This window comes from Myotis daubentonii, chromosome 6 (assembly GCF_963259705.1).
Source record: "Myotis daubentonii chromosome 6, mMyoDau2.1, whole genome shotgun sequence".
Taxonomy (NCBI): domain Eukaryota; kingdom Metazoa; phylum Chordata; class Mammalia; order Chiroptera; family Vespertilionidae; genus Myotis; species Myotis daubentonii.
In genome coordinates this window covers 65986624-66058712 of record NC_081845.1, presented here as the reverse complement: position 1 = coordinate 66058712, position 72089 = coordinate 65986624, and the positions used below count along the sequence as shown (strand labels likewise).

At 39.0% G+C, this 72089-nt stretch overlaps 1 protein-coding gene across 1 annotated transcript; it reads right to left on the bottom strand.

Moving 5' to 3' along the window:
- Positions 1–25855: 25855 nt before the first annotated feature.
- LOC132237593 (translation initiation factor IF-2) lies at positions 25856–40727 on the bottom strand. Its single transcript, XM_059702238.1, has 4 exons — positions 40629–40727; positions 39557–40339; positions 35556–35629; positions 25856–26572 (listed from the first exon to the last, which is right to left on the bottom strand). Exons 1-4 carry the CDS (start codon positions 40725–40727, stop codon positions 26512–26514), a joined length of 1017 nt encoding a protein of 338 aa, XP_059558221.1. The 3' UTR covers positions 25856–26511.
- Positions 40728–72089: the final 31362 nt, after the last annotated feature.

The window sequence follows — 72089 nt, the reverse complement described above, 5'->3', positions numbered from 1 at the left end:
AGTGGCCGAGTATCCTCAGAAGCCAATCGCTACTGCACTGTCGCTACTCCATGCTGATGTCTGCTGGTGTCGTGGGGGAACCTGACTTGTGGCCTTACCCAGCAAATGGAGTGAACTTGCGCTCTGATACAACTGGCTATCCCTGTCACGTTGGCATAGCGTAAACCCTTTCCAATGGACAGACTAGGAAGAGGAGAGTGTCCAGGGGGCTCCTTTGACTCCCATATACACACAGATCCCATTGGGGTTCCAGGAAGAGTGCCAAGGAGTTTAAGGCTAGAAATCAGATTGCCGCAGGATTTGAATCTGTCCCGTTCTAGTAGCCCACTGTAAACAAGAATGCAGTTGAGGGGAGGAAGTCATGGTGAGATCTCCAGCCTGGCTTGGGTTAATGAGGCCCTTCATGCAGGAGGAAATGAATATGGAGAGAGATGGTGAAGGAAAGAGCTCTGAGGAGCAATGTAGCTTTTCACGGATCTGGGCTGGAGTCTATGAACCTATGTTTAAGGGATATGTCATAACTGAAGGGATGAAGACATTTTGAAGGACTAAATTATACAAGATCGTTCTTTATTTCACTGTTTCTGCACTTCCACTCACCCTCTATCTGGCAAATGCTTACCCATTCTTCAAACCCCAAATCCAGTATTCTCTTTTCTGAAGCCTGCCCTGGTGTTCACATTCCCAAAACCCACACCTCTCCCCGAACCTGGCAAGGAACTGTTCACTCCCCTCATTAACCATCAAGGTACTCTGCGTATTTCTCTATCACAGCACTTATACATTATTACAATTATTTGCTTACCTCTCTATAAAAATATCATATTTCATTTCACTAAAAAATTTTCACACATATAACCAGGGTTTGTTTGGCACCACAGGTTCCCAGGAAATGCTGAATGAATGAATGTATCATGTCATCTACCACTTGGCAATTTGTTAATAATTTGAAGATGATTATTCAGGTTTTAAATAACAAGTAATTCAAAGTTAAACTGCTTTGCTTTTCTAAGGAACTCATGCCTAAAAAGAGAAATCACAAGTAATCTTTCCTTAAATGGAGCAAAACCTTTTGGAAAGTTAACTTTTCACAAAGGCAGTTTTATTGATTTTATTTATTTTTTTGGTGATGGATTTTAAATGAAGAAAAACCAGGGTACAAACTAAGTGCAGAGGAGAAATGCATGTAAATAGTTTATAAAGGAACATGAAAGAAAGGAAATGGCCTTAATAGTTGGGTCTGACTATTGAATAATCATTTAAGAATTTAAATGTCCTAACTGGAAAGAACTGCACCATGACTAAATAGAGACATTAAAATCATTTTAGTTACATAAAATGATCACTTTCACCACTCAAAGATAAGTCTGAGAAGTTCATGTTGTAACATGGCATCTACTATTTTTGTTTAAGTAGGGCTTCTGATTTATTAGTCACATAAAAGCAATCTCTGATAAACTAGTAATTTGCTCACTCTGGGTGCTAAATGAAAAGATACTTATTTCAAGTGTGTATTATATCTGATTACATTTGGTACATTCTATATTCAAAAACTTTTTATCTATTACCTTATTTTTAAAAAATTCTTTGGTAGTACACATCATCTTTTAAGATATGCAGTAGCTTTATTCAAATTTCAGTTTTTAAGCTAAAAATGCAGCAGCTTTATAGTAGCCATACATGATTAACTGGAGAAAAACCCCTGTTAAAAGCTTAATGTATTTTGTGTACTCAGGCTTTTCAGCCTTTCCCAATCATGGGTGTTACTAATTATTAGTCAGGCTCCAGGTCACCTCCCAGTGTTGCAGCTTCCTGGTAAGCATGCCTGCTTGCATCTTATTCTAGGGGCATATTTCCTCTAGCCACTTTGCCACCTGCCCTCTTCCCTCACCTAGGCCATACATTTGCCATTCCACTTTCATTTTGCCCATTGTGTGCCATGAACATTTAATAGGGAACCATTACCCTGCCCCTCCCTTAGATGAAAACAAAATTTAAACTCTCACAATTTGACAAATATATTGTTAATGAGCCATAAACTATATAGTAATTTTCAAGGAACAACTATGAGAAAATCATAATGAAAATGTGACAATACACACAGAGTGTAACTTTAAAGGTTCTCACTCTAGTTTGTATTTACCCCAGATTCTATGGAAAACTGCAAGTGTGGAATGCCTCACGACAATATTACAATATATAACCAACAATAATGCAACTTTTACATAGATGTAAGTACAGAATATGATCACAAAATTCATGGAGCTTTACCCAGCTCAAAAATTCCATGGTTCTGTTTGCAAGTAATTTGTTCTTAGAAAGTCCACTCCCTCTCTAATTAACCTTCTAATGGCTGTCCTCAAATCTATGCCTAAAACAATTCTGTTGCAAGTTCTCACTGTGGCACAAATCACCATGTTTAAGTCTAAAACCTGGTAAAATCTTTCGTGTGAGAAAATTTCCAGAAGTCTGGGTTACCTTTGTGTAGAATGCTGTGAGTAGACTCAAAGGGAGTTAGGAGACCAGTATGATGTAAACTATTCAACCATGCTTTCCTTTGAAGTTCTTTAGGCTCTTGATTCCTTTAATTTTTTTTTTTTTTTTTTTGCTTACACTTACTATTTCAATTAAATTAATGTGCCCAGAAGAAAAAAATATATAACATAAATATTTTTTACTGCCTATCAATATAGTTAGTTTTCTTTCTCAAAATTAGAGATAAGGTTCAACTGGAATTCTGGCTTTTCTGGAGATTTAATAAAGTTGGTTAACTCTGTGACCTTGGGTACTATCTAGAGCCCTCACTGAGTCTCAGCTTTTCCATCTATAAAATGCTAAAATAATACAGTATGTACCTCATGGAGAATGCCAGGCACAGTCAATAAATACACATCTGCAGAAACACTTCATAACATGTCTCTAGTCTTAATATTTCCAATTTTAGCATATAACAGTGTCTTTATTCTCTCTGCCTTAAATTAGTTTTCTCTTATTCAAGGACATGGATTTCTTTCTGAAACCCAAGGCAGAAGTGCAAGGGACATTGACTGCTTTTTCCAGCAGGGCTTTTGGACCAAGTATTCCTGCCACATAAAGGGATGTGGGGCCAGGAAGGGAGAGAGGGTTCCTAAGGCACATGCTAGCAGATAAAAGGATTACTTAAAAGTTTGAGACAAAACAGCTCTAATCAGAAAATATTCTTACAAAACAGTACCACCAGGTGTCACTATAACCTAAAGCATTGCTACTTGTTTCTCTTGAGTTGGAAATGTACAAGCAAACAAGTACTGTATTATTAGGCTTTCCACACCAGTAATTTACACTGTCTTAGTTACTATAGTTATTGAATTCTAAATAAATGAATCACCACAAGCCTTTACATAGTGACAATGAATGCTAAGTGACTTAAAGTGCAGTAAAGTAAATCTTTGGAGATTGAGGATTTCAGATTTTAAATTTTGCTTTCTGGGGGCAAAACTGAAATCCCTGATTCTGGTGCTCTGTCATTTGACTGAGGCAGATTTATTAATAATATGAAGATAACCAGTGTAAGTTAATTAGGTCAAATTCATAAAAATGTGTAAGGTCAGTTTTGGGTACAATCAAACATTTTAATTTTGCTTTTGGATATTTTAAAATATATTCTTATTCATTTTTATTTCTATTGATTTTAGAAAGAAGAAGGGAAAGGGAATGAAAGATAGAAACATCCATGAGAGAGAATCATTGACCAGCTGCCTCCTGCATGCCCCTTACTGGGGATCAAGCCCACAACCTGGGCATGTGCCCTTGACCAGAATCAAACCCGGGACCTTTCAGTCTGCAGGCCGACGCTCTATCCACTGAGCCAAACCAGCTAGGGCATAAACAGTGTTCTTTAATGAAACATCTTTTTTTTCCCTTTTTCTTCTGAGATTCAATGAGGTTATTGTGAGTCACAGAGTAAGTGATGAACTTCAGACTTGTGGGTCTGCCTGACCCTACAGCTCACACTCCTATTATATAGCAGGATGTCTGAATTATTGATTGCTGTTCAACCTCTGTGGTCCTCTATGGCTCCTATATTTCCTTTCATTTAATCTGTTCAGCTTATTTTCCAACATGATAGTTTGTCTCTTACTAAGTGGAGTCTTCTACAGTTTATTCATTTCAAATTATCATAGATAGAGCAACTCTTTGTCACTATATTGCTTTCTAAGTTATAAAGTTAAAATGGCCAACATTCATGTTTACTACATTACACTACCTACTGCACAGTCCTTTAGTGGATGGGCATTATGTGCATTTCATGGTGATAACAGCATGCTTTATCACTTAGATTTGCTTTAGGAAATACATCTGGTACAACATATTTGCTGCTGTAATGCCATCAATTACTGTTAACAGTAATATTATACTGAATATTATAAATTTCCCAAATAGAAAAAGAAATTGCATTTTTAAAATTAATTACATAGACTTACCTGAATAGACCATATGTTTTAACAGTTCTGGCTTAACACAATTGATCAGGCTTAATAATAATAGCTAACATTTTGAATTCTTTTCATATTCCAAACCCTGTGCTAAATGCTTATTGCCCTAATGCCATAAAAAAACCATACAGATGAGGAAATTGAGGCTTAAAGTTGCTCAAAATTATACAAGAATTACGATCTGAACTCCTGTTGACTTTTCTCAGCATCGATGTAAACGCACTCTAAACAGAGAAAGTATTAATGAGTGGAAGTATTCTCTGTTTCTGACAACTTTATATTAATATCTATTAATACTAGAAAAGCAAAAGAGGCTCAGCTGTATCTGGATACTTATAGTCTTACAACATCATGGGGGACTATATAAAATTTCAAGTTAATTCTCTGGGGATCATGCAATGTCTTTATCATTTCTTGCCTATCAATGTTTCAATATGCAATAATGGAGTAAAGAAATGCCTGCTTCCACAGCTATGAACATATAACTCACATAAAATATGGAGATCACTGCTATTTTACAATTAAAAGATTTAAGTAAATAAATTTGAGTTAGCACTTTACAACTACTAAATTAGCAACATTTAAACATTCAGGTGTGGCAAAAGTAGGTTTGCAGTTGTGAGTACACGAAACAAGAGTTTATTCCTGTATTATTTATTAACTAGAAGCCCAGTGTGTGAAATAGCACGGCCACGTGCACAGCCCTGCCCACCTGCGACGGTTATGGCCTTAGGGCCACAGGCCTTTTATAATATAGTGATTGTATTACTTTCCACATGAACAACTGTAAACCTACTTTTACCCAACCCAGTATACACAGTATAGGCATCGCTTCAGCAAATGTTATAATCATGTGTAGCTAAAAAGCCTGCATTGATTTGGTGATATTGCTTAAGGTAATTTATCATAAGAAAATAAAGTGATAGAACCAAAAATTATATGGAAATATCAGTCATTAGAATGAAGACAATTTAAACAGTAATGTGGTACAATGTATGCATTTGAGTGATTAATATAAAGTATATATTTTTTAAAAAGCTTAATATGACTTTCAATGTATAAAATAATTCTCTCTGCACAAAAATAGGCAGGCACTCAAAGTAAAAGGCAAAAACTAAAATATCTGGGTGTAAATAGTAGGGTCATGAATCTTTTTTCTTTAGGGACTTTTTGGTTACTACTTTCTCAGTGTTTTAACAATTTTTAAGATAAAGAAGGAAATGAGCATCTAGCTTCATAATGATGAAATTGAGATAATTGATGTAATGCTTCTTTTAGGCAGTTCAAATAAAAGATGTTTGCTCATCACACAAAAATATAAAAAGTCCTCAGATGACTGATTATAATCATTGGAACCTGAATAGGTTACTTCTTATATTTTAAGAAAATGTTTGAAAATGCTTTTCAGCAGCACTGAGGATGGTATCCTTATGCAGTTTTTGCTGCTATTGTATATTAACATGACAGAATGTTTTATTTTGATGAAAAACAGAAGCCAGTAGAATGAAACTGAGAAGAAAATGTGCTGAAAATTTTAAAGCAAGTTAGTATTAAAATATTTGGGGACTCTGTCACAGTACTTAATTTTTATCTCTTTCTAATTATGTTTATACACATAAATTTATCACAGATCTTTATTTTTCCATTATATTGAAATTGAAAATATGTTTCACATTGGAAAAAACTGATAAAAAAAAAATCTTATGATAAAAGAATATGTTGTCTTGTTACCTTTGCCAAATAAAAGCTTCTAGCCAAGTCTACTTTATCTCCTCGCCATCAAGAAAATCTTTTTTTTAAATTTTTTTAAAAAATATATATTTTATTGATTTTTTACAGAGAGGAAAGGAGAGGGACAGAGAGCTAGAAACAACGATGAGAGAGAAACATCGATCAGCTGCCTCCCGCACACCTCCCACTGGGGATGTGCCCGCAACCAAGGTACATGCCCCTGATCGGAATCGAACCTGGGACCCCTCAGTCCACAGGCCGACGCTCTACCCACTGAGCCAAACCGGTCAGGGCCCCATCAAGAAAATCTTTGAAAAAAGATGAAATGCTATTATGTGAAAATTAATCTGAGAACTATACATTTTCTTTCCAACTCATCTGAAGGCTGAGGAGTTTGCAAAGGAAGCAAGAAAAAGTTCGAATGCCTAAACAAAAATCTGGCTTCAAATCTAGTTGCTTAACCATCAGTGCTCATGTGTCTCTAGGGAAGCAACAGTCATCTGTGGGGTTGCAAGGAGCATAATTTATAAACTTGAAAGATGTGTTTCTCTACCATCTTTCTCATCTTTCCAAAGAGAGGAAAATAAAGCAACAAGAGTTTTAAATCTTGAGGAATGAGCAGCCACTTTAGAATTAGGCAAAATAAATGAAAAATACAATAAAATTGGCCATTTCTTTTTCTTAAAATTCCATATTAAAAGTTTGCAGAGAAAAACTGGCGCAACTTGATTGATATGCAACTTTCATATTAATTACAATTGATATTCTGGCCTTATACATTCTGCTAGGTAGTTAACATGTTCTAATAAGCAGTTGCTTATAATAAAGTTTAATGCATTACCCATTATGTTCATTATGCTTTAACTATAAAGGTATACCAATAAATATATTTATAAAATTAATTTATCTCTATTTTTCAGTATTTTATAGGGTCATATGAATAAATTGTCAGCAGATCTGAGTTTGGATATTGGTTCCACTTACCACTTGTTTGACCTTGAGGAAGCTCTGAATTTCAATATACTGTACTAAGCTTTAAAAGTTTATCTTTAAGATGAACTTCAAGGTTCTTAATTGGCATAATTTAATACATATTTCTCTTATTTAAAATATTTTAGGATTTACTCTGTACCAGACATTGTTCTTGACTATAGAGATGTAGCAGTGAGCCCCTGGTCTCATGGTGTTTGTGAAGAATCAAAATCAATTAAGAAATTAACACATAGTTGACAAGTATGATGAATGTTTCAAGGGAAAGTATAGTATGTTAAATTATCATTTTGGAAGAGAAAGCTCTTTGAGATGGAGGTGGGGTCAGGTAAGGCCTTGCTTAGTAAAGTGACATTTAACCAGGAAACTAAATGAAGCAAGAGAGTGAGTCATGTGTATATATGGCATGACATATCTGCCTAATTTCATTTAGGCAAGTTTTCACATCTAAGTGGAATACACATTTGTACAGGAAGCTACCATATAAACAGGATTTGAAAGAAGCTGGGAAGTAAAGAGGCTAGCAGGAAAATATATAAAGGAAGGGGGAAGAAAACAACAATAGTGAGGAAACATTTCTTTCTCTTTGTTCAACTGGAGACGTCTTATACGGAGTTTCTGGGTTTGTGCACCAGCACCCTGGCCTACTAGATCCTTACAGGGTGGAAGGTACTTAGAAGTAGGCTCCTGCAGGGAGTGAGCTCCAAAGGAAGAAGGAATACTGCTTTTCCGCAGTCTTTTCACATGAGCCCACTAAACTTTTCTCAGGATTAACCTTCAGGGGAAAAAGAAAAAAGGAACTGAGCTAGGGTTAAATAGGGTCCCTGGGCCAATTATATACAGTTCTTTTGATATCTGTGCATGAAGTATAGTTAATCTGGAAGTCTGTATAAGAGTCAGCCCAGGTGTACACATACCTAAACAAAGAAGTACTTTCAGAAAATGATTAATACGAGCCCTCTGAATAAACAGTGGGAGACATGGATATTGCACATGCAATTCTCCAGAAATTCTCCAAAGAACATTAGACTTGAGCAATGTAGTAAAAATTGATTCATTGTTCTGCTAGGTCTTTTTTCTCCCTGTGGTAAAAGAATCAAAATTCTCATATGGCAGTTCTAAGTTCAAAGACAGTTACTTCAGATGAGAGTGCCAATTTCATAGCATGCTAACTAGCGTGTGTGAAAGCTATCGCTATTATGCACTTGAATTACTGGAGTGAAAGTCTATTAATACCAAATGTTTTAGAAAACAAGCTGTGCCAAATTTAAGCTTCTTAGGGTTTATTTGTTACATAGTTCAACCAGTTTCCCAATCTATCTAGACCTTGACACCATATTTTTATGTTACAATCTTAGTAACTTGAAAAGCTTCCACTTCTGCACATACTAGTTCCCGGCTCTGATCTATCACTTACAACAGCTGCTTTATGCTCTAGCCCGCCCTTCAGCCTCTGACAGCAGCCAGGCAACAATGGACATTTCTGGGGAGGGCAGGGATGATGGCTGGCTTGTTCACAGCTATAGTCTAAACTCTTAGCACAGGGTCCAGTTCAGAGTAACTACTTAAGAAATATTTATAAATGAATAAATGGATATCTGAGATCCTCTGTCTTAGATCTCCAATGCTCTTTTCTGATGAGGATCTGGAAGAGAAGACAGGCAAGAGATCATATTTATACAATGTGGCTATTGATGTTTATTTCCTCCTTTTTGATAGGATTATGGACAAGCAGACAGAAAATGTGTTAGGCAAAGTATACTTGACCAAATCTCTCAAGGTGTTCTTGTGCAGAAAATTAGACTAAATCCCAATAGAATTAGGAAGATTCACAACTGCTGAACAATTGTACCAAAAAAACAAAAAAACAAACACACATACACACACACACACACACACACAAAAAACAAAACAAAAACAAAAACAAAAAAAAACCACCCACAAACCCTGATGATCAGACAGATATCAACTTGGAGGAGAGTGTTGAGAGCCAGGTCTTATGGCTCGGTCCTTGCTTGGACCTTCCCATGCAATGATTTTATTTTAATCTTTATCAATATCCTCAATTAAATTAGTGAGTAAAAGCTTTCTCAATTTGACAACAAGTCAAAAAGTTAGTAATTATGTTGGATAACTGAATCAGCACCCAAAAGGACTTTGACAAATTACTGCAATGGGAACAATCTAACTTAAGAATTAGGTAGCATTTCTAAGAAATTTCTTATGGAGGAAAAGGTGACATAACTGCAGCTCTTGTGAAGTCTTCAGGATAAATGTAAATATCTACTTAAATTCAGGTAATGGGCTGAACAAGTACCAATTGGGGCAAAAAGAGTAATTCATGTGAAAAAGGAATGAGTTTTAATTGACATCAAGTCCAACCTAAATAACACTGACGACTGCCTCCCAAAAAAGATAATGTGATTTTAGCCAACTTTAAGATACCTGTGCTATCTTTAGAAATCAATCAAGTACGTATGGATCTTCTATTTGCAATGTTCTAGGTATTGTGTGGGACAGAGAAGTATCAGGCATAAAATCTCATTTACTTATCTGAAAAATTAAGATATGAGGGTCATCAGCTTACTCCTAAATGGGGTCTAATTAATCAGGTACTACTGTACAGAGTTAAGCAATGGAGTATATCTGTGCATGAAGGTTGATCCATAATGCTTGATCCATAATGCTTGAGAAAAGACAGTCATAAGCATGAGAAGTCAGATAAATGATGCATTCCATTCCAAACTCTCTACTGAGCCAAGCCAGATCTGTGAGCTATTAGTACACTGAGGTCATGGCACAACCAAAGTTTGTGGAGTCCTGATAGCAGAGGGGGGAAACAGCTGCTTCTATATAAGTCAAATGTATAATTTACCAAAATACCCAAAGGTTGCATATTATATCACATTACTCTTTACAGTGATGGTGCACTACCCACCAAAACAGTCACATTTCCTTCTCAGGTGGAGTTTCCAGGGCACCACATTCTCCCTACTTTGTGCCTATCTTTGGATTTTTAATTTAAGGCTGGAAAAAGTCACACTAGCGAGCGGATACCAATTCCTCCAAATTTATGGCTCTAATCTCAGCTGGTCCTCAGTGAAGTGCAGAATAGCTTCCACAGTTTTCCTCTCTATACCCACAGGAGCTTTTCCAAACCACCACCTCGTCCCTAGTTACATCCCTTCAGACATGACCTAACCACCTCACTTCCTATCTCATAAAGTACATTCTGTTCTTTACATTACTACATCTCAGCTCAAATCTGTTCTGATGTCCACTCATCCTGTCTTCTTCATAGGAAGATGCCTCTCCTTCTGCTAAAGGCCAATTCTTTCATCTCTTTGAAACTGGTGATAGTGTTGAGTTCTCCCTTCTTGAATTCTCTATTAGCTTCATGCCTCTAGCCTCATTTCCCTCCTCCACTCCTACCTCCTTTTCAGGCATCTTCCTCTCCCCACTTTTAAATGTCATGTTACGTGAATCTGTCCCTGGTTCTCCTCTCACACTAAGGCAGCATGATCCACTAGTCACTCTCCCTGAGCAGGCTCTTGGTCTCTCTGATATATCTGCTCCACTTGTCTGGGTCCATTTGTCCTTCAATATGCTCAGCATTTAATTGTTGCCTGAAATAGATCTAAGTGAAATAGATCTACTCTCTATGCTCCCTTCTCCTGAAACTCTCAATAGGACCCTACCACTGGTTCTCTCATGTAATCACTGGTTTCCATGCTTTTATCTTCTGTTAAATTGCTAACTCCTTGTAATAAGAGGCTGCATTGTTCTTTGCCATATCTCTGTGCGGAAAGGGCTTAATAAACATCTATAAAGTGAATGGATTAACTTATATGTGCAAAATATGATGCTGGTAATGAGGTTCCTGATTCAGGAGACATCCAAATATTGTCCAAATGGTTAACTGGTGGGGTTGCCATTTGATAGAGATGTGGACCAAGTGACTTAATGGCCCTACCAAGAGGAAAAATTTATGATGTTATGATTCTGTATCAAGTAAATCTTCTTAAAGTTACTTTATTTAAAAATATATTTTATTGATTTTTTACAGAGAGGAAGTGAGAGGGATAGAGAGTTAGAAACATCAATGAGAGAGAAACATCGATCAGCTGCCTCCTGCACACCTCCCACTGGGGATGTGCCCGCAACCAAGGTACATGCCCTTGACCGGAATTGAACCTGGGACCTTTCAGTCCCTAGGCCGATGCTCGAACCACTGAACCAAACTGGTTAGGGCTAAAGTTACTTTTTTTTAAGACTAGGAATTAACAAAGTCTATACAGACTATTACAAATTGAAAAGTACATTGGTGCTATTATTTTGTCCTTTTTCTTAGCAGACAATTGAAACACTTTTGGGTAACTATTGCTATGTGTTATGGTGGCACGAGCCACTGGCTAATGAAGACCTCAACCATTCTTGAACCCTAGACCAGTGGTCGGCAAACCACGGCTCGTGAGCTACATGAGGCTCTTTGGCCCCTTGAGTGTGGCTCTTCCACAAAATACCATGCGTGGGCACGCATGTACGGTGTGAAGTTGACTTAAAACTTTAAATAAAGTTTATTAAGTTAATTTTAGGGAACGTTGTGGAGTGAAAGAAGATGTAGTGTCGAGGATTGAGAAAGGTATGTTAAGATGGTTTGGACATATAGAGAGGATGAACGAAAGGAGATAGACAAAACAAGTATACAAGACGAGTGTGGATGGGAGAGTTGGAAGGGGTTGACCTCAGCAAACATACCTCAATCAGACTGAGGACGTTTTTAGCAAAGGCCAGCTTAGCAGTACCCTAATTAAGTTAATAACAATGTACCTACCTATATAGTTTAAGTTTAAAAAATCTGGCTCTCAAAAGAAATTTCCATCGTTGTACTGTTGATATTTGGCTCTGTTGACTAATGAGTTTGCCGACCACTGCCCTAGACCTATAAACCTAGCAGGCCTTAGAGGAAAGGGATCTTTGTTCCTCAGCAGATGGCCTCAAACTTTCTATTGTAGCTGCTAACCAACCATTGGACCTTATCTGATAGGTGTGCTGGACTTAGGAAACTTGTGTCTTCAGCAGCTCCCTTAGAGACCACATGTAGCTGAAGTAAAAAGGGGATGATGACAAGAACATCTTTTCCTCTACTTTGCACTATTTTAAACATAAAGCTATTTGTGTTTCAGGCTTTTAAAAATATCGGGCCTTATGGTAAGAGTATAAAAGAAAATATCATTTCTGGCATGGTTGGAAACATTAAAAGAGCTCTGATTGTTGAATAAAAGCACAGCTTTAAACCTTCCTGAGAGATGGTTACTTCCTCACTAATTCCCCCTAAGGAAAATATTTAAGATCAGTATGAAGTTAAGAGACTACAGCTTTTTCTTCTGAGGATTACCTTTCATGAAAATGATAAAATGGAAAAATAATTATTTCACAAAGTCCAATAAAAGAGCCAAATCCTTCCAACAAATCCACAGATACCATTACCCTTAAATACCCTCCACTTATCAGGGGGGAGAAAAATAAAACTTCCTTAGATCCATTCAAATATAAAAACATTCTTTACTACATTGAATTTTATAAAATCCCATTGTTAAATACTTCCTCTCGAGCTCCTGCCAAATGGGAGAATTGCTGCTGAAACAGACAAGGAATATGTGACCTCCTCCCCTCCCTGATGAACATCAGGGTTACACTTTGGCACACACACAGATCTATTTTCTACAAAGGATGCAGCTTTTCAGAGATGTGAAGGATCTGGAATCAGAACACTGGCCCTCATCAACCCACTTCCTCTATTGGAAGGGAGTCTCCCAAATAGTGCTCTAAAGGAAATGCTGGGATGAAGTCACCCATGTTTAGTAAAGTAACAGTAGCCTGATGATGTGACTGTCTCTGAAGTGATACAAAGCACAGCAGTTAGCCTGAAAGTTCACTGGGACTTTTTAATAATGTAATTTTAGACAAATATTTGCACAGATGCACACACATATTTGTTCTGCTCCAATGGGACTCATCCAAGTGCTAGTTTAAAAATATAAACACGGGGAAACTGCTGTAGTAATGACTAACAAAATACAGCAATTAATTGCAAGAGCTGAATACTGTTCATCTAATAAAAAGTAGAAGGTGTGTGGGAGGAAAAGGAGTGAAATTCTCTAGCAAGTGAGGCCAGTGGAATTTAATAACTCACTCTGGCAATCATATTTGTTTAAGTCAGCAGGCCAATGTTCCTACTGTGCTGTACAATGCCAGGGTTAGTTTTCATCTTACCCACCATGTTAAGAGAGGGACTGCTTCTAGCCAAGCTGCATAAATACTATCACTGCAGCAGTCCTTGAATATCTACCATTTATTACAGATCTCTGAGCAGATCTGTGAAATCCAGAAAGCACTGTTAGTTCAGAGATGAATTTGGCTGAGATGACATCAGATTATTTGAAAATGTGTTATTCAGCAATATTTCCTAAGTGGCCTGTGTGTCAGCAGATAGTTGTGCTCCAGTTATAGGACAGAAAATAGTCTCCAGACTATATTTTTAACATTCCCTTAGTAATAGAAATAGAGAACACGCGATGGAAAACTCTCATGGTTGTCTCTTTTTATGAAGCAATGTTTTTACTGTTCAAGGATATTTTCCTCATCACTTTTCACTGAAATTAACTTCCTCTTCAAAAGTTAAGAGATGCAAGGGTGAAGAGATTATGACAACATGTATATATTGCTATAGCTTCAAATGCAGATAGATGTAACTAATGATCAGAATAACACAACTAGATTAATTAACACCTATTATGCAAATATCTCCTATGGAAGGTCCATATGGGCACTGGGAAGGCAAAGACATGGGAAGTATAAGAATACGTAGCTACACATATGTTTTTGTTTTCTGTGCTTATTCACTGGTTAAACTAATACTTCATCAGGATTAACTCTTTATTAGTTATTTATGGCAATAACCCAGAAACCATAGACCTGGTTTTTCATACAGCAGATAGTCAAATACTACCTAGCAAATATTTTTTCCCTACAGTAAATATATGGTGGAAGTATCTGTGAAAAGAAATCTAAATATTGTTTCAATGGAGGAGGACAGAGAATTAGGTGTTTGGAAAGAGGGACATTTATGAAGAAGCACAGTTTCACAACTCCTGTGCAATAAAGAGAGACTTGCGCAGTTAGTCCCAGTGTGAGGTTACTTCCTTTTTACCAAAAAGCATCTGGCTGTAACCAGCAGAGGCCCACTGAACACAGCCCAGAAGAGGTCAGCAGCTGCATATCAGAGCCCCAAAGTGGATCCTGGTGGTGCCAGAATGAAGAGTGACTTCCTGGAGGCACATGGGGAGTTAGCAATTTCTGGAGTGCACAAGAAGATGTGATTATCTCAGAGAGACAGTGAGGAAGACTAGATGTGAAAGTCCAAATTTAGAGCAACAATAGATTGGGAGACTGGAAAATCTTCAAACTTATACTAAAAGCTATAACCAGGAAGCTCCAATTCTGACAGGTGTGAAAAGAAACATCATGAAGGAAGAGAAGAGCCAAATCGGGGTCAATCCCCTCAGCCACAGCTGTCTATGAGTTGGTGAAGTGCCCTCCTTGGAAAACTGAAAGTTAGTGTCTGTGTATAATTTGAGGGATAATAATTTTGCTTTAAATAACCTTTTTAGAAAATTTTGAATAGTTCCCCCCTAGTATTCCTCACAGTCCTAGCTGAGGAGGGCAGCTGTGATATGGAAAAATAACATCCTATTATGGCTACCTTTGCCAAAATAGCCTCTCCTTCTGAAGGCCTGTCTGACCCAGACCGCAGAACCTCCTGGACTGAGAACAAGCCGGGCCATTGTGACTTAGAAGTATCCCGGTGCTTAGAAGACACCAAGACGGCCAGGAGACAATGGCAGCATAGAGGGCTCTAGATGAACAGAATATGTAATTCCATTTAACAGCTGCGGAAGCTCATTAACTACGCTGGCATGAATGATTCTTTACAACTACAAAAAGAAAGAAAAACAGCAGCCTATTTACAGAGGCAGCCAGAGCCGACCCTTGTTTTCTAGCTTTCAAGGGAAACAAAACATTTCTGCATAATTGTATCCTATAATTCAACACCATTTAAGTGTAGATATTTTTGCACCACATATGTAGAGCCTCCACAACATTCCAGCACAGTTTCTGACTACATGGCTTCCAGGTTCCCTCTGACCTGCTGAGGGGTGACCAGGCAGCACGGCACAGGCACCTCTTTAGGCACGTGCCCTCCCTGAACTCCCCAACACACCATGTGCTTCCTCACATCCTCAACCTGAGGAAAGTATGACTCAAGTGCCTTTCACTGCTCTTCAGGCTTACATTGGCTGTTCTTTCTTATGTGATTATCAGCACTTTTTATTCTTTACTTAGGTTCTCTTCTACTTCCTGAGTGACCTTGAACAAGGCATTTAGCCTTTCTGTGCTTCACTTTCTTAATCTGTAAAATTATGATAGCACCTAACTCCCAGGGCTATTGTGAGGATTAAAGTAATTACAAAACACAACAGTGCCGGGCACATACTCAATAAATGCCAGTCAGTATTTTATTATTACTTCCATTATTCAGGACATCATGTGCCAATATCGCTTATTTTACATGTATTTCAACTTCACCTCAATACAAATTGTTTGAGTGCAGTACTGGAATCTAGGGGGAATACGGGTGCATATCAGCATCTTTTACCCTCTTTCCTCCCTGACTCCCCTGCTCCTACCCCAGATACATACACGAAGAGGAGGAATGTTGCTCTTCGGTGGGGCAGGTTTGCTGACATTTCTTGGCCAATGGGCTCAGCTGAAAGACATGGGCACAGTTTTTATCACATTTGGGTAAACTTTCTTGTGGATGTTCTTCCTCCCAAGAGTAAACGATGCGACATACTCATCTCCTCAGATGCTCTATTCTGCTCAAGATCTCTCATAAATATGGGGCTCTAGGCTAAAGGAGTATGAAATGGTTCAGCCTGGTTCATTGGCATCCTATATTGGGGTTGGAGGGAATGTTCCATTTAGTAATGTTATGTTTTCTTTTCTTAGCATGTATTTCCTGTGAGACCTTTTCATGAAGGGATGGCTGGTCTCCAGTGGGATTCAGGTAATTCTGGGTCTCTGGTCCACACGCAATTATCTCATCCCACCTTTATTAGCAACCACAGGGATCAAGTCTTTTTCAACTTTGTATCCTTCAGTCCCTAACATTCACTATTCTTTATACTAGTGGCATTCAATATTTATTGAAACAACCTGTTACGCATCATTTTAAAAAATTATTATCCACATTCTGATAGGGTTAGTCAATATGTTTGAGGTCCCATAATTACATTTAATTTAACTCAAAATTCAAAGAACATTTTATGATAACAAGTACTAATCTGGCGCTTACCAGTAAAATTCAAACTTGTCATCATGGTCTACAGGGCCCTGTCTTGCCTAATCCTATCTTGCTCATCTGAACCAGAACACTTCATAATTTTTGCCTGATCCAACTTCTGCTTATTTACACTTGCTGTTCCCTCTGCCTGGACTGCTTTCCCTCTACCCCATAATTTTGATGGGCTGCTTCTCAGGACAAAGGAACCCATATCATGAAGAGAAGGAAATAAAGGAAGATGACCCATGAAAAAATGACATTAAGTATGAGACCTAAAGTATGAGTGTGCAAGAATTTATGTTTAGAAGTAGAGGTGGGTTAAATAAGAGTATTCAATTTATACAGAGGGAAGAGCTAAGACAAAGACTTTGGAATGCAAAGGAATAGAGCAAGGTTGTTCAGAGAATTGAAAGTTGGTGTGGCTGGAGCTTAGAAAGCTGGGGCAGAGCAGAAGATGGGGCAGAAGCAAATAATGAATAGCCCCTTTAGAAGATGCTCCCACAGAGTGCAGTGCAGCATTTATGTACCATAGCCATTAAGTAATATCTTAATCTAAGATATAATCTATCTATATAAAACCCTAATATGCAAATCGACAGAATGGAGGAATGACTGGTTGCTATGATGTGTACTGACTACCAGGGGGCAGACGCACAATGCAGGAGCTGCCCTAGCCCGCTGGCCCCGACCAGCGGCGGCAGCGGGTGGTGAGGCCAGTGAGCGAGTGGTGCCAGGCCAGCCAAGGCGGGTGCGAGCAAGACCCCCCCGATTGCCCCACTGTCGCCCTGCAGAGGGAGGTGACCGGCAGCAGCAGCGGGGCTGGCGATGGGTGGCGCCAAGCCAAGGCAGGTGCAAGCTGGGGTCCCGATCACCCTGCCGGTCATCCCACAGATTGGACCTGATCGCCTGCCAGGCCTAGGGACCCTACCCATGCACAAATTTCAAGCACCGGGCCTCTAGTCATCCTATATAATAAAAGAGAAATATGTAAATTGACCGGACACCTGCAATGCCCACCAGACAATCAGGAGTGAGTATGCAATGGTGGGTTAATTTGCATACACAGGCGCCGGGTGGAGAGCAGAGCGGGAGAGTCGGCAGCTTGGGGGGACGTGGCTCCCTCAGTCACTCCCCCCAAGCCGCCGGGCAGAGAGCAGAGAGGGAGAGCTGGTGGCTTGGAGGACTTGGCAGAGTGGGAGGCCGTGGGATGGAGACAGAGCAGGAAGAGAAAACCAAGAGTGCGGGAAGCACCAGGAATGCTGGGAATTGTAGTTCTGGTGGCAGACGGATCTCCTAGGCCTTTTGAGTATGGTGTGTCAGCATTTTGAAAAACCCTAACTTAACTCTGGTGCCGTGTCACATATAGAAATTTTTTGATACTTGCAATCATAGTAGAACAAAGATTTATATTTTTGATATTTATTTTATATATTTAAATGCCATTTAACAAAGAAAAATCAACCAAAAATTGCGTGTCACCTCTGACACACGTGTCATAGGTTCGCCATCACTGTCTTAGGCACTAGAGCAAAGTGAGCTTGGAGCAAGTTACTGTTGCTGTGCAAGTTACTGTGGGGGATGGAGGGAAAGCAAAGGTGAGAGACATAAGTCAGAGTGTCGAGGAAAAATTAAAGGGAAGATATCCTGCAACTTCTAAGAAATCTCCACCAATGGAGCAAAGAAAAAAAAAAGACCTCTATTATTCTGTGAGCACCAAACCAAACTGGGTTGGGGTCTCAGACAATTCCCTCATATGATTGCAAAGACAGACAGAAACTCTCGGATTGGAGAGGGCTCCCCTGAGGGCTCCCAGATTGGAGAGGGTGTAGGTCGGGCTGAGGGACCCACCCCCCATGCATAAATCTTCATGCACTGGGCCTTTAGTTCTTAATAAGAAAAAATCCTGCCTTCATTGGAATTCTCCTATTATTCCTTAACCTAAAAATAATTGGTAGTTAGATGTTAGACACTCTCAGAACTCTTCTGTTCTCTTCAGAAAAAGAGAGCTACTATGTCCAGAGTCAGAACACGGCACTGCTTACCAGGCCCTGGGACTTATTTTCCATTTCCTAAACTTAAACCTGACTTCTCCCAGCACTGGTCTTGAGTGTTATCTTGGGTGGGAAACTAAATTAAAGCTGGCTTTAAGAATTAAATAGGAACCAACAACCGAATATTATTTTCTAGAAAAAAAAAATTATATTTTAGTAAATTGCATTTTGACAAATTGAATTTATGCTATTAAAATAGCCTTAAATATTTAGAATTTCTAACAATTCAAAATTATTTATTTTTAATTAGAGATTTAGGAACAAGTTATAAGAAATTAACAAAATCAGCCCAGAAACTAAAGCTAAAGTACAAAGAGGTTAGATGAAGTACAAAATACCACTGAACATTATTCTTTCTGTGAATGAACAGAGTACAAATTTCCTAGATTTTTATTCAATATCTGACTGTCAGAACTTATTTTAAGTAAAATACAGATTTACTGGAGTAAGGGAGTATAATGAGAACTGGAAAAAGACAACTATATTTCTGATATGACCAAGAAAGCCACTGATAGTATATGAAAAAGAATAAATGTTTCAAAATTAAATTTTCCAGACAGACAGTCCATAGTTGAAAGATTGTAATTCCAAAGATAATTTTAATGTAACATGATAATTAAAGATTAAAGAATTTAACAAAATCACTTTCTTAATATGTACTTAGAAAGATCTATTATGTGCAAAATATGAATACTGCAAGTTGAATACCTGAATTTGCAACTTTCACCAATTTTCTGTCTCATTTCAGCATACTTACACTCAGAGCAAATAAATCTTCATTTACATAGGACAACAATGCTTCCATTCATTAACATCACAAATCCTGTAAATAAATGTATTTCCGCTGTGGGAATCTTGACTGTGCCACTCTTTTATGGCATTGGAACATTTATTTATATCTTTAACTGCATGCATTTCTTTAGGTTTTAAATATATTTTCCTACATTGGTATAAGTGTTTGTTCAAGAGTTTAACTCCTTAGCTAAAAAGACCAAATCCAAAATTCAGAAATGGTAGTTCTGTCTCTTCAAGGAAACACATTGAGAATAATAGGCTTATAATACATCAACCTACTGTATATAACATTTTATGTTTTCCAACACACATGCCAGTAAGGTATCTCACATCCTGAGATATCATGGTGTCATTTTTGAATTTAGAGCTGTGGAGATATTCTGATTTTACTCAGTGTCATTATGATACCTGAAGGAGCTCATTCATTAATTTGTTTAACCATGTGGGGCAGTGAAGCCTTTGGGGACAGTAAGTTCACATTGAGTGTTTTGTGTTGAATGAATCCCCAATCTACTTTGTGTTAATTTGCATTAAAAGCCTCTACTCTCAAAGTACTGGATCATTAAATTTATATAATAATTAGATATACAAATTAGGAAAGGCAGATTAAGTATCACTTGGCAACATTAACTTGCCCACCACATTCACACTGATGATTTAAAGTGTGTATTAATTAGCGAGATATACTTATTCGTGCATGACAACTACAAAAGCCTATTGAAGAATATTTATTTGATTGACTATTATTTCTAATAATAAGCACATTCACAGGATAAGGTTCCCTCCCCTAATTTTCTTTACTGGCTTTTTGCCATTAAGAAGAGTTAAAAAAAGGAAGGGGAAAAATAATCATAAGAAACCCAATCTCTTAAATGATTTAACAACTTAGCTCATGCACACAACAGCTATAAGTACACACTATTAAACACATCTTCCGTATCTACTTAGGATACTTACTCTGATACAGTGCAATACAAAGCATGTCTTTTCCATTATTTTAGTGAGACCGATAAGCTGGTTAACCAAGAACTTCAGTAAGATTTCAGTAAGCCAAAAATTAAGAGAAATAATTAACCCTGGTTATTCTTCTAATACAGAAAAACAACTGGCATCTTTGCATTATTTTTAAGCCACCACAAACTGACACCACTTCAAGAGAGATTTTTCCCCCCTGAAATAGTAATATCTAGCTACAATTTTAGTGAAAGAAAACAAGGCAATTCTGAGAGCAATCTGTTTGGGCAGAGCCAGGTTTCCAAGGTATATCCTCCTCATTCTCATACAGGCCTTCATGTGAAACCTTTGCCTCCACAGTCCTTGCCCCTGGTTTTAGGTATTCTTTAGTAGAGGACAGGTTTTATAGATAGCATCATGACCGAATGCAGTGCAGGTTCAAATCAGAGTTTTAAGGTCAGGAAATAAGTATCATTTAAATGAGTCATGAATGCCACTTTTAGAATCTCTTGCACTTCCTTTAAAAATCTCCCTTCCAAGAATGTGCCAATTTTTATTTTGGAAAATTATAAATAAAAACCAAACATACAGTAGCTATGATGATTACTCAGTGTAGTGCTATCTATTTAATGTTACAAACTTTACAGCTACACTTAGGCTACATTTATCTAGCCCACATATTTTTACTGTTTTATTCTCAGTAGCTGACCTACTGGGGTCCATTTCAAGAATTTTATATTCTAGATCATATATTTTATTATGGTGATACAAACATGGAATTTTGAAATTATGTAAAGAAGAAAAACCACATGAAAGTAATTAGCAATAAAGAGTAATTTATGCTAAATAATAATGTATCTTACTTAAGTACACAATAACTTTGTCTAATATAGTGGTAGAAATGTAAAACAATGTAAAGTTTAAAAGTTGGATATTTTTGCAAAATAAAAAAATTGTATTCAGATCTTATTCCAAATACATATTGCATACTTTTGCTATTATCTTAAAATATCACTTTAGATTGTTACAATGGAAATATGGGGCACAGGGCGTAACAAATAATAGAATTTAAAAATTATCCAGAATGTTTTCTTGAGATTTGTATTTATTGGTTTAAAAAAATTTAAGAATGTTGTAGTTTTTATAAATTAAAATATTCTAATAAGCAATTACTTAAATGAAGGAAATAACCAAATAGAAATGGGAAATGGAAAATTTAGAGGTCAGTGAAGAAAGAAAGGGCATGTGAAATAACACAGGAGAAGAACCTAATGCAAGTGAAGGTCAAAGAACTAGGAAAAGTTTACCCATTTCTCCAAACTTATAGTCATTTACCCTGGGACACAACTGAGTTATTTACTCTAAGTGTTTTAAGTTTACCTATTAAAAAACAAGCCACATTCTCAATTCCAGACCCCAGGCCTAGCACATGGAAAGCCCTCACCCCTCCCACCCATTTCAGTGGCAATCTACTAACCTCTCATGGCCCAGTATGACTAATTGAGTATTTTTCACTTGATGGCTCTATGTATGAGGGAAATTTAAATATATATATATATATATATATCAATACCAGCTGAGTGTTCAACTGTAGTTTGGTAAAATTTTAAATGGTGGATCGGTCACAATGTTTCAGTATCACCTCTTATCAACATCATCAATAGGTAATAATGGGGGAACAGAAACTATAATTTCTACCTTAATGACAATACCACATGTTTAGAAAATACTATGTGTTAAGATAAAGGATGCTGCCCTCATCTCCTTTTAAAGTGTCTCATTTCTACTTTCTATTGATTTGGGCCACAGATATTTGTGGTGGCTTTTGAAGTTTAATGTCATTTCAGATGATTTTCATTTACCTTTAAAATTTTTAAGTGACAAAAATAAATAAATAAATAAAGTGTCTCATTTCTAAGTGTTTCTATTAAACAAATGTTCCGTAAGACAAATACAGATTTACAAAAAAAAAAAATGTTAGAAATTAGGTCTTTCACAGAGATCCAAAACAGGGTTCTTTTAAAAAACTTAGCTTGTTTTCATATATTTAGTATAGCATTTTAAAGAGATAAATCCTATTACATAAAGCAAAGTTAACAGTTCGATTGAATGGGGACAGTATCAACAAATGCCTAAAATACTATTCTCATCAGCTAAAACAAGAACAAATAGATTTTTCAAATAAGAGTTAGTTGAGTCAATATTAGTTTAAGTTTCTTATTAAACTGAAAACTACTTTATTACTTAAAAACTGAACCTATGAAGAAATAAAAGAGATTTAATCCATCCAGACAAAGTGAATTAATTCTTCACTCTGGCCTTTACTTTTTTTTTCTTTCCAAATAATTTAATTTCATTAATAGAAATGTTAGTGAATGGCTCTTTAAAAATACTTATTTTGAAATTACAGATAAATATAAACAGCAGGAGAACACAAATCACTTTTTAGAGTGATTTGTGAAATATTGCCTTAGTACACTTTTTATAAGAACAAAGATACTATAATATATTTCCTTATTCCTTCAGGAATACTTTGCTGTTTTTTAAAAATTAATTTTTATTGTTGAGAGTATTACAGATGTTTCCCACTTGCAAATTCTATACAGACACAGAGCACTTCTCCTGCCCTGCTCAAGTCCTCTAAAAATGTACAGAAATGGTTTCAAAGTTATTTAATTTATACCATTTTCACCCAAGCTTTGTAAAAATGTATCAAAGAGAAAGCAAGGTATTCAGTTCTAGTTAACAAGATAATAGCCCCTAAAGCAGCTCCTTGAAGTCTGGGGCAGTAGGCAGCTGCAAACATCCGACTGAAAGCCCGTCTGTGGCCTCACAGCTTCCAGTCGAGGATGTTTACAGTCGCTCACTGTCAACAGGGATCTGCTTTCCCTCTGTTAACTTGAAGAAGATTCCCCAGCAGGTGTGTCTAAGATGTATAGGCAGCAAGTCTGTACATCACTGAAGTCTCATTCAAATAGAAATATTGTAAAAAAAGTCTCACATTCAAAACAATAAGCTTCATGAATGTCTATTATTCATTTACCAAATTCCTATAAAATTCTTTGATGTACTAAGATGACATATGCAAACAGATCTTATTCATTACTGTTAGCTACAAGGAACAAACAAGCAAAGGCAGAGTTACTTAAAATGACTCCAGCATGTGTTATGTAATTAAAATCCTTCTTTGAGTGAAAGTGACCAAACATGGAAATTAAATCATGTTAACAACATAAAGTGCACATTTAACATTAAATACTACATTTAAGTGAAATTAGACTCTCAATGAAATAAAAGGTTTATTTCAAACATTATAAATTCTGACAAAAACAAGACTTACGTGCTGCTTTTATGTATCACTTTTGCTCTAAAATCTGCTCCCAGAAACAATTTGTAAAGTCAGCTGGTTTTTGAAAGAGTAAGCAACAATCAGGAGAAAAGTAGAATGGAATAACAAGGTCTACAACAGGCATATATCAGTTTGTGGATCACAGTTTCCCACTGGAAAAACACCGAACCTATCACTCGCAACAGAGTGACGCACATTAACTCTAAATTTGAATGTTTTGAATTCCACTCCCATTCTTTTATGAAAATAAATGAGGAAAACTGAAGGTTAAGCTCTATCAGTCACTACTTTCCTGAAGTAATTCAAAACCCTTCCTAGTCCAGTGAAAGATTAAGTTGATACAGAAAAGAGGGTGTGCCTTTCCCTGAGATTTGTTTTCAGATGAAGTTACCATAAGGGTCTTAAATTGCAGAAGTCTTAGTAGTTTGTGACACCAAACCCAAAACATAAACAAATCCACACAAACAGTGTCATGTTTACTGAAACTAACAAATGTGAAGAGCTCTATAAATTACTTTTTCAAAGCAAAGGGTAACTCTATCCCATTAAGGTTAAGAAAGTTAATCTTTGAGGCAGCAGGTGAAAACAAGCTGAGTTATGTTGTGGCCTTTTTCTTTATTAACTAAGGGCTTTGAACTACTAAAACTTCCTAGGGAACCACGCTTTCTCAATGGGTCAAGTCACATAGGGGAACAAAGCAAACTTTATCAGTGCTGTGAGATTCTACATTCCACAAATTCTTAGTACTTGGCATTCCTATACCACTGCTGACTAGAGCGTGAGTCAGTTCACCAAACTCAGCTACAGTAACCAACCTTGTGAACTTCTCACCAAGACACCCACTTCTTTTAAGTTAGTCGCAAATAGACAGTCAGGGTACTCTTTAATTAAAACAGATAAATAACAATCCTTCCACCCTGTGAAGATATTGTATAGCAGTAACTGTTTATAAAAATAAAATATTTTCACTCCCATAAATTTTCCTCAAAGTGACAGATCTCCTACTTGCTTTGGAATCTTAGCACTTTTAAATAATAGCTTTAAATTAAAAATGAAAAACCCTAAGCGACTAGTAGTACATCCTAAGCAAACAATCTCAAGGAACAATTCTGTGAACAGGTGAAAGATATTAAGCCTTAGCACAATGTTGAAAATCCAGCCATCTGCTCAGAGTTCTATGAATAAACATAAAAACTTCTCCAAACAAAGCATGAAAGACCATAAAATCTTAGTTACAAAGTTCGTAAATAGAAGGGCATTTAACAAGTGTCTATATACATGGGCTTCCTTTTTTAGCAAGTCAGCTAGATGAAATCCATGTGAAAGGTAAATCAGATCCATCCCAACTAGGTGTGGAATAATTCTGCCAGTTGGAGACTGAGTGTTATTTAGTGTAAGCTATTTGGTTGTTTTTGAGTAATTGACCAGTGCCAGTTCTATTTGGAACAGCAATCCCCCAAATGAGAGTGTGGCAACAATTCCCAGGACAGTTTTTTCTAGCCCCACATACCTGTACTGCCCCTTGCCCTATGGACTCTGCAATTCTTATTCATATAGGAAGGGAGCTGAGTATGTGCATTTCACAAAAGTTATAAAATGATTTTGCTATACCTTCCAGGCAGAAAACCACTCATCTAGAAAGACAGAACTAAATAAATTTGCTTAAGATCTTGCCACTACCTGAGAAATGTGACCAGTAAATCCATTTTAAAAATCATGAATTAAAAACAAATATGGCAGTATAAGAATCAATTATGTCTTAATACATCAGACCCAGGTTTGTCTTAATTAACCCTGAAAATGCATAAAAGTCTCCCTACCCAAAGTGCAGCTCTGAATGTCTATACTCTAATCAGATTTTGTAATCTTCCCCAGACCATTTTGTTTTAACAGTTTGAAGGATGAATTCCTTCTGGCAGTGCACAGTTTAGGACTGGCCCCAGATAAAGTTTTATAAATTTCCTTAGCTATCCTAAACTATTCAGTCTTGAACCCTCTTATCCTCCTATATAATAAAAGGGTAATATGCAAATTGACCCTAAAGGCAGAACGACCAGAACGACCGCTCAATCAGTCACTATGAGGCGTAGTGACCACCGGCCAGCAGGCTTCCATTGCCAAAGGGGTGGATGGCGGCGGGGGGCAGGGCCGGCTGCTAGGGAAGATGGCCCTGATCACAGGCCAGGCCTAGGGAGCGTATCCACGCACGAATTTCGTGCATCAGGCCTCAAGCTGATTCTATAATCAGTTTATTTTCCTAAACTCTGCATAATTAAGAACAGCTTAAATTATTACAGTGCTCATGCTCCCCCACCTCCCTCCTTTCATATACCTAAATTCTCCAGATTTTAGGATATCAGAGTATTTCATACTTGAATGGTGAGATTTAGGCACTAATCAGCAGCTGGAGGAAGTTATCATTACTGTTTTTGTTGATTTATTTATTTATACTAGGTCTGTCCTTTGGTCATGAAAATGCAAAGGTGCATGTAAGTGATCTTACCTACTAGAGAATGATGCTTCGTCCTATGGTTCCACCTCTCTTTTCCTGCACATTCATCTAACCTCCATTCCCTCTGGTCTCTGAATGCTGCATTGACATCCTAGGAATGGAAGTGTTTCATGTCAGCACAGAACCCAGTGTCCAGGCTCTGTTCTGCATCTTTCCATCCACCATCTTTCTGGAGGCCAAGGTTCCAGGCAAACTGTATCAATAGTATTGGCATTTGGCCCCTATCCCTTCCTTCAGAAAACCCACCTTTAAGGCAAGAAACACAAGTAGTCTCTGCTTCCTTCTGTAGAAAACATGCATAGAACTGGTCTGAAATGAAAGGAAAATAAATGAACAAACAAAATTCTGCCTTTTAAAAGTAATCTTCATCTTTTTCTATTTATACTTTACACTTAGTAGGCCACAGTGTTTTTAGCCTACTCCACTTCTAATTCGCATTATATTTTTTACTAATGACAGTGATGAACTTTCCCTTGATTTAAAAAAAAATTAATAAAAATACAGACCTACCTGGTCCTTGCCTCTTGAAACTGGCCATAGGCTGTAAATTTACTGGGAACATTTTCCCATGGATTGTGCACACCTGGAAGATTAAGAAACTCAAATTCTAGGAAGTAAGGCATTATATCTTGGATAGTATAGAGTTTACAGAGTTACAAAGAATAAAATCTCTCCTACTCCAGAAGTTAATATATTTTGTTCAATTAACACTCTTTAGTAAAATTGTAGTGCAAAATAAGTTGAGAATAAGCTAAATTGTGTATACTCAAGTTTACAGCCTTAACTCTAATACATTTTTGTTGTATGTCAAACAATGTCTACACATAATCTCATTTTAACCTTGCCATGGTATCATTATCACACAGATGGAAAGACCAGGCTTTAAGAGTTGGAATCACATCTATTCCTCACTGCAATATTATGATTTTTTTTTTTTTGTAATTCTAACCTCCTGAGTCATCTGTGGAGTTGCAGAGGGTGTAGGTTTATATAAATATGATATAGTTAAAAATAATTCAATAAAAATATGTTTTCACTATAAACTGGACATAACAATAAAAAAAAAAAACTTTTGAGTAGAAACAAATATCCATGTCCATTGCTGATACAATTCACTCAATCACTTACTCATTCTTCATATATTTTATTCATTTGCCAAAATCTCATTTAAAATAATACTGATTTACAACGGAGGCCAGGGCTACTGAGATAGGAGCTATCCAAGCTTATCAGAGTGTTGTGGTTATTATCAACTGACTTCATCCTCCTCTCCTATTTTGGCTGGCATTCTCACCAGGCAGGGGGATTCCAGAGGGTCAGGGCATCCCAGCCTTCAGGCTAATGAGGGACTTTCCATCCCTCTCCTCCCATCCCTTCTCCCTCTCTTCCTTCAGCGTTACTGTTAGCAATTCCCAGGCAACATCCCTCAAACCATCTGCTGGCTCAGTTCTCCCCACTCAGGGATTCCTGCTCCATTAGATTTCGCACAAAGAGCACTCTCACCCAGGTCCTATTTCTAGAGAGGGACATTAGAAGTTTAAGATTAATTTCATTGTAATCATCACATGGAAGAATTCCAAATTCAAACAGTCCTTGTTTTTGCTTTTTAAAATCAAAGCTATTAAATTATTCCAAACAGTAAAAAAATCAACAAGTTTAGTATTAGAAACTGCATTTTAAAATATTTTTTGTTTATACATTTCACAATTTGTTTTTAATTTATGGCAACTGTACATAGTTGATATTTCTATGGATATTTTAGCCAAGTTAAATAAATGATTTTGATGCTCTTAAAGAAAGATGTGAAAGTAGTTTGCCACTTGGTGCACTTAAAAAATACTTTAAAAAAGTATTTCTTAGAATTAGCCAAGGTTAGAGTCTTTTCTTAATCATTTTGTGTAAAATAACATCAGTAAATGCCATACAAAAACAGCCATATTATTGACATGCTCAGAAACTGATTCCTTTTGGAATCATGTAATCAGTAAAACAGGTTACAAAGCTCTGCAGTGATACAAACATTAGATATCCCATCAAATTCAATAAAAGACAAGAAAATCTATAGGTATAATATAAATAATACTGTGTCAAAAATTTAGAGCATACATGTTTTTCCTTCCTATTTTTTGTATTTTATAAGTTTTCTTTGAGTACTTTAATATAAACATTTAGAAAAAAATGATTGACCCATTATCCCAGATATAAGAATTAGTTCTCCCATATCTCAAGAGTACTATGTAGATAGTACCAGCCATTTCTCAGAAACAGTTCTCCATCTCGATAAATCTTTGAAAAGAGATTATATAAGCTCTGAAGGCCATGATTCTGTCTCAGCCATTATTGTGTCTCCTGGAGTACATAACATGCTTAACATAGCAGGTACCCAAAGAATGCAGGCTGAATTTTTAAAACGTTGATAAAGAGAGTCTTAAAACACACCTTATTTATAATTATGCAGCATGTTTCCTTTGAAATTTATGAGTTCATAACTCTTAAAAAATAGGGTCCCCACCCCCCTTTAAAAGTGATGAAGTAGACAAAAGTTAATTGGTTCGTGTTTAGAACCAAAGCTATAATATGAAGATGTGATTCCCCAGCCTGTGGTTTATGAAATTATCTTGAGACCAGCTGATGCTTCTGCCAAGGTGTAAAGACAGGGAGCACTGGGCCCTTTTGATAGATGATTGGCACAGGCAGATTTCTGACTGTCACTGAGCCTATTTTCTCTGTGATTGGACACTACTTTACCTACACCTCACAGTCCTCTTCTGAGAAATGACTAAGATACAGGAAAGCACCATGCACAGATTAGTTATTCTTCCTTATTATTACCTTCCGATTATGAACATGTTAGGGCAGATTAATCAGAAGAATGTTTACTAAGGGAAATAAACTACTAATGTCATTTGGGCTTTTAAACTTGCTACATGGTCTCATTTGACCTCACTGGACATCAATTTTCTCAACTATAACAAGAAGGTTAATCAGATTCTCTCTTAAATCCTTCCAGCTATAAAATCCTCTGACTCTAATCCCTTCAACTGCTTGAATTTATGAGGTAGGGGTGGGAAATGGAGTGGGAGAGGGTTGGAAGAGTTTTTTAAATATTAAACATACACGAATCATGGACACAGTCTTCCATTATTAGTGCGATTTTTCTTAATACAAAGAAGCACAATTTAGCCTGACCTCACTCACCATCACTTCCCACACCCATACATTTTTTAAAAATCAGGGTTATAAGATAGTTTGAGAGTATATTTATGGACACAGTAGTTAGTAGTTGACTTATGAAGCTTTCAATAGAATTACCTCCAATACTGTCTGGCATAGGAATTCGGTTAAAAGTAGCAAAAGAAAAAGGTTCATATACCTTATACTTGTGGCAAACAATGACACAGCATACAGAAAAAGGGACCAAAAAATTCATATTCAGGGTTGAACCTTGAAATCAGGTTGCAAGACCTCTACACTATTTCATATAGAGAAAGGCAACTTAACTTGAAATAGCTCAATGCATCTCCAAACCAAACACTTTCAGCAGCATTTTACTTACTACAAGTTAATGTATGACTGACACTATTTTGGGCAATCAGCAGGTTAGCTGCTCATGTGAGGACTTTTTCAGACTTTCAACAAAATAACTGTAAACTCACAAGATAACTATACCTCAAGTCAAAGAATAGTTATTAAAAACTCATGATTTCATCCTATTATATTCACCTAATTAATATGTACTCAAACAGCAGGTTTGTGCTAAATTTGAACCACTAGGGATAACTGATGATGGAAATATAGTGTGACTGGCCCTAATTTTATTTGTAGGTTTAAGCATTAAGACTGGAGGTAAAAAAGTTTAGGTCAACCAAATAGGGCAGCCACAGAAGCAACAATGACAAACTACCAACTACTGTTTTGCTTCTCTTTCCTGTAAAGAAGAAAGAGGGCCTGAAAAGTATGGGATAACTTCCATTAGTTTCTAAAGATGCAGATTCCATTTCTCCCTAAGAAAATTTGGTGTGGTGGTAATCTAGGATGTACAAATGGGGAACCTCTGATGAACAGTGGGGAGGAAACTAAAAATTTCCATGACTATAGGGAAGGATAGACAAGTGGGAGGAAAATGGATAAATTAAAAAAGAACAAATGAGAAAGAAAACGCCCTTTCCCTCTTTCTATTCCCTACAGGTAATTTATTAGTGATTCTTGAAATGTTTGAACAGCATGCTGTTGCCATGCAATGATCAAGAAAATACATTTTTCAGTTTACTCTTTGTTTTACTGATGGGGATCTAATCAAACTTGTTAAGACATAGGCCCCTCCACCTGGAAAATGAATAGTTATTTAAAAATAAATTAATTTCTTCAAATCAATACTTTATCATTAAATTAGCTCAACATTTTGTTATTTAAAGCAAGTATTTTTCATAAATACTACTGAATAATATACCTTCCTACAGAGATTCAAAAAGCAGATAAAGCCCTAACCGGTTTGGCTCAGTGGATAGAGCATTCGCCTGTGGACTCAAAGGTCCCAGGTTCGATTCCAGTCAAGGGTATGTACCTTGGTTGTGGGCACATCCCCAGTGAGGAGTGTGCAGGAGGCAGCTGATCGATGTTTCTCTCTCATCAATGTTCCTAACTCTCTATCCCTCTCCCTTCCTCTGTGTAAAAAATCAATAAAATATATTTTTAAAAAAAAGCAGATAAAGAGAGAAACTTCAGGAGGGACTAAAATGAATTAGCAGAAAGTTTAAAGGTAAAATTGACCATATTATTTTGGATGTTCTGGAAGCAACACAATTCCAATGATTCTATCCCAATCTACAATTTAAAAAAAAGCCATAATATGCTCATTAGACCGGACGTCCTCCTAGATGTCCTTCCTGACAAAGCTGGGGCTGTTAGGGAAACCCGGGTCCTGGGTGCCTGCCAGTGGCCGGAGGGAAGCCCAGGTCCCAGGTGCCAGAGGGAAGGAAGGCCTACTCTTGCACGAATTACATGCATTTGGGCCTCTAGTATAATCATAAATCAGTAGAAAATACTTTCAGACTAGTGATCTGACCAAAAAAGTCATTAAGCATGATTTAAGCAGCATCCCAAAAGAAATCCTAAATTCCCTAAAGAATTAACTTTAGTCTTATAATCTGTGGAATGAAAGTGCCACACTTTTATTTCACCTAAACTATCTATTAAAAGGTAATTTATATACAATAAGAGTACTTTACACCCATCTTAAAAAATAAGTGATGACCTCACACCTGTCAGAATGGTTATCATCAATAAATCAAAAAACAACAAATGTGGGCAATGATTTAGAAAAAGGGAACCCTCATGTACCGTTGGTGGGAATGCTGATTGGTGCAGCCACTGCAGACAGCAGTATAGAGTTACATCAAAAATTTAAAAATGGAACTGCCTTATGACCCAGCAATTCTACTTCTGGAAATTTATCCAAAGAAACCCAAAACGCTATTTCAAAAGAATATATGCACCCCTTTGTTCATTGCAGCATTATTTACAATAGCCAAGATTTAAAATCAGCCCAAGTGCCCATCAGCAGATGAGTGGATAAAAACGCTGTGGCAATTTACATAATGGAAGACTACTCAGCCATAAAAAGGAAAGACATCTTACCTTATGCAGCAGTATGGATGGACCTGGAGAGTATTATGCTAAGTGAAATAAGCCAGTCAGAGAAAGACCATATAATTTCACTTATATGTGGAATCTAATGAACAAAATAAACCTACAAACAAAATAGAAACAGACTCATAGATACAGAGAACAGACTCACAATTATCAGAGGGGGCTGGGTAAAAAAGGTGAAGGACGCAGACAATAGTATGGTGATTACCAGAGGGAAAGGGCTTAAGGGAAGGTAGAAAAGGATAAAGGGGGGATAAATGGTGATAGAACAAGACTTGACTTGGGGTAGTGAGCACATAATACAATATACAGATGATGTACTATAGAATTGTATACCTGAAACCTATATAAATTGTATTAACCAATGTCACCCCAATAAATTCAATAAAAATTTAAAAAATAATTGATAAAACTACCCTAATTTAGTCTTTGAAAACACTAATTAAAAAATCCAAAAACACAAAACTTACCCCATTGGTTGGAATCCCAGAGCCTGACAGTCGTAACTTTTCTTCTTATTTTTCCTTTCTTTCTAAAGCACTCTTTAAAATTGCCTGTTGTATTTTTTAATGTACTCAGAAGTCCTAAGGCTCTGGAAGTTTTTCAACTAGTAAAATAAACATAGCAATCGAGTACCTGCAGTTATGCTAACAGTATTGTTTGTATTCTAAACCCCATCTACAAAGGCTACAGAGAAAAATATCCAGTATAAACAAATATTACTTAGATACCAGTGGCATCTCAAAGCAGCACACCCAAGTCTCAAAATGTAAAAGGGAGAAATTTTCCACTCCTACAGTACATAACTCCCTGGTGAACCTTGTCAGGAAAAGAGAATGAAATTGCCTCTGTTACTGTGAAGTTGGGGAGGAGGTGTGGGTATGAAGGAAATCACTAATTCTCTTTCTTCATTTCTTCACCATTATTTTTCCCTCATTAAGTCTCTTCTTTTCCATGATGGCTCTCTCTTTTCTCCACACTTCCTCCTTTTAGCTGTTCCCTCCATTCACAGCAATTCAAGGAATTAGAGTTGCTATGAAAATAGATCCTTTGAATCTTTGTTAATAAAAAGTAATACAATGATAGTTTTAATTTATACAAAAAGAATTGAGTTTCAAAAGTTTTTGTTAAAAATGTGTAGTGTGAAATTGTTAAGCTTCTCCATACTTTAGCATTATATCTTGAAAAGTTCTAACTGCTGCCAGAAGAAAAGTATACTTAGCAAAAAAATTTCCATTACTCTTATATTAAGAAGCCACACCCCATACAACTAATGACAGGAAAACATTTCAATTCAAACCCCTAGCACTATCCAGCCTGAAGCAAAGTTGTTGTGTGTGGGGTTTTTTTGTTTGTTTGTTTTTTAAATATATTTTATTGATTTTTTACAGAGAGGAAGGGAGAGGGATAGAGAGTTAGAAACATCGATGAGAGAGAAACATCGATCAGCTGCCTCCTGCACACTCCCCACTGAGGATGTGCCCGCAACCAAGGTACATGCCCCTGACAGGAATCAAACCTGGGACCCTTGAGTTTGCAGGCCGATGCTCTATCCACTGAGCCAAACCGGCCAGGGCATGTGTGTTTTTTTAAAGATACAAAAATAAAATACAACTCACATTTTCAGTGAAGAAAAGAAACTCTGGCTAAATAAGTAGCAATTATGCTGAAGAATTTATATGCTAGGCACGACTGAATGTAAAAACACCAGAGCAGTCAACCATAGCATTAACACTTTGAGTATGATTAACAGAATGAACTTTCAAAGGTCAGTTAAATGTCAACACACTTTAAAGAGATATTCTTCTTATAAATGGTCAGAGTATAATAACACCTCATAATTTAGGGGTCCCCTTCTTAATTCAAAGGTAATACGCATGTGATATAGGTATATACATATACAGACTTATGTCATCAACCAGATTACTATAGAAAGTCATCTAACATTTACTCTAGAGCTTTGACTAAATAACTATTTATTATATAGCATTATCCAATAAAGATGAAATGCAAAGTACACCGGAAACATTAAGACTAAACTTTATCCAATAGCTGACCCTATTTATCTATAATTAAAAAAAGCATAATATGCTAATTAGACCAGACAGCTGACCGACCTTCTGGACGAAGCCGGGGCTGAAGCCGGGGCTGCAGCTGTGCGATTGAGGCAGCCGCCATGGCTGTGAAGGCCTACTCTTGCATGAATTTTGTGCATCGGGCCTCTAGTTCTATAATAAGAAGTCATTCACAAAGACAACCCTTTACTGTCCTTAATACATCATCCTACTACTTAATGCATCTCTTCCACTAACCTTCCCTGAATGCTTGTGCTTAAAAAACTTACCAAAAAAGTACATGGCATTCAAAAACTGCCATGTTTAGCATTAGCAATCTTTGGGATAGACCAAGTCCTGAACTCAATTAAGAGCCCATATGCCATCCCACATAAGGAAGACCAAGTTGTCCTAGAACCTCAGAATGAGAAGGGACCATCAACATCATCTGACCCAAACCTCTCCACATTTACAGCTCAAGAAATGTAGAACCACAAAGGCAGAGCAACCTGGCTTATCTCCCATAGCTCCTTAGTAGATGTCAACTCTTTAAAACGTACTTTGTCCACTGTTTTCTTCTCTATATAAAATCTATCATATACTTTCTCTCCCTTAGGACTTTAAGACCAAGTTATAATAGACCAAATAGCTGTGGCTACCATTGGAATTCAGAGGAGGAGAGAACCTTTAAGATGTTAATGATCTGGGAAGGCTCCAGGGAGGAGTTGGAAATTGAAGAATGGGTAGAATCTGGTTGGTTTGAAAGAAGGCATCATTAATGAGGGAAGCAATATGGGCTAAAGCACTATAGTGAGTGAGCCAGATATGTTCCAGGAACTGCAGAGTATGTAAGACCATGGTTTCAGGACCACTATATGAGCCAGCAAGAGGAGGTTCAATTTGATTGGGGGGTATATAGAAAATAATGAGAGAATCTTGATTTTAGAAAACTGAGGTGAAGACAGCAAAGACTAGCATTGCAATATGTTTGCAAGACAGAATGGAGATGGGAAAAGAGAAACATTTGTGGTGCCTCATTGGGGTCTGTCTACTAATATTAATAATTTTTACGGGGTTATTGTAAGGAAAATGTGAGCTGATGTGAGAAAAGGCACTTTGAAAAGTATAAGAGCTCTAGAAAGTAAAGGTATTTTTAAAAGTTGGGGGCAGGGGTCTCTCTGATCATGTCCTCACGTTTTGATGGCATATATTTCTCTGAAAAGGCAAATTTGGAGTTGAATTCTGGATGTACTACTATGGGGTCAGAGGTAGGAATCTGCTCCCTTCAATAATTCTAAAACCTAGATCCCAAAAGGAAAGACAGCTTCCACCCTAAGCCCCTGCAAGGTTGAGGATCATCAATACTAAAATACAAAACCAGGATTAAAAACGTGAGGCAGAACACATAGTATTTCTTAGAGTAAGTCAACAAAGTATATAAAGGATTAAATAAGGTGGTACAAAAAGGGAGGAGGGGAGAGGAGACAGCAGCTGAGGCAGCCCAGGTTATTAGCTGGCACTGCAGTCTGCATCCTTCTCCTGTCCCTTTCCCTCTACTCAACAATTACTATTTAGTGGTCTGACCTTACCTGTGTCCAGAGCTACTTATCTCCTCCAGCATTGTCTTCCTCTCTTGTCCCTCTTCTATAGCAACTCTCCAAGGCTAAAAGAGAAATTTTTAAAAGTTACTACAATAAATTAAAAGCTATATATATGGAGTATATACTGAGTGTCAGTTATTATCTGTCACTAATTTGTATCTTGCATAATTTATAATCTTACATAATTTCCAAAATAACTCCTATGAGGCAGGTAGTGTTATCCTCATTTTTAAGTAAGGTTGAAAGCTTAGAGCAGTGGTCGGCAAACTCATTAGTCAACAGAGCCAAATATCAACAGTACGACGATTGAAATTTCTTTTGAGAGCCAAATTTTTTAAACTTAAACTATATAGGTAGGTACATTGTTATTAACTTAATTATGGTACTCCTAAGGCTTAGGAAGAGCCACACTCAAGGGGCCAAAACGCCGCATGTGGCTCGTAAGCCACAGTTTGCCGACCAGGGGCTTAGAGGGTCGAGGATGCAGCTCAAGGTTACGTAGGTAGTAAAAGGCAAAGCCGGGATTTAAATCAAGTGTGTTCGATCTCTCAGCTTATGCTTTGAACCTCTCTTCTAAATTCTTCCCTTTTATTTCAATAAACATGGAAGTCCTCACTTATATGTCAGAGAGTTTATGGAGACAGAGAGGTTATAGGACCCATTATATGGGATTTTAGTCGGAAGTTTTGACAACAGAGGGCAAGGGGCCTGGTTTCAGCCAGATACTTCTCTACCAAATTATCAGATTTAAGACTGAAATCTTCAAATGTGAGTGTTTAACTGTGTTGAGGGAATAGCTTTCCATTCGGCATTCTTGCTCTCTCGCAGGCCTTCTGTCCCTTGGGATCAATTCCCAATTATTTGCTTGAAACCTTATCTCCCTTGTTGAAGAGGAGGAAGTGGCTGGGATTGCCACTCCCACAGATCACACACAAGCTAGAGGTGGTGGTGAGAGTATCCCACAGTAGGAGGGGTCTCTTGGATCTTGTGCCCCAAAGCAGCTTTAACTCTTCTTGTAGGTGGTGTCTTGGTTAGCTTGCCGAAGCAGTTCATGAGGGAGGGGTTCCCTGGTCCAGCTAACAGATGAAGCCAACATGTCTGGTGCTGGAGGGGAAGTGATCTGAGCAGTGAGCACCTCAGGATGCTTTTTTTAGTGCTCCCAGATTCTAGGACCTAGAAGCAACAGTTGCCATTAAATACTGGCAAGAAAACTCTAACATTATTTTTAAAAATGTAGTGTGATTTGGGAGAGTTTTGTTCATAATACAGATTCTAGGTTCTGCTAACAGAAATTCTGATGCTTATAGGAAGGTGGCCAAGAGTCTGAAGTTTTCTAAGTGCTACAGAAGGTTCTGATACAGGTGGTCTAAGGACCAAAAACTCTCAGATACACTGCTCTATTCCTCTACAAGGCTGTCTAACCAGCAAACCTGCTCTGAGGATTACATTATACAAAGACAGTTTGCTTGTTCAAATATCAATGCAGAGTGGTCACTTTTAAATAAGGCTACTAGGCTTTCCAGAAGTTTCCAGGCTTACAACTGTTGGGGACTTCTTTTCCTGATATCACCAAATAGACAGGTCCCTCAGGAAAAATAAAATATCTCATTCATGATGCAGTCCACATAGGATCCTATCTCCAGACACAATGCTTGTCTAGAGTGAAGAACCTTCTTGGCAAGATGCTATTTCCAGTGCTTATTTTATATTTGGTATAAGATTGGAGACAATGTTCTCACTGGAGATTTACTTGATTTCAAAGATACATTTTCCTTCATGCAACTGCATTGAAAGGCTTATTTCATGCTATCATAAAACCAAGTTAAAAGTCAGACAGCACTCAAATGAAATATTATGGTATGATTAAGCCATTTAATTAGACAGTCAATCACAATGCAAACAGCTACTTATTATTTAAGAAACATACCTTTTAAAAGGTTTGTGTTCTTCAAAGAAAGCTAAGTCATAAACGGTATTACATTAAATCAATATTGCTATCTTTCTCCAAGAAACCCTATCAATTGTCTTTGTCTCTTTCTAAATCTGAATTCCTATTTTAAGTTATACACTTTCAGGCTAGATACTAGAATAAGCTCACTTTTTCTGCCAGTTTTTTCTTTAATACTCTCCCTCTTTCCCATAAAGCATGATAATAATTCTCTTTAAGGTTGGGTGAATTTTTTTAAATTATTATTATCTGAACAGTAGGTATTTTATTCAGCAAATATTTGTTGAGTATATTTGTGCACACATATTTTTTTAATCAGCTTTTGTTGTTATAAGCTCCATGAGAAGATAAAATGCCCAGGAGCACCTGACATCTAGAAGGCACTCTCAAGAATGACGAGAAAACTGGAGGAACTAACTCTTCACTGAGAGAACAAAATAACTTCTTTTGTATAGTGATTAATCACAGGTAGATATTTAATAGTTGAGAAAATTTTGGTTAGGGAAAAAATGTTTCACTTTTTATGGAAAAAGGTCAGGTTTACCATAATAACCAGAAGTTAACACTCCACTGTATTGCAATACAACCTGTGATGACAATATTTCAATACCATTACTAGACCAAAGCTTTAACATTAATAATTTATTAAAATTATACATGCCACTAACACATCCCAACTAAGATTATGTAAGTGAGCCATCTTGGCGTCAGTGATACTGAACACAGCAGCTATTTTCAATCCTTCATTAAAATTAGATCAAGCTGTACTTGCATTATGAAGATTTACATTAGTTTAAGGTTTCTTTTGGTACAAGTGACATTTTCTTTTCCTTCTTTGTCAGAAGTTAGAGCCCCATCCCCCACTGCCCTCCACAAGTTTTCAGTAGAAAGAAGGAATACAGAAAAAAAAACAAAAACAAAAACAAAAAAAAAAAAAACAAGGGGAAAACACCTGCCCCGTTTCCGCTCTCCTATGTATAATAAAAACCTTGTTCTTCCCCTAAACTGAAGGGATGAAGGGATCGATCGCTGAGGAGACCTGTCACTTCACCCTCAAGCCTGGTTCCCTATTCCCAGCCATGGCCCCTAAAACTTTTTAAGTGGTTGCAGCTTAAAAAACAACAGTCTTGAGAAGCATTTATAAAACAAGTAACGAGTGGCTTATTTTTTTTTTTCCATGAAAACCAAAACAAAACCTTGAAACACTACTGCTTGAAGACAACTGACTTAAAAAAGTTACTTCTCCGTAGAATGAGAGGTGAACCCAGACGCAGGGAGATAGATCGTGGCCTATGGCTTCACAGGAAGGCCCAGGGAAAATCTCAAGCCGAGATCTATCTTGAAAAGGGGCAGACGTGTGGCTCCTGTAGCTCTAGCCCAGTGGTTCTCAACCTTCCTAATGCTGCGACCCTTTAATACAGTTCCTCACGTTGTGGTGACCCCCAACCATAAAATTATTTTCGTTGCTACTTCATAACTGTAATGTTGCTACTGTTATGAATCGTCACGTAAATATCTGAGACGCAGGATGTATTTTCGTTACAAACTGAACATAATTAAAGCATAGTGATTAATCACAAAAACAATATGTAATTATATGTTTTCCGATGGTCTTAGGCAACCCCTGTGAAAGGGTTGTTCAACCCCCCAAAGGGGTCGCGACCCACAGGTTGAGAACCGCTGCTCTAGCGGCTCTAGCGTAGCCTCACGTATCCCCCAGGAGGATATCTAAGTGGTTAAGTCACTTGCCCAAGGTCAAGCAGAGCCAGTCGGTTGCAGGCAGGGCTGCTGCGCGACCTTCTAAATTTTCCACCCCCTCCCCCCCACCCCCTCCCGCACAGGCCCTGGGTGGCCCCGGCTCCCGGAGGGTTCCCACGGATACGGTTCACGAGTCGGTGGCATGTCAGCGCCTCTCCAGCCCTCGCACTTTTTATGTGTTCTCTCCGCCGGCTCCAAGAAGTAGGAACGGCTCTGTCCACGCCTTGTCCCCCAGCCCAGGTGCCCCCACCACTGAACCCCACCGCGCCCAAAGCCAACTCACCCGCAGGCCCGGGGCGCAGAGCCCTCGGGCGGACTCCGGCCTCCCCGCAGTCCCCGTGGTCCGCGCAGCGGCCCGGGCGGACGACGATCCCAGAAAGTCACCGGCCGGCCGGGACCGTGGACGCCAGGGGCGGGGGCCGCGCCACGCCGCCCCGCGGAGGCTCCGCAAACTTTTCCCGGCTCGCAAGTTGCCGGGCTCGGCGGCCGGGACCGACTTCCTTCGCCGGCCGCGAAAGCGAGGGGGCGCCCCTCTGCCGGGCGGGGGCCGGCGGGCCAGGAGGGGGCTGGGCGAGCCGGGCACCGTCCAGCAGGGGCCGGGGGAGCGCGGGCGCCGGCATGTGAGCTCGGCCGCATTGTCTCCGCGGCCTCGGACCGGCGGCACCGGCGGGCGCGGCCGGGAGTAGCCGTCCCGAAATTGCCGCCCCTTTTCGCCGCGCCGCTCACCGCGTTCTTTGTGTGGCGCTCGCCGCCCTCGGCCGCTCCGCCACTCGCCTGACAGCTGATGGGCGCGCCACGCCGGCTCCGCGTCCCCCGCCGGCGGAGTCCGGCCCGGCCGGAGGAGGAGAGAGGAGGGGCGAGCGTTGACAGATGCTGTCTCCGAGCGGCCCCCGCCGGGACGAAACCGGGGCTGCCCTGGGGAGACGCGGCCAGGCACCAGCCTCGGCACCGTGCTCCCCCTTCGAGCCCCCTTCCGCGCCGGGACCCTCCCGCCCGCCCTCCGCGGCCGGCCGCCCGCCCCGCTCCGGTCCGGCGCCCGGCGCCCAGCTCCGTCGCCCAGCGCGCTCTGTCAGGACTCCTCGGGGACCCGCCCCGCCCCCTGGCTCCAGCCGCCTCCAATGGCCTCGGCCTACGGGGGCAGTTCCGTCCAATCAAGTGTCGGAAAGCCCGGCCAGTCCCCGAGAGGGTAGCCAATAGCAGGCGACTCCGGCAACACACCCCGCCCTGATCCACTGGGAGCAAACCGCTCGGAGCTCGCGGCGGGACCCGGATCCCGGCGCCCCGAGCAGGGCGAGTCCGGCCCCGCCGAGCTGTGTCACAGAGCGAGGGTCTATGGAGGGAAGTCCGGTGCTTACATTGCTGTTATACGGGGTGTGGACGAAAACGGGAACACTGGACGCACTACTTTTGTAGATGCTACCTGAACTTAAACTCCTTTTTCTGCGGAAGTTCATGCATGAAGGAAAGCGGCACAAACACGTAGTAGCACTTATTAACTATTCGAGTTAAAGACTTTCCTTTTAGGACATCGCACTGCAGTGTTTAATCAGGCAGCTCTCAGATTGGTACATCTGCTGTCCTGAACATGTGCATTCTTCATAGATTTGCCAGTACACCAGGTATCTGAAACAGGACTCTAGCCTTCTTCAAAGGCTGGCGGTCATGACACTGACAACGTTGTTTTTTTCTTACTCCATTCAAGAATGAAAACATAGGAGCTTTGTATTCAAGTCATCTTTATTGTGAACTTTATTTCGGCAAGGAAGTCACATACTATCTTAAATAGAGACTGGATGAGATAGCTGACGGGGGGTGGGGACTTGACTAATTCACTGGTCCCTAGCATTCAATCACAGTACCTTGCAAATAATAGACACTCTATAGTTGTTTATATGATACAACTTATAGGATTTGGTCCTATAAGATATGTAAAATTTATTGAGGCTTTTACTGAAAGTGGACTACACTTTGATACAAACAGTTATTGGTGAAATTTTTAACATACTTTGCATATGTTATAAACAAATAACACTTATTTGTATTTCAAATAACTGTCACATTCAGTTTATTTCTTCGGGCAATAAACGTTGCATTTAAGCATTTTTGTACACTTGCACATGTTCTTTCTGCATAAATTATTTTGGTGACTAAATTTTTTTTAAAGATGATCTGTACAATGAAGAAGAAGACGATGAAGACGACAAAGAAGAAGAAGGAGAAGAAGAAGGAAAGAAGAAGAAGAAGGAGGAGGAGGAAGAGGAGGAGAAGGAGGAGGAGGAGGAGGAGGAGGAGGAGGAGGAGGAGGAGGAGGAGGAGGAGGAGGAGGAGGAGGGAGATCAAACAAAAATAATGGCTTGTGTTACCATTTTGCTTTTGCAGTTGAAACTCACCACACCTTATCAAATTAGCTTCAAGGGATAGCATGGGCTCTAAGACTAAGTTTTCTCAAAAGATTCTGGATTGACCTTGAGCAAATTTCTTAATGACTAACTCTAGTTATGAAAGGGCAATATTCCAGACTCTGCCTGCCTCATCCAGGTGCTGTGAGATCCAACCAAGATAGTGATTGTAAAGCATTGGTTTTCTGTGTGTCGGTGTACCAAAATCACAGCAGCCTTAACATGTTATTCTCTATCTCTGCATTTCTACAAGCAAGTGTCAAGATACTTGCCCACTAGCCGTCAATCAATATTTCCTCTGACTGCATATTTTTCTCAATCTGAAAGTTTTCCCTCAAACTAGATATAAATAAGACTCCTCCCTCTTAATTCTTTACTCTCTCTCTCCCTCCCCCCTTCCTCTCTCCCTCTGTATTCCTCTCTCTCCCTCTCTCTCTCTCTATTTTTTTCATGGAGAAAGTATTAGGGAAGACATTTAATTAACATAGCCTACGGTTGTCAATGTGCATAGTTTTACATGGAAGTTGTTAGTGGCTTGGTCAGGTTTATACCTACATCTTAAAGTAATTTTGCAGCCATTTATCAGGGATTCACTTAAGATATTCGTGCTTAATTTTCAAAGAGAAAAGCAAATATGTATGTTAAAGACATTTCCATGTGTCATAATATAATTTGTTTACTTTCTTCCAAAATATACAATCTAGTACAGAAGTTTAATTATTACTTCAAACAAATGTACATATGGTAACACTAGAATTTGCTAAATTTAATTGAACCAGCAGTTGTTATTTTCAACTAATTAACTGAGTGAAAACTATGGAAGAATTCATGCTTATGAATCCAATATGCACCACTTATTAAGTATATTTAAGTCAAAACCAGTATTAGGAATTAATAAGTCCACACCCATTTATTTCAGGGAATTAATATTTTATCAATTGTCTGGGTAATATGGGTGACTCCATTGATGAAGAAATCACCAATGATTTCTTCATCAGCTGTTCAACAAGGAAGAGGAGAGCAGTCGCTCTTTTAGAGAGCTATCAGTTTTAACACATATTTAAATGTTTACTAAACAACCTGACTTTGGGGGTAGTTTTAGCATTTGTAAAAATAATTTTTAATTTTTTTAAAAATATTTTTATTGATTTTTAGTGAGAGAAGGGAGAGAGAGAAAGAAAACCTTGATTTGGGAGTGAAAAATCCATCCATTGGCTGCCTTCTGCCCCCCCCCCCCCCCCCAACACACACACGCACACACACACACACACACACATTTGCCTGACATCAAGTCCTGTCCTGACCAGGAATCAAAGGGGCAGCCCCTCGGGTGCGTGGAACAATGTCCAAACAACTGACTCACAGCAGCCAGGGCAGAATAATTTTTAAAAAATATATGTTTATTGATTTAGAGAGGAAGGGAGAGGGAGAGAGAGATAGAAACATCAGTGATAAGAGAGAATCATTGACTGGCTGCCTTCTGCACACCCCACCCTGGGGATCAAGCCTGCAACCCAGTCATGTGCCCTGACTGGGAATCGAACCATGATCTCCTGGTTCATAGGTTGATGCTCAACCACTGAGCCATGAAAGCTGGGCCAGAATCATTTTTAAATACATAGACATAAGATCTTTTTTTAAAAAATCCTCACCGAAAGATATGTTTTTATTGATCTTTAGAGGGAGAGGGGGAGGGGGAGGGAGAAGGAGAGAAACATCAATTTGCTGCTTTCCATGTGTACCCCAACCTAGGTATGTGCCCTGAATGGGAATGGAACCCCAAATCTTCCAGTGTATGGGATGACACTCCAGCCAATTGAGCCACCCAGCCAGGACCAGACAGAAGGCTTTTTATAAATTGAATTACATGATCTGACTAGTGACAATATTATTTCTTCTGAATTTTACATTTAGGACACTTTTATCTCAACATTTCTTATTAGTGAATATAATAAATAACTGGATTCACATCTTGCAGATTCTGATCATTGGTATGCCTCTGAATTTCTGTGTCTTGGACAAATCAAACTTCCATGTGACTTCAATTCACTGAATCCAATTCATTCATTTGAAAATGATGTTATTAGGAATAGTGAAATAGTCTCTGTTAGAGAGAACAGAAAAATAATTCCCTCATTTACCTTTCTACTTCTTAAAGGGATGAGGGAAAATTTATTTTCTGAACCACAACATCAGAATTTTTTTAACTCTCCTTTTACAAAACTTAGATTTATCTGATTTTTTTGAACCCGACCCTGGAGTTTCTTCACTGTGGTATATTTATGGCAAGAGTCTTTTATATGTATATGAAGGAACAGAGAAAAAATTTCAGAAAAGCATTGGTGATGGGCACACTAACTATCCCTTCTCATTTTATCTTGGGCCACAATCTCAAGGCAAATTTCTTTTAGTGATTAGTATTAGAATAAATTTTGTTCCCCCTGAATTGACATATTTGTAGTGTCTCCTTTTTATTTCCACTATAAGGCAGCTCTGAATTAAGTTTACAGCTCAATTTAAGAACATTTTGTCGTCTGCCTCATCGTGACGTTTTTAGAAACATATTTTCCTTATCTTGGTTTATTATTTTTGCTATACATTACCAGCTTATATTTGCATGTATGCATTTTATTTAAGCTATCTAAAAGACTTTCTAAAATAAGGTGAAGTATAAATGCACAAATAACATTTTGAGTCAAACATTACCCTGGGTATGATTAGCTGAGCAGTGAGGACAGCATGAAGGAGATTGCTATGGGTTTTCTTCACAGGGGAAGAGGAATCCGATTCACCAGGTATCTCAAAATCTTTTTCAAAGAGGCAGAAAAATATAGAGGTACAAGATGGGGAAAATGTATTTATATTTATTTTTTAAAGTTAAAGTTATAGGAAATATGCATTTATTAATATTTTCTGCAAAGTCAGGAGTTTCAAAAATAGAATATTTGTTTTAAATTTAAACTGAAATGCATATTGTAAATTATCCTTAAATCATGGTCACTTCCCATGTTACCCTTTATAGTTAAGGGTAGCCTTTACAGTTAAGACAATAACCACTAGATTATGTTTCAAATACAGTATATCTTTTCACTAAGATTACTATACACCCATTTCCTTCAATTTTAGTAGTCTCTTTTAGAAAATAAACATGCCCCCCTTCTGTTTTTAAATAATATCCTACAATAGTTTTATTTTAAAAAGGCTTTTCCTGAGTAAGATACTGTCTTAAAACCATTGTAGAATCATCTTATTTTATTTTGTTTTATGAGATCTATTTTAATTAACTGTATCTTTAAAAAATCATATCTCATTTAAAATTGAGTCATTTACACAAAGTAGACGGTGTAGCATCTCTTTTTCTGGCCAGCAGGTCAGCGTGTAGGAGGTGCTCAATGAAGTTAGAAGAGTTTCTGCTGTTAAAACTCAACTTAAATATAAAAACATTTTTACCAGCTCACATAATTAACAGTCCACTTTACAATCTTGACAAAGTAAAATTAAATGTAAGAAAAGTTTAAAAAGCTGACAGAAGGTGGAAGATGAGAGAAGGGAGTAAAAGTGGAAGACAAGTAGGGGCATTAATTGCCTTATTCCACCTAGAGGGGTGTCAAGAACCAGACTCAAATTTGTTAGACAAGAACCAGAAGTATGAGTAGATATTTCTAAATTACAACCAACAGAACTTAAAAATATAATTATCCAAATTACAGAGGGTTGAGAAAAGAACTACAGGAAAGGAACTAAAATCTCATTTTACATAGCTGAGGGTCTAGCGCATAGAGATAGGTGGTTAAAAACAAATATATACATATGTTAGTTATTCCATTATTTAAGTTTTATATTTTTTCCAGATAAGTTTGTTATTTAGCTTTCTAAAAGCAGACATGGTTGAAAGACTTTTCCTTTTTGGTGGAGGCTGGTGTTTCAATTGGGTGTGAGAAGGATTGTAGTCTAATTTAACATTTTTAAACCAAGTATAATATTGTTTAGATGAAATTTTTCAATATTACAAAAAGTCTTAACATAAAATTTGTTTAAAAAAAATAAATGTAGGGTATGCTGGGAAAGCACAATTGTAAATATTTTGGGTAGGTTAAAAGGAGGTTTGGGACCTCAGTGTGCTAAAATACAAACATTAATCAGGAATATATATGGTGGTTTTAAGAAAGCAATTATAATGGGATGTATAGTGCAAATATTTTATTTTCTTCACAAACAATTCATAATATAGTAGATTATCTTTTTTTGTGCTTGAGAACAACTGTGCCTTGAAATCCCACAGATTCTAGTACAGATTAGAGGGTGTTTGTTAAATGCCTGTTTTTGATGAAGTAATTGTGTTTCATTTGAAACTGTGAGACTCAGCACACAGGAAAACTCAACAGAAAATGTGTTCAATTGTGAGCTTTATAGCTTGAAAAATGAATGAAAATTATGGAGAGAAGATTCTGTGCAAAGTTACAAAAGAATTTAGAAATCTGGAACAGAGAATATTTGAGTAATTAACATTTTTGAGCTTTGGGGGTTCCAGATTTTTCAGATATAACTCACAGTTAACTTTATGTGCCAGTGAGGTAGCATATTGGGGCCACTGTAAAATACTACAGGGGGTCTTTTAGAATTAGTTCCTCTTGGACAAGAGGGAAATCAACCTCTTAGATTTGCAGTCTGCATTGTAAATATTCAAAGGCAAAGAGAAAAATCATTAACACAATCCACGGAGGAAGAAAGTGTGTGTGAAGTGTGTGTGTGTGTGTGTGTGTGTGTGTGTGTGTATGTGTGTAAGGGACTAGGCTGAATTAATTATTTGGTCACCAAACCTTTGGATCAGCTGCCAGTTGATAAGGAGCAGGATAAATCTAAAAGGAATGTCCAGAATACTTAAAGAGTTATAGTGAAAGTAAAAATGACTGTCAGAGTATAATGTTTTTACCCTATTATGCAAATTTTTATTTTGTTTATGCAAATTTTTATTTTATAATGTACTAGAGGCCCGGTGCACAGATTTGTGCACCGGTGGGGTCCCTTGGCCTGGCCTGCGGGGATCAGTGAACCTCCGCACTGCCACCTGACTTTACCCGCCAGCTCCTCGGGCTCCCGCCCGCTGTCCTTATAGATCCCGCACAGCACAAAGTAGTGCACAAAGCTGCAGGCGGCCAGGGAGGAGCCCAAGCCTGGGCTGGGCACCACACCACTCCCGCTCATCCTGGCCCTGCTGTGCCTGCCACCACAGCCATTCTGGCATGCAGGGAAAGTGTCCGTGGCAGAGGCTGGTACTACAGCTGCACTTGCCAGCCCTGAGCCTGGCATCTGGTGCAGGTCTGTCAGCTGAGCAGCGCTCCAGCTGTGGGAGCTCACTGACCACCAGGGGCAGCTCCTGCATTGAACATCTTCCCCCTGGTGGTGAGTGCGTGTCATAGCTACCAGCTGGTCGTCCAGTTATCCAGTCGTCCTGATCGCTTAGGCTTTTATATATAGAGATGGTGCCATTTGGAGAGAATATTTGTGGAAACTACCTGACCTCTAACCAAAGCATTCTCATATAGGTGCCATCTCTCCAAACTTGTCTGGAAATAAATATAGCAATAAGTGTTGAATTTTTATTCACCTTTTTTTTTTTTCTCATTTGGAAAGAACCTTCACATATGTAATATCATTAAATCTTCATCACTTAATCTCCAGATTATGAGAAGGCAGTCTGAGGTAGTATTTGGATTCAAAGACAGTTTTTAGTTCTGTTACTCTGATGGGACTCAACCAGGTCACCAATTCCTCTGGGCCTATAAAAGAGGATGATAATAATTTTAGATGCTTTATCTCTCTTGCTATATATTGTTTTGAGGATGGAAGTGGCCAATTTGTTAGAATGTGCATTGCAGACCGTTATGTGGGTCACCAATGTGCTTATTAGCATAGGTTCTGTTCCCACATTAGAGAGAATGGAAAGGAGGCACAGGGATTGAGATGCATTTTCTGTTACCCATTTAGATAAGGCTCTGTTCATGGCCCTAGGGCCTCAGGTCTCTTAATTATTCATGTTCTTTTAACTACTCTGATGCATCCTTTGAACTGTGGGCATCAACTATGACATTAGAATAATCTGATGTTTCCTCAATTTCTTTCTTGAACCGAAGAGCTTGACTAGTTGGTTACTAGGGCCTTTCTGACTAGAAACCCTACGATAATCAAGAATTTGGTTCTTCAACTCTCTCAGGGCTTTCTATTAACTTAAAGGGGATGAAGACAACCAATGCAGTAGATAAAGAGCTCTCTGTAGAAAACAGGAGCCTTTCCCTTGCTCCTGAGAGAAGAAAATGGGTACAGAGAACCAGGGACATGGTCTGAGTTGGAAACTTCAAAAAGATAAAACAGTTCCTGAAGATATCCTGAATGTGGGGATAGAATGGACATGGAGAGGAAATGTCTAAGGTTCAAGGGCAAATGTTCAGTGACATCTTCTAAATACATAAATGGCCTTGTTTTGTTTCAATGGATCCATATGGAACAGAGATGACCATGAAAATGTAAGACCCTTTCTTCCTTCCCCCAGAATTATCAGAGAAATTGGTAGGACTTTGGATATCTATAGCTAGATGACACATAGCATAGAATGGAAATAAAAGTAAAGACAAGCCCTAATCTTATTTGAGTGCCCAGTTCTCTTATTATTGCTAAATTTTGTCCTTATTGCCCAGCAAACATTATGTTTAAGTCACATAAAATAGAATATAAATTGTGATCTGTTAAGGATATGATACACAATATATGAATAGAATAAAATCTAGAAAGATCAATACCTAAATGTGGTTATCTCTGTGTAGTAGGATTATGATGATCTACATACTTTTTTCTATTTTCTGAAAATTTTCTAATAAACAAGTTACAATTAAAATTATAAAAATCTTTTAAAGGCATATAACTGATAGAAACTCACTTCTTCATTGCTGAATTAGTTACAAAGTTTTTGAATAAAAAGAGACGTGTGCCCTGACTGGTTTGGCTCAGTGGATAGAACGTTGGCCTGCAGACTGAAGTGTCTTGGGTTTGATTCCGGTTGAGGGCGTGTGCCTTGGTTGCGGGCACATCCCCAGGGGGGAGTGTGCAGGAGGCAGCTGAATCGATGCTTCTCTTTCATTGATGTTTCTAGCTCTCTACCTCTCTCCCTTCCTCTCTGTAAAAATCAAGAAAACATATATTTTTTAAAAAGAGACGTGTGCAAGGTATGAATTATATTAAATTGCTTCTTATTGAAAATCTCTTTACTTGGATTTTTGAACCAAAAGTCTAAATATTTATTGTGATAAAATAATTTAGATGATTTTCATGGCCACCTAAAAACAAGGAAATCATATAAAAAAGAAGAGAAATAAATTTTCAGTGTGACAGTTACCTCTAACATCTAACTCCAGTTTTTTGTCAGCTGTTTTCCTTTGAAGGATATGGAAAATCTTCGTGGCTCATTTGTTCACTTTAGGTAGAATACTTAAGGACTAGAGACCCGGTACACGAAATTCGAGCATGGGCGGGGTGTCCCTCCACCCAGCTTGTGCCCTCTCTCAATCTGGGATCCCTTGGGTAGGGTCCCTAGGCCAGGAGGGTGATCAGGGCCTATCGGGTCTTTCCTTCTCCCGGTTGCCGGCAGCTGGCCCCGCCCCCACTGCTGCCACTGCTTGCCATCTGTGTGGTGCTTCCCCTCCCCCACCCCTGCCACCAGTTGTCTCCCTCTGCCAACGACAGGCATGGGGTGTGATCGCTTGGCTGGCCTGGGCTTCCCTCTGCGGGGTGATTACTGGCTGGCCCCACACACCTGCCACAATGTCGCTGGCCAGTGGCCTGGGCCCCCCTCTGTGGAGTGATCAATTGCTGGGCCCCCAGATCAATCACCCCACAGAGGGAGGCCCCACCTACCCACCACAATGCTGCCAGCCGGGTGGCCTGGGCCTCCCTCTGCGGGATGATCGATCGCAGGTCTCCTTGGGGCAATTGATTGTGGGGCTCTGCGATCAATCACCCCGCAGAGGGTGGCTTGGGCCTCACTCTGCGGGGCCATTGTGAACTGATTGTGGGGCCTCCTGACCGAACGCATTGCACTTGTCTTGGCTGGCCTGGCGCCAGGGCATGTCATAGCGTGGTTGTCTGGAAGGTCTTTCGGATAGTAGTTCTGCTGTTCGGTTGTTCAGTCTATTTGCATAATATGCTTTTATTATTCTAGAGGCCCGGCGCACGAAATCATGTGCGGATAGGGTCTCTAGGCTTAGCCTGTGATCTTGGACATCTTCTGCACTCTTGCCAGTCCCCAGTCCAGCCCCACCTATGCCACCCACCCCAGTTCCTCATTTGCCATCCAGCAATCAAAAGAGCAGTCCACTCTGCCTTAGGTACCTCATGCCATCAAAGGGCACCTGGCCCTCTGCTCCCTTTAAAGAAGTAAAATAAATGCCCTCTCTCTGCACCTGTCTCTTCTCTCCCTTGTGAATCCTTTCACAGCCAGTGTTACCAGCCAAAACCCTAACAATGACATAGGAAACTCAACCAGGAAGGGCTATTATGCCTGTGGGAGGAGGTGCAGGGAACCAGGGCTGCCCCCTTGCTCTTGCCCCGCCCTCCCTCTTCTGTCCCTGCACTGGCCCAGCTGCCTGGCTCGGCCCTTCCCCCATCCTGGAACTGCTCAGCTCAGGCTCTGGCCCCACCCATCCCTCAGGTAGGAGTATGCCAGTTTCTTGCAGATGCGGAAGCCACTGTGAACTAGGGAGGTGGTGGGTTCTTCCTGAGGAGGGTGTTTGTGCTTTAAAGCTGACACTCTCCGTCCACCTCCCAGCAGTGAAGGCTGAGGGTCACTGCAGGCGCTGAAGTCCTTGTTGAAGTCTCTGCTCAGGAGCCTCTCACAGCAGTGAGTCCGCGTCCAGTCCCCGGAGGCTGCGCAGTGGAGGCGCCACGTTCCTTTCTAAAGGAACCGAGGATCAATCAGAGCCTGCAGGCCAGGGGGAGGGCTCAAGAGGACTGCCTTCTGCGCACTGGCCAGTCCCTAGTGCCACCCCGCTGCCACCTAGCCCAGTTCCCCATGGTTCCCCATTGGCCATCCAGCAATCGGAGCCCGTGGACTGTGGGGAGGGACCCAGAGGTGGTCAATGCACCGCATAGCGACTGGTTGATCGGTTGTTCTGGTCATGAGGCCTAGCCTTTTATTATATAGGATTACCTAGCCTTTTATTATATAGGATTTCAAATGTTGAGTAGCAAGCAGTCTCAACATTTGAAAGACAGGAATTTTCACTTTTTGAAGACATTATAGTAGATAAATTAAACATGGCTCTCTGTGAATGATATAATTTAGGCCAGAGTTCTCAATCAGAAGATATTTTGCCCCTCCCTTCCCCCAAGGGTCCTCTGGCAATGTCTGGAGACATTTAGGTTGCCACAACTGAAGGATTAGGGGTGCTAATGGCATCTAGTGGGTAGAGTCCAGGAATGCTGCTGTACAGTTACAATGTACAAACAGACCCACACTGCAAGAAATTATTCAGCTTAAAATGTCAATAGTGCACAGACTAAAAACCCTGCTTTAGACTCCTTTTTATTTATAAATAAAAAGAATGCTGCCATCAACTTCAAAACTTGCAAAAAGGAAAACAATGCTTATTTATGATTTTTTTCAAGCAATAGAAAATAGAAGTGATATTTTCCTCCCCCAAAAGTAAAAAGTAGAAATTTTCCTAGTACATATTTGCTCTAAAATAATATTTAAAAGTTAAGGTAGATATTCAGTGTTTAAGGAAGCAGAATTGGAATAGTACAACTCATGGAAAATAAATGTGCTTTGGCAAGTTGGTTGAGAATGCCTTTTTTTTTTTTTTTTTTTTTTTTTTTAACATTCCCCAAAGACTATTTTAGGTAGTAATTCAAAATGGTTGGGAAAGTGAATCCAATGATATGTCAAGAACATGCATTAATAAAGACTGCTGTTCTCCCAAGAAATAAATGAAAACACAAAATGCACTTATTACAATGTTTTGTGTGCCCTTCAGAATCATGGGTTATTAGAAAGACAGTTCATGGGTACAGGGCAGAACCCTTCCTCCCCACCACCCCACTGTGAAACTCGTGTTCTCATAGGAAGATTCTTGGGTTAAGAAAACACAATAACAACACAGGAAATTTGGCAGCATTTTGTATTGTGTGAACCCCACAACCCTGAAGCATTTTTTTCAGGGCATTTTAAAATACACTTTCAGTTGGTTAGTGCATGAGGTTCAATGAAGGTCACTGCATGCTTTTTTTTTTTCTCCCTAGAGAGGGCATTAACTTAGTTCCCTGTAAATAAGAATGAAGATTGCTAACTAACGTCTACCCATTTGGTCTTTATTACTCCTTTCCTCAAAGAACAGGGCATGTTCTCAAAAGGGATGAAATGGGATGTCATGATGATATTTTGTTTTCGTTTTTAATTAAATGTGTAATGCCGAAGGAGCCACAAATTGTGTTTGGCAGCCTAGATGAAGACATGCTGAGGATCAAGTAAGTTTATGCTGTCAAAGCCTTTTTTTTTTTTTTTATGATAGAAGAGATTCTATGACTTTAATCAGAAAAGGATAAACCCCCTCTGTAAATATTTATTACTAGAGGCCCGGTGCACAAAAATTTGTGCACTCGGAGGGAAGGGGGGGTCCCTCAGCCCGGCCTGTGCCCTCTCGCAGTCTGGGACCCCTTGGGAGATAACGACCTGCTGGCTTAGGCCTGCTCCCGGGTGGCAGAGGGCAGGCCCAATCCCTAGGTGTAGCCCCTGGTCGGGCTCAGAGCAGGGCCAATTGGGGTGTTGGGGCGCCGCCCCCTGTCATGCACAGAGCAGGGCGGATCGGGAGGTTGCGATGCCACCCCCAGTCACGCTCAGGGTAGGGCTGATTGGGGGGTTGGGGCACCGTCCCCTGTCACACTCAAGGCAGGGTCGATGGGGAGGTTGCAGCACCACCCCCTGTCATGCACAGAGCAGGGCCAATCCGGGGGTTGGGGCGCTGCCCCCTGTCACACACAGAGCAGGGCCCATCAGGGGGTTGAGGAGCTCCCCCTTGTCACTCAGAGAGTAGGACCGATAGGGGAGTTGGGGCGCCGCCCCCGTCACACACAGAGCAGGGCGGATCAGGGGGTTGGGACGCCGCCACTGTCACACTCAGGGCAGGGCCGATGGGGAGGTTATGGCTCTACCCCATCACACACAGAGCACGGCCCATGGGGGGGGGGGGGGTGTGGCACCGCCCTCTATCACCCACAGAGCAGGGCCAATCAGGGGGTTGGGGCGCCACACCCTGTCACACACAGAGCAGGGCCGATCAGGGGGTTGGGGCGCCGCACCCTGTCACACACAAAGCAGGGCCGATCAGGGGGTTGGGGCGCCGCACCCTGTCACACACAGAGCAGGGCCGATCAGGGGGTTGGGGCGCCGCACCTTGTCACACACAGAGCAGGGCCGATCAGGGGGTTGGGGAGCTCCCCCGTATCAGGCACAGAGCAGGGCTGATCAGGAGGTTGGGGCGCCTTCCCCTGTCATGAACAGAGCAGGGCGGATAGGGAGGTTGTGGCCCCGCCCCCTGTCACACACAGAGCTGCAGGTTGATCAGGGGGTTTGGGTGCTGTCCCCTGTCACGCTGACCCTGGTGCCGGGAGGCCTCGCGGCTCCACTGATCCTGGTGTTGGGAGGCATATTACCCTTTTACTATATAAGGTAGAGGCCTGGGGCATGGGTTTGGCTGGCTGGTTTGCCCTGATGGGTGTCCTGGATCAGGGTGGGGGTCCCCACTGGGGTGCCTGGCCAGCCTGGGTGAGGGGATGATGGCTGTTTGCAGCTGGTCACACATCCTTCAGGGTGGGGGTCCCCACTGGGGTGCCTGGCCAGCCTGAGTGAGGGGCTGAGGGCTGTTTGCAGCTGGTCACACACCCTTCAGGGTGGGGTTCCCCACTGGGGTGCCTGGCCAGCCTGGGTGAGGGGCTGAGGGCTGTTTTCAGGCTGGCGGGTGACGGAAGCTTCCAACCGCTCCTTTTTTTCTTTTTTCTTTTTTTAATTCTGGGCCAGCTTTAGCTCTGAGGCTCCAGCTCTTAGGCCTCCGCTGCTGAAAGTAGGTATCTGGTTTGTTTCGGTTCGAAACAATGTATAACTCCAGCTCTGACTCCAGCTCTGAGATCCCAGCTCGTTGAAAGCTGGTTTCTGGGGGTTTTTTTTAGCTTCTATATTTGTTAAAATGTTTCAAACTGCAGGGTCAGAGGCCTGCAAGGCAGGCGGGGAACCTTGGTTTCCTCCGTCACTGAAGCAAGCAAGCCTCATGTTAGTTTCAAGCTGCCTGGCTGCAGGCCGCCATCTTGGCTGACAGTTAATTTGCATATCGCTCTGATTAGCCAATGGGAAGGGTAGCGGTCATACGCCAATTACCATGTTTCTCTTTTATTAGATAGGATGTGTTTTAATTGGTATAGTGATCAAGAAAGAAAGACAATTACAAGATTAGAGAATTACTTTGTAAAGGTTAAGTTATTCTTTATAATTTTACAATATATTTTGGTGAATAACTTTTTTTTATGGTTCTAAAATGCTACTTAACATTTGGAAAATTCAGGAAGGCATAAAAAGAGAAAAATACCCCTAGAGACCACCACTTCCAACACAGGTCCACTTCCTCCCAGTTCTTCCATTAAACAGGGGTCACTGCGTGCCCAATCCTGCCTTCTGATGACCATTTACCCCTCTCATCAAACTTCTTCCAAAAGACAATTTATAATGTCTGTATCATATATCTTAAATGGCTGCACCTAACTCAATCTTGTAAGTGTGGATTTCTTTATTCTCTGTAATACACATCTATCTATATAAAAGCCTAAGCGACCACCACAACCGAAACAACCAAACCGATGACTGAACAGGCTGCGTGGGGCGACCAGGCCAGGCAGGGGGGTTAGTGAGGGACAACCAAACGACTGAGCAGCAGGCTGTGTGGGGCGACCAGGCAGGCAGGGGGGTTAGTGAGGGACAAGTAAACAACTGAACAGCAGGCTGTGTGGAGCGACCAGGCCGGCGGGGGTCTGAATATGGGGAATACTTTTGATCTTAATATTCAAGTCTTAGTGGTGATATTCATATAAAATTTTAAATTTTCTCCCCTCTGGGATATCTTTCATGATCATGTCTACTCCATATGTTTTTTCTTCTTTCTGAGATTACCTATAACTTTTGGGTTTAGTTTTGGTTCTCTGTCTTCCATGACTACCATCTCCTTTCTTAGCATTTTTTGTCACTTCATAATTTTCCTCTGCTTTCTGGGAAGACTACTCAAGTTTGTCCTTAAGATCCCTGATTTGATTTCCCATAGTGCAAATTCTGGGGGTTTATTGCTTTTGCTGTGGATTTCATTTAACAATTGACTACTTTAAATATTCAAAAATATATTTACTTAACCATTATTTCTTTTAAAAATATATTTTTATTGATTTCAGGGAGGAAGGGAGGAGAATATATATCTCAATGATGAGAGAGAATCATTGATTGGCAATGACCTCCTGGTTCATAGGTTGATGCTCAACTACTGAGCCACGCCTGCTGGGCATACTTATCCATTGTTTCACTGATAGACATTAAGGCTGTTGTCATATTTTTGCTACACAAATTACCATATGATAAACATTCATATATGTAACTCTGGTACATGTATTAAGAATCTCTCTAGAGTTAGGTACATGCCATTGAGTAGAATTTCAGAGTTATAATTGCATTTCTAGTTTTATTCTATGTCTTGTTTACCATTCATGTCTCATAATTATATCATACTTTGTTTTCTTTCATTCTCCTTATAACTTTCGGTTCCTATTTCATAGAGAAAAATATTTTCTTGCATCTTATAAAAGATGACAGACATCATTCTAAAGTAATTAACTTTAAGAGGTTATTTATGTTCCTTTTCCCTTTTGCTTCAGTTACACCATTTTCAGTTTATTATGGCTTTTGGTTTTGGGGTGTGTTTTTCTGTCTCTACTTATATTTAAACCAGAGGCCCAATGCACAAAATTTGTGCAAGGAGTTCGGCCCTCATGGCCCTGGCTGCCTTGCAGCCCCCAGAAACCCCTGGCCCCTGGGGCCTCACAGCCCCACCCACTGGTGTTCCAGAAGGTCATTCTGTTGTCCAGTCTAATTAGCATATTAGCTCTTTATTATATAGGATAAATAACCATTTTTTCAATGCAAATGGTATGTCAGTAGATTTTAACACCACCCTTTTTCCATTGTTAGGCTTATACTTTGGCTTTTAGAGCAATTATTACCGTATGTTCTAATTGACAATTGTATTGGCTTATGATGGAGTCTTCTTCCTACGTCTCAATTCCTGACGTTCTGCCCATCTGGAAAGTTGTAGTACATGAAAAACTAAAATTCCCAGCATGCCCTGTCCTTAGCGCTGATCTTCCTTCTGCTCAGTTGCTTGACAGCCCTCCCAGATTCTAGCACAGGTTTGCCTGAGAGTCTTACTTTCCTTGCATTGTATTTTCATCTTTTCCTTTAACTTTAAACAAATTTGGGTGAGAAGTTGGGAAAGCTTCATCCTGGGCTCTTTAAAACAGACAGATCCTTCCAAACCAGAGACACTTGCTTATTATCTTAATATCTTGAGTTCTGGAGGGCATTTTGGATTTTTGTATCTATTTTACTCAATTAAGCAATCAATGATGGGAATGAATAATTCAAAGAATTGATCATCACACACATGCTAGTGCTGTTTTTTTGCCCCCATTTTTTCCCCCCAGCTTGGAGCTTCCTGCTGACCTACTTCCTTATAAAATAGCACAACAATTAGCTGCTGGTCTTACTGAAACTAACAGAGAGTGCCATCTGTCGATGCGCATGATGCACTCTAGTATCGGTCCTTGTTGCTCTGTGAACTCAAAGCACTTTCCAGTTTTATTTCATTTTTAATTTTTAAAAATATCTCAGGGACTCTGTAAGGAAAATTTAAAATTCCCATTCTATAGATGACCAACAAGAGCCAGAGAATAGTGTTATAATTACTCCAAAAACTAATAGTGTGATCCAAGTCACATGGTTTCTGGGTAGATGGTTTTTCCCATTCCTTTGCATCTGCTCAACTTTTTCTTTTACCATGAGTATTTAAAACAAATGTGTGAAGTGCATCCCTGGCCACTGCTGCTCTCTCTGGGAAAGCAGTTCTCTCTACAAAACACACCTTTGCAAGTATACCGGAGGAGCAGTGAGGAGGAAGGATTACTAGTCCAATAAGTGTGACACTCTCACATTTACTGTTTTAAGAATAAATCAATAATATCGACTAAACATTTTCATTCAGTAAGCTAGCAGTTATTTCAGTGGTCTTAACATATCTGTGATTAGAGAATTACTCGTTTACACCCAGAGCAACCTGCCTTGTCCAGAAAATTACAGAGGTCTTGATGGAGATCTGTCATCTCAGAGAAGAAAATGTGCAAAATTATCTGGCTTTCTATTACATTTCTAAAAGTTTTAGTATTTTGGGGGTGATTTATGCTTCTTGAGAGATACATGTATCTTTTGTAGTTTGTGGCTCACACACACTTAAGCGTCATTAACAAAGAGGTACTAGAAAAAGACATAAGAAAAACACAGGGTAAAAAAATTAATTATTATTATTATCTAAGGTATCTGCGGTTCTTGGGTGATGCACCCGGAACCAGAGAGGAGGGAGTCCAATTCAGGGGTGCGTCACCTGAGAACTGCCTTCTCACAATCAGGGACCCCTCAGAGGATGTCAGAGAGCCAGTTTCGGCCCAATCCCTGCAGGCCAGGCTGTGGGACCACACCAGTACATGAATCCATGCACCGGACCTCTAGTCTATATAGTAAAAGCCTAAACAACCTTCACAATGGAATGACCAGACCGACCAGTTGCTATTATGCGCACTGACAACCAGGGGGCAGACGCTCAACACAGGAGCTGCTCCCTGGTGGTCAGTGCGCTCCCACAGGGGGAGTGCTGCTCAGCCAGAAGCTGAGCTCATGGGAGCTTCTCCCACCTCCGCGGCAGCGCTAAGGAGCAGTGAACTGAATGGTAAGGAGCGAGCCGATGGACGGTAAGTAGCGAGGGGTCCTGGACTGCGAGAGGGCGCAGGCTGGGCGGAGGGACCCCCATCCCTCCAGTGCACAAATTTCATCCACTGGGCCTCTAATAGTATTAATAATAATAGAAACAACTCAAATTTTCTGTGTGATTATTACATGTCAAGTTCTTTTCTACATACATTAAAACTCACCTTCAGTACACCATATGAGGTAGCTAACATTATCATCTTCATTTTACAGATGAGAAAAATGACAATAAGTTACCCTCCCAAGACCTTGCAGCAAATGTACTGTGGAGCCAAAATTCATACCCACGCACTCTCAGACCAGTGCTCACACTCTTGCAGCCCTGCCATCCTTGCAAAGAGTGCGGCAGAAGATTTTTCAAACTGTTTTATAAACCACGCTGATAAATGTAGCCAACTAATCCTTTGTGGATGAAGCAGTGCTCAGTTCATATGGGAGAAATTAGCAAACCATTTCCCAAAAGGACAAATTCAAGAAAAAAAATAATAGTGCTAAAGGGCACATGCTTATGGAGATTAATTCAAGAAAAGTGTCTCTTTGAGACATCTCTCCGCATTCCTTCATTTGTTCCACTCCGCTGGGATTTGCCCAGCCCCCAGCTTAACCTTTGCTTCCCTGGCTTACTTAGTAGTCTCAAAAGTTGGAAACATTATGAAAAGAAGCACAAGTGTCAGAGCCGCCAGCTGGCAGAGGGGAATTCCAGTCGTGTTGTGCATCCCCTTGCGAGCTTTTTATTTCAGTTGTTCTCTGGCACACACAAGTCAAAAGCTCAGCTGGCTGCCTGCTTCTTGAAGGATGACAACTCTGCAATAACCCAAATGTCCAAACGCAATTACCCAGATCTGGTCTTCAAGGACTTGGAGCAAACGTGAGTGAGTGGAAAGAATTATAAGCCAGTGCTTGGGTCATAGGTTGTTGAGAAATAAAGTGACAAGAATAGAAAAGAACAATCCTCTTTATGGTGTGACGTTGGGTCTCCAGTAGGCTAAAGGGCTGAGAAACAAGTCTCTGAACATAGCCCTATTGTGTCATAACCAAGCTCAGAACTGCTCTGTGGTTCAGTGGGGCTTAGAGAATAAAGTCAAGGCACGTGACTTGGCATTTGAGGTGTCCCTTGCTCTGGCCACAGCCTTCTATGCAGTCGCACCCCTTGAACAGGACAGGCAGGGGCTGCACAACCGCTATGGCCTGCCACACGACACACTGTCTGCACAGGACATGCATTCCAATTGGTCAGTGTTTATGCCTTGATAGGTCTTCAATCTTTTTAATATCACCCCTTATACACATATGTTTTATATACCATGCTTTAAAAAATAAAATCCTATTCATTTCTTCCAGAAGACTGTATGCTTCTTAAAATTACTGATTCTTTCTTATTCCATTTCATATTTACCGTAACGCCTAGCACTTTCTTGGCCCATAGTAAGTGCTACACAAATTTGTGGTATGAATAAAAGAATGAAGCCTGCTGGGAGAATGTAGTGGTGTGTTTCTTATCTTGCCATGAGAAGGGAAAACAGTCGTGGGTGGGCTAGCTGGAGAGGAAAGCATGTATATATCTCCTAATTCTGTTGGCACAGAATTTCCCAAAATCTATGGGAATGCAGGGAAAAATTGTGAAACTGTGTTCTGCTTCTCTCTGCGGGGAGCAGAGAGAATCTCCTCAGAAGCTCAGATAGTATCTGCGGAAAGGGAAACTGTTAGGCCAATATATAGGGCCCAAGGAAGGAAAAATAAAGGGTTTCCATGACTAAGAAATATTCAAGCTTCACTCAAGGAGGATACTCCTGGAGCCACAGCTCTAACCTGCCATGATTTTTTACCATTCACTTTGCTGTATTATCCTGTGCCTCCATTTCATGAAAAGTTAATTTGGAATAATAATAGTGTCTGCTCCATAGGATGATCAATAGGGTTATAAAAATAAATACGTATGAAGTACAGAGAATACAGGCTAGTATGTAGCAAATAACATATAAGCACTTACTAAATAGAAAATATGAACACATTATTTTCCAAGAAACATTGCTTTATGTGGTGGTTTATTGTAATTCCATAGGCACTAGAATGTTCATAGTAATACTATCATAGTAGCCCCAAACTGAAAGCTACTCATTGCTCCAATATTAGAATGGGAAAACAAATTGTGGTATATAATCACACAATAGCATGCCACAGAGCAATGAAAACAAAAAACTTACTACTACTTGCTAGAATACAGATGACTCTCACCAGCATTATATTAAATGAAAAAAGCCAGATACACCAAAGAATACATACTACATGACTGCATTTAGATAAAGTACAAAAACTGGCAAAACTAATCTGTGTTGTTCTAAGTCAGGACTCCTCTTGAGTACAGGAAGGCTTCTACCATGCTGGCATTGTTCTGTTTCTTAGTCTGGGTGCTGGTTGCACAGGTGTGTTCGTTGCAACAGTTTTAAACATGATATTATAATGGAACAATAGTAGAATCTATTGTCATAATGAGTTGGTAAATGATCATAAATTAACATGTCAACTAGAAAGGTCATTAGATAATCATTATCACCTTTGGAGTATGCAGATGGAGACCTGCTAGTGGTTAGAACCAACCAAAGAAGAATTTGCAAGGTTTTGGCTGCTGAATTACAACAAAACCTGTAGCTGACCCATTAGGTGAGTTTTCTTTCTCTCCTTTGTGGCCATCTCAAATTTGTATCACCTTTACTTCCTTTGAATAGTTTAATTTTACTGAACATAAATTCAAGTGGTAGGATGGCACTGGAGAAGGTGTCATCCTGTCTCCTCTTTCTTCTCTTTCATTTCATTATCCCCAACTCAGCACCTGCACGCCCCACCTCCCAGTGCTCTCAGGCCCTCTCCCTTCTCTGCCAACACTGCCTTCCCTGACTGTTCTGTCTTAGGGACCTTTTAGCACAGCAAGCCCTATGTCCAGTCAATAGCCATTCTACCTTCTTACAATTACTATTTCCTTCCACAGAAAAAGAAATATAGTTGAGGAGTTAGTATTTATTATCACAAAAGCAACTACATAACTTTCATATAGCAGCATTGTATATCTTACAATGAGAAAGTTAATAGGTAGTCTCTTTCTTTAAAAAAAAAAGCCATTAATAGCAATGCAAATGACCCAGATACCCAGAAAATATTGAATTAATTGGTAAAGTTATTCTGGTAATTACACAACTTATTAATATGTTCCAGAAAGTATGTGTCTATGAAGGAGTGACTTCAAGGATTCCAAAGTGTGTGTGATTACATGAAAGAGTGACAAGGAGAGTTTGCTGGTTTTGTACAGAAGTTAGATTTCTTGGAGGAACTGATAAATCAGAAGAGGCTTAATTGGAGGAGGGCAGTTGGGTGATGGAAGGATATGGAGATGAAAGACCCTTGGCTTGTGAGATATTTGTTTCTTTAGTGACCAAATAGAGGAGCAATTAAAATCTGGTTGGCTTTTGGTGGTAATTCTTTAATTGAATAAATGAATAAATAACTGAGTGAATGAAAGAAATAAGTTCATTTAAAACAAAAGCTTTTAAACTGTTGATGATCTTATATTCTAATTTATCATGTGTGAATCTTTAAGTCTTCAGAAAGTTAAACTGAGAACCCATTATTTTCTGGATTCTAGATTTTCAATCAAGAATGTACTCAGAATTTTCACAAGACTCAAAAGACCCTTGTGAAGTGTAATGTATGTTCTTGTTGACAGATGTGGGTACATCTAGGTAATAATTTATATAAACAGCATTTAAACCAATTTTATAGCTTCAATAAAATTTAATTATCATGAGTATAAATTTTAAGAATAATTAGAACAAAATAGTTTATTATATTTTAAGGAATTTTTTTTCAAGAGATTAAGTATCTGATTATAGACTTTTTTCAATTTTTTTGATAATAGCATTTTTAAAAGACCCATACGAGATTTGAAAAATTGACAGCTTATTATCAGTTTACTAGTAGCAAAACAATTACTTATTATATTATGTTATTATTATTTATTTATACTATGCATCTTTAAGCAATTCTTTTAACTACTGCCAGGTAGGTATTATAATTTCTATTTTACAGATGAGAATATTGAGATTCACTAAGTAACTTGTCGAGGTCAAGTATGAAAGTGAAAGAACCAGGATTCAAGTTAAGTTCATTGGTTCCAAAATTTGCTTGGTTTATACTGTGCAATCCTGTCTCCAGTGAGAGCCACATGAATGTCAGAAAAAAGAACACACACACACACACACACACACACACACACACACACACACACCATAAATACTAAATTTCTATCCAAATCCAAAACCTTGTATTAGCATCAAAAGCATACAGGTGCTATAATAATTATATAGGTAAAAAATGCAGCAAAAGCATATTCTGAATCAGATAGGACATGATTTCTTATTATTATCACTTGACTGAAAGTAGCCTCTCCATTGACTCAGGTTGTAATTGGAGCACAGTGGAAGTTTAGAAATGCTATGGTTGATGGTTCCTTCCACTTGCCTCTTCCTTTGTAAATGTCACTGGGCTCTTGGAATCACTTCACTCTGAGGGGTTACCTCATTTCATGCCTCAGTTTCTCTGACACTGTGTTTATTCCTGGGATGACAAAGGTGGGGGCACTTGATGAGCCTCTTTTTGCACTGGTATGTGTCAATAGAATTTAATAGAACAACTTCTCTCAGGCTTCTTCAAATGACTTTTCTTTTGCAAACTGCTACCAAGTATGCCACTACTAAATCTAAATTTCTAGGGAAAGAAATAAACCATATGTTGCCTTCCCCTTTAGCATATTTTAACCATATGGTACTAGAAATGGGAATGCAACAGTGCTAGTAATTTAGACTCCCTGGGCTGTCAACACCACCATTCCCCAGCTAATTTAGAAAGAATCCTTACAACTGGCCTGGAAAAATTGTCTTTGCCCAATAATTACGGAGCAAGGTTAGGAGAGAAAATGTAACTGAAAGGTGCACTTATGATGATGTGGGCCTGGGCCTAAGGAAACCACTCAAGGCCTGAGTTTACACAACACGCCGACTCCTGGGAGAATTCTCTCTGTTTGTATTTAATCCTGGCACGGAACAGGGCCCCCAGCTTGTCACTGATACACTTCTCATTGTTGTTAACACAAGGGCTAAGCCTGTAGCATTATATTTCATTTGATTTACATTTACCGAATTCTTCAGAGGTGACAGGAGTTATTCTGGGTAGCACTATAAAAATGTTTTCAACAGTGAAAGGATAATGATAAATATATTTGACATAAAATGAATAAAATTTTAAGAAAGTATACATAAAATAAAACTTTGTTAATGTTAGAAACTAGAAAAATTAGGACATTTTTTGCTTTCATTTTATTTAGTGCTTTTGCATCTATATTTATAAGTGAGTTTGGGCTATACTTGACTTTTCTTATACATGCTTGCCTAGTTCTGATTGCTATTTTGTGGCTATTGTTTTTGTGGTTTTCTGCAACAATTTATATAAAACAATAATATATAGTTTTCTTGGTGTCAGGTTACCTGGAAAGTCATCTGGGCTTTAGATCTAACAAATAATCTAAAAAAATTTTTTTAAAGCTTTTAAAATTGATTTTTAGAGAGAGAAGGGAGAAGTAGAGAGAGAGAAACATCAATGCGAAAGAGAAACAATGATCAGCAGGTCCCCTACCGGGGACTGATCACACAACTCAAGCTTGTGCCCTGACCAGGAATTGAACCAGCAACCTTTCCTCGGACGATGGCCAACCAACTGAGCCACACTGGCCAGGGCAGTAATCCAATTTTTAAAGGTTTATTGCCTTACTGTGGTTTTTCATTTTATTTTGAGTTTTTCTTAATGATTTATATTTTTTCTAAATATTACCATTTCATCAAATTTGTAAACTTTATTTACATAAAAATTTTTTCTAGTGTATCCTGTTACTTTTTAGAATCTTTCTGGTGTCTGTAGTTAGTTCTCTTTTAATTTCTAATATTTTGTGTGTTTTTTCATATCAACTCTGTTTCTTGAGTAGTATTTCTGGAGGTTCTAGCTGTCTTTCTTGATTTGCTCTATTATTTATTAGCTTTCCATTTTATTAACTTTTCCTTTATTTTTCTTTTACTTTCTTTAGGTTTGCTTTACTATATTTTTTAGTTTTTTTTAGTTTAACATAGTGCATATTTAAAAATTCTTTTTATTTTATTTGTTTTCAGTATATGCACTCAAGTCTACAAATGCACTATAAATGTTTTTTAGGTTTATCACACACATTTCTATGTGCAGTATGTGGAAAATTACTAAAATATTTTATAATTTTCATCGCTGTTTCATCTTTGATTTAAAGATTATCTGGGAGTAGTTTCTGTTTACACATAAACATTTTACTATATTTTCGTGGTAATTTCTAACTCAGTCTAATTATTATCCGAAAACATGTTCTGTCTGATATAACTTCTTTACGATTTATTGAAACTAATTTTGTGGACAACATTTTCCCCTGTGTACTGAATATTTTTCCATTTTTTGACATTTCTATCTAATACATATATAACATGAATATATTTATATTATATCTTTAGATCAATATTGTTAATATTGCTTCTCAAATCTTTTATACACTTACTATTTTGGGGGGTCCACTTGATCCTTCAGTTTCTAATAAAAGTGTGTTAACTCTTACCATGCTTGTGATTTGGTGAGCTTCTCCTTGTTAGTCTTCTTAATTGTCCCACTATCTTTGAGAAGTCTTGTCTACCAGTTAGGGCATGATTAGTGAATCAGAACCAGTGTGAGTAATGTTGAAGGACGGATTTAGTGTAGGGGTTTGATGGGCTGTAATTGCAGACTCTGGGTAAACTGTGCTGCTTCTTGTCTGGTGTTGGGCCTGAGGACAGCAGGGTCAAGGCCACGAAGGAGAATGGACATGAAGTGGGCAGAGCAGGATAAACTGGAACCCATGGGATAAGCTGAAACCCAGAGGACAAACTGGAACCTGTGTCTGTATCTCACTGCCTTCGAGCCTTGACCTTTGATAATGCAGGGGACCTGCAGGAGAAGCTGGTCCCCTTTGCCACAGAACTGTGTACACTGTGCCTACGGCAACTCTTCTGGAGGTGAGTCAGGAGGAGACACGGTTGCTCTGGGCCCAGGGGCTGCCCCACGGGCTGCAACTGCTGAGCTGAAGAGCACAAAAGTGGCTATTACTTAACTTCTGTGCTCCAAATTGCATGCAAATTTCTATTGAGGACGACCTTAATCTGGAAATCACAGGGAAGGAAGTTCTGGGAAGCCTAGTTTCCGTTAGCTAAACTGACACAATGCAAAGCCCCCATGGGTTCTTTTCGTTATTACTTAGCTTCTTTATTCTTTTAAATGCTATTAGCCTTTAACCATTTTGTCTGATATTCTTATCTTCTTGCTTTTGTTTAGGTTTTGCTTGATAGCAATTTCCAATCCCTTTATATGTAACGTGTGTTTGCTGTGGCCATGAAGATGCTTGGCCCAGACCTCCGGACCAGAAAGCATAATTGACCGGGTGCTCCAGCTGCTGCTCCCTGGACCAGATTCACGATGAGGCCACACTTGCCACAGACACTCCCGGTGACTTTGATCAAGGACTGCTGATGAGAGTGTCAACAACTTTCTTGGAACAGCATGGCAGTCCAAGAATCTTCCTCCTCGGTCCTTCCTTTCCCCTGTCCTTTACTGGGTTCAGACCTATGTCATGGACAGAAGGCTCCCACCTGACTTTTCCCTTTTGTCTTCACAGGTCTTTTCTCCAATAAATGTCCACATATCTAATCTTGTCTTAGTGTCTACTTCTTGGAAAATGTGAAGTAATGCATTGTGTATGTGTGTGGTTTCAGTGTGTTTTTAAGAAGCATATAAATTCAGTCCACCAAATCTTTCTTTCTTTTTTTAAGTCCTCACCAAGGAAATGCTTAGAGAGAGGAAGGGAGGAAAGGAAGTAGGGTAGGAGGAAGGAGGGAGGGAGAGAAAGAGTGAGGGGGGAGGGAGTGAGAGAGACAGACAGACAGACAGACATTGATTAATTGCTTTCCCATATGTGCCACCACCCAACTGGGAATGGAATTCGCAACCCAGGTATGTGCCCTGGTAGGGAATCAAACAGGCAACATTTAAGTGCTCAGGACTACGCTCCAGCTGGACAATCACCAAATCTTTCTTTTAACAAATGAGTTTAATCAACTTAAACTTCATTATGACTTATAACATCTTTAATCTTACTATTGCATTGTTCTCTGTTTGCCAGCCTTTTTCTTTATCTTTAAGTTTCCCCTTTCATGGTTTGATTTGACTGCTATAGCCTATCAGTCAGGAAAAGCTTGAGCTACTGGAATAACACACCCAAACTCTTGGTGGCTTCAAATCAAGGTATTTCTCACTCATTCTACCTGATCATTGTGGGTTGGCTTATTTAGTCACTCAGAAAGCCAAACAAATACATGCTCCATCTCAACACCTGCTTCCATAAGGGAGATAGAGGAAAGCTAATATGCCAAACACCCATTTGGTTCTTAAAGCTGCCATCTACATGTGACACAGGTCACTTCCGCCTCCGTTTCATTAACCAAAAGAAATTATCTGATCACATCTAATTTCAAACAATAAAGAGAAGTGAAATGCTATCAGGTGTCATAGGATGTTTGTGTGTGGCCCTATTAACTCTACACCATTTATCCCTCTCTGTTGGGTTGGAAGTTATAAAATATATTCTTATTATTTTAATGGTTATTCTTAAATATATCTTAAACATACTTAACTTCACTTATTTTCCTGATAAAGCCTAAACTGCATGTAATATTTTTATCTCCTACCCAAATTCAGCAAAAGGCTTAATGTCTTTAACTATATATTTTTTGCCATGTTTAAAATACAAACAAATAATTTATCGATTCTGTTTTAACCATTGTTCTATATCAATGACCATAGGTTTTATTTCGAGATTTCTAATTGTTTTTTTTCTTTTTTATATCAACCAGTTCCTATTACATTCCTGCCTGTTATTTCACAATTTTTATGTTTCTTTCAATTAGGAGTCTGCAACTATGGTTCATGGTCCATGTCTGGTTTGCTCTCATTTCTATAAATAAAGTCTTATTGGAACACAGTCACACCCATTCATTTCTGTATTGTGTATGGCTGCTTTCTCTCTATTACAACAGAGTTGAATAGTTACAAAAGAGACAGTAAGACCAGCAAAGCCAAAAAATACTACTTGGCCTTTTATTTTTTTATTTTTAATACATTTTATTGATTTTTTTTACAGAGAGGAATAGAGAGTTAGAAACATCGATGAGAGAGAAACATCGATCAGCTGCCTCCTGCACACCCCCCACTGGGGATATGCCCACAACCAAGGTACATGCCCTTGACTGGAATCGAACCTGGGACCCTTTAGTCCCTAGGCCGATGCTCTATCCACTGAGCAAAACTGGTCAGGGCTTGGTATTTTATTTTAAAAACATTTGCAGACCCCTGCTTTAAACAAATAATAGGACTTTATTATTCATTTATTATTCAGGTGTTATAGTAATAACAGTGATGGAGTCATTATAAGACAAAATAAATTCAAGTTACTTTTCTCATGGGGTACATCACATTTTAAAGTTTTAAATGGAATTACCAACATAAGTAAGAATTTTAATTCAGCAGAAAAGAACTCCTTTCATAGAACACAACATAAAATTGACTTCAACAGAGAATCTTAGTTCTGCTTTTGAAAATGACAAAAGAAAAATAAAATCCGTTACTTAGCAGAGTTTTAAGTTTTTCATCAAGGCAGACACAAAGGCAATTAAATGGACAAAGAGTAACTCATAACTATGATGCCAGTAATATCTATGAATAGTTTTTCATTTCATCCAAAATCTTTAATTTTAGGGCTCTGATAATTAATGTCCAGCTGTTAGTTTATTGCTTAATAGCTAAGAAAACAAGAGAAATGATCATTCTTTTGCTTTTAGGATTGGATTTCATTGCCTTATATAATCTTTCTTGATTTCCTGATGAACCCCAAGTGTCATATGTTGAAGGACCACTAGGTGTAAGGAGGCTGAGTCCCTGGGTCATGTAGAGACTACAAACATCCCATTAGATTGCTAGATGAGGGAAAAATAAAGCTGTGCTGCACCACTAAGATTTGGTGGTTTATCTGTTACTGTAGCAAGGCTGCCATTAAGCTGCCATCAGACAGTCATTCTCCCAGCATTTTTTTTTAAATTTATCCTCACCAAGGATATGTTTATTGACTTTAGAGAGAGAGGAAGGGAGAGAAGGAGAGGAAGAGGGAGAGAGAGAGAGAGAGAGGAGAGAGAGAGAGAGAGAGAGAGAGAGAGAGAGAGAGAGAAACATTGATCAGTTCCCTTTCCTATGCTCTGTGACCAGGGATTAAAACCAAAACCTTGCAGTTACTCCCAGAAAAAAAAAAATGTTTAAAGGTATTTTAAGCTTACAAAATTATGATTTTATATAGCTCTCTAATTCATGTATGTCAGAAGAAAGCAGGACAAATTTGTCTTATATTCATGAAAGTCATTTCTGCATAACCAACTCATGAGTTTTTGCTACTGAAGACAAGCTATAACTAGGTAATGAGGTTTTATTTTTATTTTCCATTAAAGCAAAATAAGACACATTTTATTTATTAAGTGGTGTCTTGGTGATCTTTTTCTATTAAATGACTTTATTTATTTAAAATTAAACTGAGTCTAATAAACTAAAATGGGGTTTTAATAAAGTCAATAAGATTTTAAAAGCGATCATTGGGTTGGATATGCCACACAGCGTACTAAATCCTAGTTAACCAAGAACTGGGCTTGCCTGGTGAAGCTTGAGAAAAACTATTTTAGAACCAATAAAATAAAGGAGTTTCAACACTTATGTAAACAATTTGCACTACACTCTCTTGGAATTGCTTATCTATTTTTCCTAACAGATATTTATAGAGCCATTGGCATGTATAACCTACCATGCTGGGCCATGAAAAAGAAATATGACTCATGTCTCACAGCCTCTGCCCTCCAGGTTCTTAAATTTTGGAGGCAAAATGTACTCAAGTACATCACATGAAATAGTGTATGGTAAGTGCCAGGAGTTATAGAGCAATAAGAGATACAGGGATGCAATCCAGAGAAGGATGCACAACCTCTACGTCTGCAGTGGCTTTGTTTTTTCTCCTCCTGTGACCATGGATTTGGGTTTTTTCTCTCTTAGGAAGGGTTCTTCCCTTTCTGAAATTTAATTTATTTATATTTCTTTTTATCTTCAGATCTCTAATGGAAAATCAGACATCCTAACCAGAAGCATATGTATCCTTATAACAAATTCTTTTTCGGCTTTAACCAGTCATAATTATTTTGGATGTTTATAAACAAGGACAAGAATTGATATTATTCATTGTGTATTAATAAACAGAAACATGTAACTTAATCACAACCACATAAATTGAATTATAAAATTATTTACTTTTAGGTAACGTTTAAAAATTATTATAGGAAGTGATAGTAACCGAATACACATAAATAAGAATAATGCTTCTACAAGATCTTAAATCTTTGATTCAACTAAATTTCATTTCTTTTGATTCTGTCCTAAAGCAAGATTTTAAAAAATATAACTTATAAGTAGCCTTCTTCATAAACACATGACTATAATCTTTTTATACAGCCCCAGACTTTTATTTAGTATATATACAGGGTGTCCCCAAAAATGTGTACATACTTTAACAGCTAATAGCTCATTTTTGAAAATGAAGTGTATTTTAAAAAACACTGCCTTTGTAATTATTCAAAGTGTATGCATACATTTTTGGGGGTACCTTATATTAATATATAATATGTAATATTTTATGTACACACATATTTTGAAGTCATTAATCATTTTTTCTGCCTCTTTTCTGGGACTTCTATTGTTTCTTATATTTCTATGATCATAGGAAGACCAAAATGAGATACTGTGTTTAAGAGAAAGAGACAAAAAGAAAGAGAGAGAGAGAAAGAGGGAGAGAGAAGAAATGCAATATATTTATCAATTTCATTAACTATAATAATAAAAGCATAATATGCTAATTAGACCAGGCAGCCGAATGACCTTCCGGGCATCATTCCGGACGTCCTTCAGGATGAAGCTATGGAGGTGGGGGCTGAGGCAGAGGTGGTTAGGGGCTATCAGGCAGGTAGGCAGAGTGGTTAGGGGCTATCAGGCAGGCAGGCAGGTGAGCGGTTAACAGCCAGCGGTCCCAGATTGTGAGAGGGATGTCCAACTGCCGGTTTAGGGATTGGGCCTAAACTGGCAGTCGAACATCCTTCCGATGGGTCCCAGATTGCGAGAGGTTGCAGGCCAGGTTGAGGGAAACCCTCCTTTCCCCCTCACCCCCCCCCCATGCATGCATTTTGCGCACTGGGCCTCTAGTCTTTTATAAAACTGCTCCTATTTCTTTCAAGGATCACTGTATATTCCCCAGACAAAATCTCATTACTTTAAATTATCATGAGTTAATCTTGTAAATAGATACTTAATCCACTATCTGACATCCTTGTATTTTATTTTATGTTCTCTGTCTATTATGATTGGAAACAAATCTTTCTAGGCTATCAAATATGTGTATGAATTTTCAAGGTTCACTCATCCAATACAACAGTGCATTGCATTTCTTAAATAAGATATTTGAAATAGTAAAACACATGCAGAAGTGTTTTACTTTTAAGTTAAATTATTAAAAATAGTTGAAAATATGATTTTGAAATGTTTGAATAGTCTCTTCATTTTTGTTCTGTTTTTATTGTTGACCTTCCTAATGGTGATAGACCTTCTGCCCATTGCCAAGGGCCTTATTGTTTTTTTGTTTACCAATAGATATTCTTAAACTCCTAATTCTTGTACTTTTTAGTGTGTTCATCAACCTCTATCATGCCCAAATCCTATTTTCTCTTCATGAGACACACTTATCACTTGATAGGAATGGTCCTTCCACTAGTTGAGGGAATTGGTTTACCACTTGTCCTATATAGAGAGACTCAGAGGGAGCAGGGCACTCGATCAATGAAGGACATGAACCAGAGAATCAGGAACTAAGTGTGATAGATTTTATTAATGCCAAAATTTGCTGCCTATTCCTTATTGGGCAGTACTATGGGTCCTTTGTGTGTAAAGATATGCTTCCATGATATCAAGTTTTAGCACATATCTTGCTTTGGCTAATGAAATATGATTAGCAATGTCACGTGCCAGTTCTGGGCAGACACATGAAAGCCATCGCACGGCTCTGTCATTATGCCCTTCCCTCTGCTTTAAGGGCAGCAATGTCCCACGTGAGGACTGCCCCTTTCGTCTGTATCAGGAAAAAGAAGATACATGAACAGGCTATGTGTAACATGAGCAAGAAATAAATCAATTTTATTGGAAAACACTGAAATCTAGACATTGTTTCTTACTGTGAAATAATCTAGTAAAAGTTCGGTTTTACCCAGAGGGGATTTTGGAGGTTGAGAATTATATACCATCTGATGGCTTGGTTCCCAAAAGCAAGTTTAGAAATACAATTCTTCTGGAAGTGTTTGAAATATTTATATATGTTCATTCATGAAAATCTTTCTCATGAGTTTAGAGATGGCAACTTCTTTAAGAATTTTCCCTGATTTCCCAGTGTCTTTTGGAAAGTTATTTTTCTCTTTTTCTTTAATACCCAGTGCTAATATGTAAATATGGGTGTGCTTAAGTGTCTCCCAGTGGTTCTCAACCTTCCTAATGCTGCGACCCTTTAATACAGCTCCTCATGTTGTGGTGACCCCAACCATAAAATTATTTTCGTTGCTACTTCATAACTGTAATTTTGCTACTGTTATGAATCGTAATGTAAATATCTGATATGCAGGAGGTATTTTCATTGTTCGCGACCCACAGGTTGAGAACCGCTGATGTGTGCTCCTTGGGAGAAGGAGTTTGTCATATCTGATTTTAGGCACAGCATCTAGCACAGTAACTAGTCCGGCAGGTGCTCATACATGTTTATTGATATGTAGGTACAAATTGACAACCTCAAAAAGCCAATGTCTAAGATTCAGGAAAACCTGACTTGATCTGAACTCATTTGTCAACAAAACCTGATCTAAATGGGCACAAAAGTATGTATAGTCATTAACCCACACAGAATGGGCATTTATAAACTTGGCTGAAGAAATATTAAACACTTCATTGTCGGGTGCTGGTTAGGCCCCCAAGGTGATGTTACATGATACATAGGTATAGGTATTAAGTTGCCTCTCCAAAGTCCCCCAAATTCTGATTTC

Coding starts and splice junctions, on each gene's coding strand:
- LOC132237593 (XM_059702238.1), bottom strand. CDS start 40,727: ATGAACTTCCGCAGAAAAAGGAGTTTAAGTTCAGGTAGCATCTACAAA. Junction 40,340..40,628: donor ACACCCCGTATAACAGCAAT/GTAAGCACCGGA, acceptor GAGTCCTGACAG/AGCGCGCTGGGCGACGGAGC. Junction 26,573..35,555: donor ATAAGTAGCTCTGGACACAG/GTAAGGTCAGAC, acceptor CTTTCATTTCAG/ACCAGTTCTATGCATGTTTT.